The sequence below is a fragment of the Diabrotica undecimpunctata genome, chromosome 1, assembly GCF_040954645.1.
Source record: "Diabrotica undecimpunctata isolate CICGRU chromosome 1, icDiaUnde3, whole genome shotgun sequence".
Classification (NCBI taxonomy): Eukaryota; Metazoa; Arthropoda; class Insecta; order Coleoptera; family Chrysomelidae; genus Diabrotica; species Diabrotica undecimpunctata.
In genome coordinates this window covers 58403313-58475401 of record NC_092803.1, presented here as the reverse complement: position 1 = coordinate 58475401, position 72089 = coordinate 58403313, and the positions used below count along the sequence as shown (strand labels likewise).

Genomic DNA, 72089 nt, shown 5'->3' with positions numbered 1-72089 from the left:
CTTTGTCAAAGGAATTCTAACCTATGATGAAGATACAGAGATAATTGCTAAAAACGACAGAAAAAAGCTTGACACGACTGACATGGTGACATAAAACATGAAGGGCACAGCTAATGTAACGGTTAACAATCATGTAATAAAGATTAGGCCAAATACCTTAAGAATAAAGAACCAGTTTTATGATCCCACTGTTTAAGAAAGGCGATAAACCGAGCCAGCAATTATATAGAAATACGTCTTAATAAGCACTATCTTAAAATTCCTGACAAAAGTATTAACAAGTAGATTATCAAAAATACTTAATATATCAGGTGAACAACGAAGATTCAGAAGCGGAAGAACTTGTAACCAGACAGGTCCTTGTAATCAGGCAAATATTTGAATAAATCTGTAGAATACAACAAACTACCTGGACGTACTTCATCGATTTGGCAACGAAATTCGACAGAGTGCGATTATCAGATGCTGTAGATCGACTTTGTAGTAGAGTAAAAATAAAAAGAGGATATGAAATGGGAAATAAGGGAATAAAATAATATGATATACAAATAACGCAGTACTGATAGCTAAAAGTCCAATAATATCTAAAACAATTAGCGAAATATAATAATGAGACAATAAAGAAAGTCAGAGTACAAGTGGTAACATAAGTAGAAGAGCAGGATGCCTTAAGGTTACAAGCGAGAGAAGCAAACATCTAAACTTATACATATATAAACTGTAGTTATGACAATGCTGAAACTAGAACAACAAGAAGATACCTGGAAATAAGTAAAATAGAATTGCCCGAAATGTCACCAACACTATAAGAAACATGTAAAAATATTAAGCTAGGGGATTAAGACAAGGATTCATACTTTCTAATGTTACTTTTAGTATTGTTTTGAAGCTATTTCATTGTGGTATCTTAATACAATTTACTATTTTTATTGGGAATGTCACAACTTTACTTTAAAATAACTATATATTTTTTAACTATATATATATATATATATATATATATATATATATATATATATATATATATATATATATATATATATATATCAAGTGGTGATTCTTGAGGATGCAGTCAGTCTAGTTGGCCCATAAGACAAAGAAAACTCTTTGTCTTATTTTGAGATTCGACAGGTTGACTAGTCGACGACTCTTTTCGCGGTGTAGGACAGGGAAGAAGATAAACAGCGAAATAACAAGAAAAGTCCAAGGAAAATATTGTAAGAATGGACAGCGATGAATACTCTATAGATGAAGGGAGAAAAATAAAAGGAGAAAATGTAGATTTTTTTGTAAACAGCAAAAAAACACCAAGAACTCCTACAAAACGCCAAACAACTGAATCTGAGAAATTAGACCAGTTATTAATAATGATGAAAAAAAATGAACAAAACTCAAAAAGATATGAAGCAAGAACAGAAAGAAATAAAAACTGAAATAAGACAAATTAAAGACCAACAAAACAAAACAAACGAAGCTCTACTAAAACTGACAGTAGAAAACGCACAATTAAAAAAGAAAATCAGGATATAAGAAAAGAGAATTCAGAAATAAGGGGAGAGTTACAAGAAATGAAAAAAGCAGTAGAAATATTCGAAAAAAATAGAAGAAAAAACAACATTGTAATGAATGGTCTAAAAATGGATACAAATGAACAAAGCAGTCTAAAAGAAAGAATAAAAGGACTTTTTACTAAACATCTTCAAATTGATATTACACCTACAACAGTAAAAAAAATAGGCGAGAATACATGCTTAATAGAACTAAGAAATGAAGAGGAAAACACGAGATCATAGCAGAAAAATATAAACTAAAAAAGTCATAGGAGAGAAAGTATTCATCAATGATGACTTGACTAGACAAGAGAAAGAAAAGCAGAAACACCTAAGAAATTTTGCAAAAAACGAAAAAGAGAAAGGCAAAGACGTCAAAATTGGTTACAATAAGGTGTTAGTAAACCTAGAATAATGGAGATGAAACAAAATAAAAAAGGAACTGGAAAAACATCTAAAAAAACTAGAAAACTACACCCACAAGAGGAATATTGATAACGACCAAAGCAACGGAAAGGATCTGACAATGACGACCAGGGCGACGAATAGGAATAACGATAGAAAAAAGCACGATGCAAAGATAAACAAGGATGAAAATAGGAAGAAGATGAAAGATATACTGCAGAAAAAAGGAGAGATAAAAATGGAAACATGGAACGTAAGAAGCATCAATGGAAAAGAGGTAGAAATTGTAGAAGAACTGATCAGACAAAAAATAGAAATATTAGGAATAACGGAAACGAAAATGAAAGGAAGAGGTTTTAAGAAGATACACAAAGGATATTGGTTATTTTGGATAGGAGCTGATGCAAAGAAGAGAACAAAAGAAGGCGTACGGATAATAATTGCACCGAATAGACTACAATAGACTAGAAAACCAACTATGGAAGATACACAATGTGGATTCAGGACGGACAGAAGCACGCAAGACCACATATTCACAATAAGGCAAGTAAGTGAGAAAGTAATCAATAAAAATAGAGAAATGCTTTATTGATCTGGAAAATGCGTTTGACAGAATACAAAGAAAGGACGTATGGAGGACATTAAAGGAAAGAGGAGTTGACAGGATAACAATTGATGTAATAAAGGATGTACAATAATAATACAAATACGGTGAGAACCAACAACGAGGAATCCGAAGCAATAAAGAAAGCCAAGAGAAGAATGAGAAAACTAACATTAGAATACTGGCAAATGAAACAGACTCAACTATCAGAGCTTCTATTTGCAGACGACATGGTTTGATAGCAGAAAACAGAGAAGACCTACAGAACAACCTTGAAATCCTAGAAGAAGAACTGTCAAACATAAATATGAAAATAAATACAGAGAAAATAAAAACGAACATGAAGCAAATGGGACGAACAGGAAGCTTATTTAACACTACGAAAACAACATTTTTGGGGAAAAAAGAAATACCGGAGAAGGTAAAAACTGCAGTCGTTAAATCAGTAGTTAGACCTACAATCATGTATAATAGCGAGACATGGACATTGACTGGGAGACACAAATCTCGAGTCAATGCTATGGAAATGAGGTTCCTGAGGAAACTAGCAAACAGAAAGAGGACAGACAAAATACGAAACGAAACAATCAGACAAAACCTAAAACTAGAACCAATAAACGAAAAAATAGTAGAGAGGCAACTAAGATGGTTTGGGCACGTGTGTAAGAATGACACATAAGAATGACAATGCGAGGAAGTGGAATCATATTTAAACGGAAGCAAGTCTTCGAAGACTTGGAGATTTATACGAAATCTAAGGACATAGAACATATATACAACTAACCAACAAACCGTCGATATCAGTGTATTTAAAAGTCACGAAGCAAAAGAACTACATGAGTCCAGACCTGAATATCTCTAACGAACACCCAGAAGATACCAAATCTATAAACCATAAATGACCATCGGAGACGATCTAACTGCCAAACTTATAAAAACCATGAAAAATAACAGAAGCCTAAGAACCAGACGGAATCCCTGCTGAACACGACGAAACAACCTTATACACGCTTCATTTCGCGGGCGATTAAGTAGTCATCGCACAAGACCAAGAATGTCTACAGCTCATTTAAATGTCATGAAGCGATTAATACAAAAATGCAAGCGATGGAGTCTAAATGTTAATTCAACAAAAACGAAATACATGTGCATAGGAGTTAAAGTAACTTAGAATATGTAGAGGTCATCATGTTCTGAATATATTTATTTGGGGCCAAAGAAGGAAATAAATGGACTTACTCAAACAGAAATTGAACAACTAAATTATAAAGAGGAACGATAATAGACGCACTGAATTCATTACTTTCGTCAAAAACTATCTCTGAACAGAAAAACAGCTATATAACAATATGTTTAAAATCTTTGTAGTTTATGGATATGAAACGTGACAACTTACTAATAGAACGAAACATAAACTCCTTTGTTCTGGAAATAAAATATTGGGGCAGATCAGCAGGTATATCCAGATTTATACACGTAACAAATGAAAGAATAAGACAAATTATGGCCAAAACAACCATCATCATAGAAGAAATGTAGCAAAAATAACTTATTTGGTACGGACATGTACAGAGAATAACGGACCATTGCCTACCGAATTTAATTGGATTGGCAACCACATGAACGAAACAAACGAGGTAGATCAAAAACAAACTGGCTGGATGGAATACAAAAGACAATGTTAAAGAGAGATCTATGATCAGAAGACTGAGCAGATAGACGAGAATTGATACTGGATACCAGAAGCTGCAGGACGCTACGGACATTATATAAAATTATTTGAGGATCACGATATAGCTATTTAAATCTAGGTGTTTAGATGTTATATTTTTCCGGCAACTTTGTATGGAGTAGAATCTTGCAGTTTAACTGAACATCGAAGCTTTCGAATTATGACTATGTAGATGCATTCTCAAAATATCATGGATGACCTATTACTAATAAAACTAATTATAGGTATGGTCTGCTTAGATTAATATTACAAAGAAAGATATGTGATGTATGTGATAACGGCCGAACAAATGAAGGATTTGATGGATGACAAATCTGTGTCTATGGTTTAATAGGTCGACTGTGTTTCTATTTCGGCCGTCAATAGACAGCGGCTATAAGAAGAAAACATTTAGATAATGGCAACAAATCACTGAAATAAATGAAAAATATTAAAAAAAATAGGGAAAACCTTATAGCAAGGACGTATAAAAAATGGTAGGTGTACACAATATTAAAGATTTTTATCTAAATGTTATTCAGAAGAAAGAAAACATCGTTTTATACAACGTACGCGTGAATACTTGACAAATATAAAGAACGCTAAAAATAACTAATTCACATTGCTTATCGCCTTCTCTTAAGGAATAATTCGCCTATAATAATAATAATATTCAAAATTTACAATACCTTTATTGCTAGTTTAACCACCAAATACCGAATGAAACAAGTTTTTTAAGCAGATATTTATATATAATAATCTTATCGTACTCATTGTAACCACTGGTCGTCCCACAAGTGACGCAAAAACGATTATTTTAACACTTATCCTGAGGAACCTAATGTAAAAATTCTGCACGACGGAAATCCCTGTTAGGGTAAATAGCTATAAATACAAAGACAACAACAGATAACATTTGTAGATAAATTTTGTACAACTTTGTTGGTTAGTTTTGATTACAATATTTTATTTATAAAAAATGATTAATGAGGTATGTCATATTTTTTCATTCTGCTCGTATCTACATCGGCTTTAATTTACTTAATTAATTGAATTAATTCTTCATTAGATTTTTTTGTAATTTCCCAACTAATTCACAATCTTTAACATACATGTAAAATAGTAAATTGTTTATAGTTGTAAAAAAATAATCGATATGAATAAAAATGACAAGTACTAATCCAGTTTCAGAGACGAAAATACCACTGAACCTCTAAAAATCGTACGAACAAGCTGAATTTTGTCAAGAATGTCACTTTAGGGACCCTGTACGCCGTAGAAAAAAATGTTTCAAATAAATGAGTCATAAATGCTTCTGAGCAGTAAAAACAATATTTTACAAGATATTTTTTTATATTGTTCTGAAGCTATTTTCTTGTGGCATTTTAAATTAATTACTATTTAAATGGGGGGAATAAGCCACAATTAAAGGTTAAAATACGTTTAATGACGTTTCAATTTCAACTTCGGAAATCGTTCTCAAAATACACATTTACTAATGTTTGTATTTTGAGAACGATTTCCGAAGTGGAAATTGAAACGTCATTAAACGTATTTTAACCTTTAATTGTGGCTTATTCCCATTTAAATAGTAATTAATATTTGTTTATAACTTTATCGAAACGATTGCAGCATAGCTGTTTAATACTTTTTGGTAAAATATTGTAATATTTATAATTAAGACAATTTTTTTCAGAAAGACTTCATCTACACCAATTTGTACGTAGTGACAGTTTCGCGAGACAGTTCGTGAACATGGACATCAGATTGATTTATTAAATGGGCACGTTTTCTGTGAATTTCAGTTAGAACTTAAAATACCAACAGAGTAGGTAGCGGCATAATTTTGAATTTCATAAAGAAAGGTCGGCAGTGTTCTAGTTAACTAGAACCCCTGATAAAATCCTGACAGCTTTCTTTTGCATTCTAAAAATTTGAAGGGCATTTGTTGAATTGCCCCATATGATTACACCTTAGTTTAGGTGAGAGTCAAATAATGAAAAATAATTTTTAATGTTTCAAAGTTGACAACCCGTGCTAGTTGGCGAATCATCATTATTTTCTCCTGATATAACGTATGTCGTATCATCTGCAAATTGTATGGTGTTGTACGGAGATATGAATTTAGGCAAATTGTTGACATAAATAATAAACAAAAGAGGTCCTAAGACCGACCCATGTTTTACGGATAGAAAATCGGAGAAATGACCTTGTGACACTACTGCCTGGTGTCTGCCATATAGATATAGAAGAAGTTATAAGCTTAAGAGTGATACCTGTGATTCCATAGTAAGTTAATTTGTGGAGCAAAATGTCATGTGAAACGCAATCAAAAGCCTTCGAGAAGTCGCAAAGAGAAATTGCTATGCGATTGCCGCGTTCAAGCCCCTCAATCACCTCGCTTACAACATTAAATACCGCGTTCGTAGTAGAACGAGCACTTCTGAATCCATATTGTGAATTGCTAAAGTAATTATTATTTGACTTAAAATAGGAATAAAATTGTTGTTTGATAACCTTTTCAATCACTTTCCCAAAAGTAGAAACAATGCGTCTGTAATTATCAATTTTTTAGGAATCACCTTTTTTGTAGATAGATAGTACTTTTGAGTATTTTAGTACTTCCGGAAATACTCCAGTTGATACAATTAAATTAATAAGATGAGTGAAAGGTGTTAAAACTATTTGGTAAGTTTCTTTTGAAATTTTGCTATTAATTTCTTGAACGTACCTGCAATTAAGATTACTAAGAGACTTTATTATTTGAGAGACCTCTTCTTCCACAACGGGACGAAAAAAGGACTTGCTCAGAGAAGGATAATTTCCGTAGTCGTAGAGGACATCGACATTAATAGTGGGAAGAGATGTAATTATATTCTCTGCAATTGTAAAAAAAATTGATTTATTTCATCTAGAGGTAGATCAGGTTGTACCGAACTGGATCTTGTGTTGTTTCTTTCGAAATTTATTCTCCAGCAGTCTCTAGGTTTATTATTGGAATTAGTAATAAAATTACAGTGAGCTGCTTTTTAGCAATTTGTAATTGCCGATTACATTCAAATTTTTGTTGTTTATATACTTAGTGGCATCTGCAATGTGTTTAATAAGAGAAAGATTAGATCTGTAAGACCTTAATTCATTAATAAACCATTGCACGGGTGATTTTTTTAGCAGTTTATCATACTTTTTTTAGTGAAAAATGATTTAATATTAAATTATTATAAGTTTCGGTAAGAAAGACTGTCAAAAAATGAAGATCATTATTAATATCATAGAAAAAGTCCATATTTGTACTAGCTAGCGCACGTTTAAGCTTTTGTAAACCAAAAGAAGTAATAAACCGTTAAAATGTTTATATAAAAATAAAAAATAAAATAAAAATAAAAATAAAAACGTTTATTGCCATTCTAAGATATTTACATGTCAAAAACTTAAGATATTTTTGCCTTCTTTCTTCTTCGGCGTCCCGCTCGTGCACCGCCAGCGCTTGAAGATTTCTCCTTTCGGTTCCTGGGTTTTCCTGGGTGGTGTCCTCGTCAAATGTTTGATTAGTGTCAACAAGTTTATGCTCAGAGTCAATAAATAAAAATTGAGCTCGATGGTCAGAAAACCAAGGTTCAAATACGTCCACTCTGTACTCTGTAGATATTTTCAGAAAAATTTCTCATAATGTTGTCGATGCAACTACTGGACTGGAATGTGTTTCTAGTATAATATTTTTTAGTTACTTTTAGACCAAAAGATATTATTAGATTTTGAATATCAAAAAAGGGTCAGATTCAATTTTAAAATTTATATTAAAATCACCAAGATGATCAGTTTGTCTGCTTTACTAATCAAGGACGTTATGACATTCTTAAAAGTCAACAAAAACAAGTCAAAGTCACTCTTACCCGATCTGTATACAATTAAAATATTGGTTTTTATTGAAGGTACATAATTTGCACAAAACTCAGAACTTTGCTCTACATTATATTCATTTAGATTAAGAGAAGAATACATAAGATTCTCTTTTACATAAATTGCAACTCCGCCTTGTTTCTTTTTTACCCTACAAAAGAAGTTAGCTAATGAAAAGCCGGAGATGCTAATTAATTTTAAATTTTCTTCACTTTGCCAGTGCTCCGAAAAACATATGACGTCATATAAATTTTGATCTGCAAGAAAAGCATTGATCATATCGACTTTATTTGAAATACACTGCAAATTAACCTGAAACGTGCTAACCGTACCTGGTCGAATTAGTTTATTTTGATAAAAGTTTGTAGAAGCTTCTAGGTTTCCTCCGTCTTCTTTATGTGCTGAAAATTTCTTTTGAAGTTACCTAAACCTCCTAACGGCAGCTCCTTTGGCCCAAATATTAGGACTGTAGAATTAGTCAATTTTATCGAAAGGGAAAGGTCTTATATTATGTGGAGTATTTGTCAGTTCTATGCTATTCCATGCAGTTAAAAGTAATATCGGGTACCGTACTCACCCACAAATTTTAAAAGATCGTCGGCTTTAATATCAACGCCTATGCTGGACAGTTGAACACATGTACATAACCTTGTTTAGGAATGGTGTTTACAGTAGAAGATTCGTTTCTTCCAATAATCGGTATGTATTTGTTTTCTTTTTTCGATTGGGTATTCCAAGATGAGTGTCCTGTTTTTAGATTGTTTTAATTTTTTTTGTTTATCACTCATGTATGAATGAGGTAGACTTGTGTTTTTGTTTAATGACATTTTAATGGGTTCTTGACTGATATAACCTGAGTTGCTTGGGACTGCTTAATTTTCAGTTTTTTTGCTAGATGAGGCTGAATTTTTATTGTATTTATCTTTTAATAAAGAAATTAAATCTTGTTGCTCCTCCGTACGTTTTTCTAGATGGAATGATAGTTTACTTACTGCTGCAAGTTTACTTTTCATTTTAGTTAGTTGCTTCTTAGTCTTTATAAACTGATCACACACAATAAGGTCTAGGTTATGTTCGGCATTGAATGCTTTAATATATTTTTGCACTGTTTATGTTAATTTATTAACGTAATCTAATAACTGAGGATTATAACTGGACAGTGGTAACTTAAAATTCACAATTATGTCAATTAGTTCCTGCTTTTTTAGCTTATTTAGTTCCGCTGTTAAAACTGCTACTTGACTATATACTTGGAGAGGCGCTCAAACGAAATATGTGTAGAATGAACCGTTCTCTCAGAAACAACGTCTGAAGCCTGGTGATTTCGAATGTCAGGTACACGCGCGAAATCAATTTTAAATAAAATTTGTATCAACTCGACGGTAAAAATTCGATATCTTTTGATCAGAGTGACCTATCGACAAAAATCAAAATGCATTTTAAAGGTGACGAGAGAATCTTTCGTGTGCAATTTTTTTATTTTCCCGCAAATAAAGTCAAATTTTGTCATTTTTTATTACTCTTCTGAGATCAATAAAATGTAGTACTTTTATTGACCGGTCACTATGCAATTTCCATTGTTAAATCCAAATCTTCATAACTTTCTTCCCTATACCATGAAATTCGAGTTTGAGTTTTGGTGGTAATAAATGTGAGGAATTTGAGGTATGCCTAAAAACACTAAATTTAAACTTTCACATTCCAAGCGATCTAAAAAGTTAAAAACTGCTCCTTTTTGATTGCACAATACGTTTTTCGAAACTAGACAACTTCTACTACAAAATTTGATATGCTGACGATACTGTGATAATGGCAAGAACAGCGGAAGATCTACAACATCTAGTTGAAAGTATGAATGAGATATGTAATAACTACGGCATAAGGATGAACGTCAAAAAAACCAAATATATGACCTTCAGTAAGAATCCAATACACTAGTATCACAATAAACGGTACCCAACTCGAAAAAGTAAGCGAATACAAATACTTGGGAACCCTCATCAATGAAACAGGTGACCAAAATCACGAGATAAAAAGATGTATTGAAATTGTCAGGTCTACCTTTATAAAAATGAAAAAATATTTTGTAATCGTGATATTAGTATTCAGCTACGAACTAGAATGTTAAAATGCTATGTATTCAGTACTTTGCTTTACGGTGTTGAGGCATGGTCTCTTGAACAGAGGAATGTTAAAAATCTTGAAAGCTTTGAGATGTGGTGCTTCCACCGTATACTAAAAATAAGTTGGGTGGATAAAATTACAAATGAAGAGGTAATACTCAGAATAAATAACGACCCAGAAGTTATACTGAATATAAAAAAGAGAAAACTTGAATACTTCAAGGACGCAGAAATCCAGGATGTAGAAGAATATCCTGGATGAGAAATTTCACCATTTCATCCTGAATATCCTGAATGATCATTCACCATTTCATGCAATCTACGATAGGAGAGGCACTCAAAGAAGAAGAATGGGTCGTCTAAGAAAATTAATCTCTTCTATTGACTCCCGTATTTTTTATAGACAACGTGAATTAGTTTTATGGTGGTTTGTGGTCAGAGTTCGAACTGATAATCGGACAATATTTGTTAGTTTATCAAAATTGGCATCATTTGCCAAGAAAAAAGATTTGCAGAATTTAAAGCAGGATTGTGATCAATTTAAGTGATATACAAGACATTTTTCCCTGGTGTTCGTAGTGTGAGATATTAGCTAAGGGGTGGTAGATATGACATCGAAATAAAACATTTAAGCTCAATTTTTTTTTTACAGGAAATAATGAAAAATAGCAGTCAAACGCGGTTCAGGACGAAGAAGACTTCATGGTTGAATAACTTGCGGGATTGGTATGGTATTGATACAAGCACGCTATTTAGGGTGGGTGTGTATTCAGAAAGAGGGGATGGTATTAGATAACCTTTTGCCACAAATATATCCTATTTAGGGTGGCAGTGAATATATTTAAGATAGCTATGATAGGAACCAACGTTTTGAAAGGACATGGTACATGAATAAAAAAAAGATGTTTCATTAGTATTACTAAAACTATTAAATCAATTTAAGTGGAATTTGATATTACAATAAATGAAAAAGTGTCCTACATTTGATCTCCTACATTTCCTGCCCATACATTAACCTTTTTTTTTTGGGATTTTAACAACACATTTTTTGACCACAAAGACCAAACAAATTTACACCCGTGCAAAAAGGTCTATAATAGATTATGTTATAACTAACAGAGATATATACATCCATCAAAAATAATCGACTTAAGATGCCTCAACTCAGCAGATGTAGGTAGCGACCATAGCCTAGTGTTATGTAAAATAAGAATCATCCTGAAATGACACACAAACAAAAATAAAAATCGAAGAACTCAATCTGGAATCCATGGAATACTTTTTTTTTATTTTTTATTTTTTTTTTTATTTTTTTTTTATTTGCTTTGGCTTGAAACCTTTAGCCACATAATTACACATAAATATTAGTATTCATTCATACAGGATTGTACAAGGAGAACACTTTTCACGCTCAGGGATTCATCAGAGCGGCTTTATTGTAACTAACAAGACATAAACCACGGTTAGTTAGGTGGGCAATATATATGGTAAACATACAAAGGAAATGTTCACGCTTCACGCATACGATCAATTTTACACTCATACCTTTAATTTAATTTTTACAAGAAATATCATAATTATTTTAAAGCTTTTTAAATTGTCTTCACTTAATAGAAGATTTACGTTTAATGGTGTACTTAAACCCTCTTTTATCAATTCTTTTAGCAGCCACGTGCTTGTATTACGATGTAGTGGGCAGTTGAAGAATATGTGATTTAAATCAACTATACTAGTTCCACACTCCATCGGTCTGTTGGGAGAACTCCTATTTTGTGTAGATGTTTCGGAAAACATCCATGATCTACTTTTAATCTTAAGACAGTTGACACTGTGTTTCTGCTTAGTGTGACATCTTTGTAAAATTGTTTTACATCTACTGTTGGTTGTAATTTGTATAAATTAGTGCCCCTGCTTTCACCAAACTGAATCCATTGTCTGTCCCATTTAAATTTAATATGTTGTTTGATATAGGCAAGTAGGGCACATGTGTTAAATTCTTCTATTACCATATGTGGGTGTTGTAATGGATTTTTAGCTATAGAATCAGCAATAGTATTGCCAGTGAGTGTCCCTTAACCCATAAAAATTTAGTACCATATGGATCTGATAGTTTTAGTAACTGTTGAAAAATTTCTAATATGAATATATTGCTATTTATTGTGAATTTAAAGTTTTGCAAGGAGTGTAATACTGACAGTGAATCACTACATATGACAATTATTTTGTTCCACTGGTTTTCACAGCACAATTCAAGGACTTTGTATATAACACATGCTTCAGCAGAAAAAATGCTGGATTGATTGTTTAAAATAAATGATTTTTTAATCTTCATTTTTGGTACAAAGTAAGCACTGGTTGTACATGTTGGTGATTTTGACCCGTCTGTATAAATCACAATATGATCTGAATAGCCACTTAAGATTTCTTTAAGAGTAGTGTAGCAAAATTCGTTTTGGTATTTAGGGATAATAATATTTGTAGCTAGAACATTTGTTAGATGTGGTATATCCAACGATTCCCAGATAAGATTACAAGGGGAATTTATTAACTTCAGTTCGTTGCAAGTTATAATTGCTCTTGCAAGTGGTGGAGAGTTTTTTTTAATGAAGTATGTAGATGTTAAATCAGCTGTATTTAATTCATTAATTATTTTTGCATTATAAGTGCCACGATAATGTTAGTTTAGGAAATATTTGCTTGCCAGATATTCTCTGCGCAATGAGAGTGGGTTTTCAGATGCTAGAGCTAGGGTGGCTTCATTTGGAGTGCTTTTCATCAATCCTAACATAATCCTTAGAGCTTTAAATTGGATTCTATCAAGTTTACGTAAATTGGTTATGCTAGCTGACCCATATACCACACAACAGTAATCTATTATAGATCTTATAATAGGCTCGATAAAAATTCAATGCAATGTTTTGATCTGCACCCCACGATCTCTTACACACCATTTTAAGAAAATTAATACCTTTTTCGCAGCGACCAATTGTATAATTAATATGTTGAGTCCAAAGCAATTTTCTGTCAAGTACGACACCAAGATATCTAAATTTCGAAACAATTGGAATATCATTGCCATGTAAGGTTACAGCGTGATGTTTAATAGGGTGTTTTCTTGAAAAAAATACTACGGCACATTTTTGGCACGAAATATTTCCATTTAACCAAAGTCCAATTATCCAAGTTGTACATAATATGTTTGAGTTCAGTAGTGCTTTTACTGTACGTTTTCTGATGTGAGTAAATGACAATATCATCAGCATATTGTAAGCAAACAATATTGGAAGACCATAAATTGTGCAAATCGTATGTATACAAATTAAAAAGAAGTGAACTTAAAACAGCTCCCTGTGGAATACCCTTTGATGTGATCTTGGGTCCAATAATATTGTGACCTACTCTTAACGATACACTTCTGTCTTTGTATAGATTTGATAGTAAATGTGCTATCGATTTTGGAATGCCAAGAAACACAAGTTTATCACAGAGTATATTTAAATCAATATTGTCATATGCACTTTTTATGTCAATAAACAATGCACCTGTTGTCATGGAATTAGAAAAACCAATTTGTACATCTGTAGTCAGACGAACTACTGCATCCGTGGTTCCATAGCCTTGTTTATATCCATATTGTGTTGCTGGTAGAATATTATGCCGCCTTAACCAAATTTCCATTCTCAATTTTAGAATTCTTTCAAATATTTTAAAAATGTATGACAATAATGTTATTGGTCTATATGATTCCAGATTATCTTTGTCTTTTCCCGGTTTTAGAATTAATATAACAAAGCAATCATTAAATTTGTAAGGGGATATTCCAGTTTGCAAAATACAGTTGTAAATATGTAGTAGTAGTCTTTTAGCCAGTACACCCATTTTTTGTAACATAATGTAAGAAATCTGATCTGGACCTGGAGCTGTTTAACCCACGGAATACTTATTATATTACAGAAAAAGAATATCAGAGATCACTGTGAATGAAATATTAGAAAACGATAACATCAACGAAAGCTGAGAAAACTCAAAAATAACATAATTAAAGCAGCAACAGAATCACTCGGAGAGAGGAAAGTAACGAACACATATCAAAAAAGAAAACACCATATTTTAGAGAGGAAGTGAAGACAAAATGTGAAGAAAAGAAGAAAGCCTTTTTACAATACAAAACAAACACATCAGACATATAACCAGTATAAACGAATCAGAAATGAAACGAATAAATAGGGACCACTGACAGAGCTTCTCAAAACAGATGGAACACAACTTCTACGGAACACAAAAAGAAATATGGAGAATGATCAGAGAAGAAAAAAAAGAGATGAACGAACTAATAAAAACGAAACACATTCAGAAAGAAACATGGGTAGACTACTTTTGATCCCTATTTGCTAAAAGTGAAGATAATAAACCACCAACACCAGAGATAAAAACAAACGAAGAAATAAATATTGAGGAGGAAGAGCTAAAGGAAGCATTAAGGAAATTAAAAAATAGAAAATCATCAAGAGAGGACAGAGTATCGAACGAACTCCTAAAGTACGGAGTACAAGATCTGACCAAACAACTATTAAAACTAATTCAAAAAATAATAAAACAAAACAAGATTCCTCAAGAATGGAGATCAAATATCCTAATACCCCTCTTCAAAAAGGGAGACAAATCGGACCCGATTAAACACAACACTAAAATTAACAACTAAAGTGATAACAAATAAACTGAATTAAATTATAACAGAATAACAACAAGGTTTTACGTCGGAAAGATCATGCACCGACGCTATATTTATAATTATAATAATAATAGCGTTTATTGTCCAACAGAATCCATTTATAGGACAAAATACAATACTAAAGTTAAATGATATATTAATAATTCATAAGTACTAACTAAATAACACATTTTTCGAGTATTTTACCTTAACATAAAGAAACTACTCAATCACCTAGGTAGATCTCAGCCATCCTAGTAAGCTGCTTTAAACTGCAGTGAAATATATCGCAGTAAGCACTTAAGGAATTATAATAGTTGCACATGAGATACAGAGGAGAATTTAACATAAGATTAGTTCTAGCTTGTGTATATCTGAACGTAATCGAATTTCTCACTGGATAAGATGGAACGTTAAAATTTATTTGTTGAAGAATATCAGGGCAGTCAATGAGATTGGAACGATCATATAAGCCGAACGACAAAAAAATAGAGTAGTAAAGATTGCAAGAGACGGTTCCCCAATAGGAAGACGATCAGAAGGAAGACCACGAAAACGATGGAACCATAACTTACTGGAGGCACATTGAAAAACAGAGTCATGTCTACATAAAAAGAAGGTGAAGACAATAACCTTTTCAGGGTATTATGTAATGTGTATGTTCTTCTGTCATCCAATGAGGATTTTCCCTAGACCTTGAGCGACAATTTTGACGATTAGCATGCCCGTGAACGTTAAAGGTACACTCATCAGAAAACAAAAAATGTTCTAATAATAACATTGTTATCTTACATTGCCATAATTTGTTCACAAAAATACGTTCTCCTATTAAAGTCGTCTTCTATGAGTTTCTCAATTATTATTATTTTATAAGAATGCATTTTATTTTGTTTTAATGTTCGAATAATCGATGAATGACTTACATCCAACATTGGGACTGTTTTTCGACTATAAGTATGTGGGTTTTCCTCAAACTCAAGCATAATATCCAGTTTGGCATCATCATCTATTGCATTGCCAGCTCCTTTTTTTATTTGCCTTACATGTCCAAGATCGCGAAACTGCTTTTCCATTTGACTAATTGTTCCTTGGGATACAGGCGAGTAACATCCATTTGAATTCATGTGTTGTCTCCATAACATAACCAATCATCTATAGAATTGTTATTTTGTGCATTTCTGTCAAATGAACCATTGTTATAATATGTAAATTAACGAAATTCAAACGACTATCATGTTCAAAGTGTAACAAATACTGCCATGTTGATAGAAAACAATTTGCTAAAGTCAAGCGCTTACGTTACAATACAGCGTCGTTCCCCCAGTGCGACAGAGAAAACTGACGCAAAGCAGTCCCTGCATCTCTTTCTAATGGGCCAAATTTTTTGACCACCTGACCTAAATGACCAATTCGAAGGTTATGTAGTCGATAAACACGTCCCATTAAGAGATTCAGCGACTGCTTTGAGTCACTTATCTCTGTCGCACTGGAAGAACGGTAATGTATTGCAGCGATCAATCCATTTGCATTATTTGTCTATGAACCTAACGTAACCATAGACATATAATATAAAATAGACTAATCCTTGCAATACCAGCCCGTTCCCCCAGTGCGACAGCAAACTGACGCAAAACAGTCCATGCATCTTTTTCTAATTTGCTAGGTTTATTGACCACGTGACCTAAATGACCAATAAGAAGGTCACGTGGTCGACAAATCCGGACCATTAGACAGAGATGCAGGGACTACCTTTCGTCAGTTTTCTCTGTCTCACTGGCGGAACGCCACTGTATTAGAGAAGTCAGTCTATCTCGTATTATATGTTTATGAGTCTATGTAATCAAAACTATTCTAAACCTGCTTTCAAATCAGTAATTATTTGTTAAAAGTAGTTGAGAATAAAATGTTAAAATATTTAATTAAAAAACTGTTAATTTTTTCTCATATTTTGTATATCTATGGCAACACTGGTTAGAATTATTGGAGTTACCCCACGGTTCGTAGACTTACTACGGTTGCCTCTTCCGACTGGGGTGGGGATGCTTGAGTTACGTCACCAGAGTACACAAGATTCCAAAACCCATTTATCATCACAGTTTGTTCGTGATAATTATCTTTCAGTTTATTATTTGCTTTATTATTTATCGTTTCTTAAATATTTCAGTTTACTTTATTTGTTTGTATTTGAAATTTTGGTGTTGTTTTCTATAAAAACTTATTTTGAATTATCGAAGAAACGTTATTTATTGTAGTTGTACATCGTACCTATTGTCTTCGTATCTTTTTATAAGGTAGGTTAAAACTTTAAAAATTCATTGTGTATTAACGTAATAATAATGTTGATGAAATTTTAGAATGCCAGGCACAGGTTGTAGTGTGAAGGAAAGATATTTAAAAATGGAAAAAATAGTTATGTAATTCGGTAATTCATTCAATAGTTAATCCAGTATTGATAGAAATTTAGTATACGCGACAAATTTTCCGTGTAAAATGGAGATTGAAGTCCTAGATTTACGTAAATCCTGCATTAACATTGGATAAACGTTAACAACCGGTTCTGATTAATTTTAAGTACCAAACTGCCTACATATCAACAGTTTTCCATAATTAGGTATTATAATCTACTAGACATCTTTATTTCATAACTATCTTTACTATTTTCCACACATCAAAGACATAAAAACGACGATTAACAATGTTACGATTCAAATAACTGTACTCTCGTGACGTAATTTCGGGCTTAATGTTCATTGGTTAGTCGGAAGAGGCAACCGTAGTAAGTCTACGAACCGTGGAGTTACCATACTTACGGTTGTCATTAGTGTCATTTTTTGTTGTTTCGTGGTATATAATGGCGGGGGCTTTTAAAAGTCAGACATATTTTAAATGGAAATAACATAGAAAATAATGTTTTTCAGATAATAAAAATCATTGTCATCATCAGTAAGTGAAGAAGAATGCATTGATATAAATTACATATCCTTAGACATCGTAACCTCTTATTATACTATGAAGAATAAAATTACTTTATTCAATTTTTAAAGTGTTATATAAATTTTAAAAATACAGAAAACATAGCTTCGCACTGGTTCGCTGTAGAGCCTACTGTACCATCTTTTTATCTAGATACATTTTTTATACATTTTATTTAGATAAAAGTACATATTGTTGTATATTGTACATAAAAGTTGTATATTAATATAATAAAGAACTATTTTGGTCTTGGCACAGATGTCATTGTGCTGATTGACCTGTCGAAGTCGAATATAAATAATGTCATGTCATATGTCAGTGACCAGTGACTGTTTATAGTGTTTATTAAAAGACTTGTTTTATTAAACTAAACATTTGTTCTCTTGTATGAGCAATTGAAAAGAAATTAATAAATTTCATTTTTCTTAAGAAACGATTAAAAATAATTTAATTTACATTTATGTTTAAAACTATATTTACCGATGTAAGGAAAGTATTTATACCACGATATTAGCAAACCATTCACTTATAGTGAGTACATACCTTGAAAGAAAAAGAAACCTGTTTAAATCTTTATTTTTGTGTTTATTGTTTTTTATCGAACTAAAAATAGACATTCTTGTTCCTGAAAATTACCAGACAAAATCAATAAGTGAGTAGACACTTTTTATCTTGTTTATTTACGTCTAGAAGAGAAACGTGATAAATTGCAGGCATAGTAGTAATCTAATGAGAAAGTGAACTAATTAGATGACTCATTAGTTAATTGATCGAGTTTTTCGAATTCCAAAACATAACCTTATCTGTAAAACCTGTTTTCAGACCAAATTGCCAGTCTGTTAGAAGTCTCTTCTCTGCAACTTCAATAGTGACTTTATGTTATTTATAAATTAAATATTTCGAATAAAAATGTCCGGAGCAGTATATCAACCCACAACAGTAACTTATGAATCAAATGGTCCTCATGAAAGGTGGCAGGATAGGCCCATCAGCTATCTCACCTCACCAGGTCCTCAAAGTTCTAGAAGACCACAGTTCATTCCTTTCGGCTTTCTTTCTGGAAGTATAACAGCTCTCTTGGGTGGGTAAGTAAGTCCAAAATATCTGATATATTAATTTGGTTAATAGCATATAAGTATTTGTTAACCCCTTAGTAGTAAATTTACTGAAAATGCAGCAAAAAGGTAGTTTTTTGTTAATGTTTTCAAAAAAGTTTTTGAAAGTTAAACTATAATAATTTTCTTGGGTCTATGTCAGGTTCTGTAGGTCTGGAATTAGAACAATTCTATTTTCTAGTCACTTAATATTTCGCCAACTGCTTGTTGGCTTCATCAGAAGTGCTCTACAAATTTATCAAAACAAAGAGATAAGCAACATTACGATAAAATTACATAAATATTTACTTACAGAGGTAGAACTATTCACAAAAAAAGATATGATAAACATTTGTTTGACACTTTCACAATTAGACTGACAATTTTCAAAATAAGTTAATATACACATAAAACAACAAAAAGTGTATAGTGGACTAGATGAGTTTCTTTAAATTTCTATATATAAAAAATAAGGTAGCAGGTATATTGTAAATTAATATTGACTTAAATGAATTGTAGAATATTACTGTAGATGCTGCTTAGCTGATTCATATCTGCTTTGTAATTTATTACATTTTTTGTTTTAGTAATGTAAAAGATTTCCAGAAACAGCCTGTTTTTATAATTAGTTGCTGTTTGTAGGATTTCAACATTGGTATAGTCAAATTTGTGACCTGTATTTATGGAGTGTTCAACAACAATCAGTTGGTGAAATATTAAGTGACTAGAAAATAGAATTGTTTTAATTCCAGACTGGTAGAACCTGACATATACCCAAGGAAATTATTTTAAATAATAGACGGTCGATACTAAACAAAAAAATTTATATATAAGTATGTATATATATATATATATATATATATATATATAAGATTGGTAACTGCTGACTCAGTGGGAACATGTAAAAACCTTGGGTCCCACTGACTCTGCTGATACTGCATGTGCGGGGGTCCTTATTGGCTCTGGTAGTTAGAAGAGGAAACCTGATACCCTGGGAATCCTCGTTGTAAGTAACATTGGTTGGTACAATGGATATATATATATATATATATAATAATTTTAAAAAATATATTTCTCAAGTTGATAATTATAACAATTTATTAGCAAGACACATCATTTCACATGAAAAAAAATCAACAGTGGAAATAGATTTACTGATAATAAGTGGAAAGAAGTGACATAACTGAATTTTAGAAAACTTAAGACAATCAAAAACCAGTTTAAAAGTTAAAAATTATATTTTAAGTGTTAACATAATTAAATAATTAAACAAAGGATACACTAGACAGACTACGCATATAAAGAAACCCAGCCTGGGTAACCAGTCGATGGCTAAATTATAGTTGGTTTACAGTAACAGTTTACTGGATGCCTGAACTGTACCTGAGACCTTGTAACAAGAGAGAACAAAATGACTAATATGAGAAGGAAATATTTTAAAAGAATAACAAAATATTCTGAACTCTAACAAAATGTCAATACAAGGAAAGAGAAAAATTAGACCAAGTCAAATTATACAGAAACAGATAAAAGAAGAACAAAGAGAAATCGGAAAAAAAGTGAGAAAGGAACTAAGATATACATAAAGCACCATGGAAATAAAACTTGCCTAGTAAAAATACTAGGCAAGTTTTATTTAGCAAAAAAATATACACATCAAATATTTACAAAACCTCAATCAAAATTAAAATTATGTTGTAAGTATTCCTGAATTCAATAAGTAAAAGGAATTTTTTATCAATATTTTTTTAATTTTATTTTCAAATTCCTTTTCAGACAAGTTTCTTATATTTTCAGACAGAACATTAAAATATTTTATTGCCCAATATCCTGGTCTATTTTGACACCTTTGTATATGCTGGTATAAGATTCTGTTTGTGCCTAGTATCATAACCATGCTGATCTTCGTGACTTCTATAAAGATTGGTATTCCTCTTCATGAATCGAAGGTTTTCTAGAATGTACTGTGCTAGTACAGTAAGAATTTCCAATCTTTCATAATTTTGGGTCCAAAAGAACTCCTAAAAATCTAATCTCGCCAACTCCAGCATTCATATCACCCATATCTCTCATTGTGAAAATCACTTGTTTAGTTTTATTGTTGTTCAGATTGAACCTATTTGCAGTGAACCATTGCTCAGTTATCTGCCATGCTACCGTAGAACCCTCCAGCACATCTTTAATATTATTATAGTAAAATTCATTAAGCCTGTAGGGAGATGTAAACATTACCATGTGTAGGCCTCCAACAGGGCCGCATTTAGGATTGTCTTTTTGTTTAGTTAGAATATATATTCTCTTATAAAATACGAAATTTATATTTTAATTTTGCAAAAGTGCTCGACAAAGAACCTGATTGTTTTAGTTGATATCCGATAATAGGAACCATTTATACAGGGCGAAAAACCCGAGAATTATTTTTTTTTGTCAGCAATTTTATGTACAGAGTGCCTGCAGAAAATATAGTTTTATTTTTAATTTTTGATATACTTAGTTGTTTGTACAATTCTAAAAAGTTTCATAATAATAATAACAAAAAAAATACTAATTACTTAATTATGTTGAAATAATATATATATATATATATATATATATATATATATATATATATATATATATATATATATCGTCGCTGCCGTAGAAATATCAAATGTGTTGAAACCTAAAATTTTCAGGAGACAAAGAAAACACGTTTTTGTAAAAATAATACAACTTAATGACATTTTATAGTGTTATAATTTAATTTTTTTGCTTTTCTTAACGACGTAACACAATAACAAAACAAGCATATGTAATTTTGAAATAAAACTTTAATATTTAAAGTAAAACATACACATACAAGTTTTTAATATACTTGAAAATGACACATAGGAGGTTTAACTGGTTTAATGTTTATTTTTTTGTTTTCTTCCATCTACATCCATCGGATATAATTGTAAATTTTTTGTATATATCTAATTTTGATGAATGAAAATCCACAATACATGATGTAAACTCGTTAGAACATATGCCGCCATTTGATTCAGGCCACACGTATAATGAAACATCTTTGTTATTCAATACAAAAATTGTAAAATTGTGAAGCTGCAGTTTTTGCTTTTAAAATATTCTTGAAGCTTCAGTCTTGGGGCAGAGCAAAACGTCTGATATATGTCTAGAGGAACTGTTTTTACTTCATACCCGCAACATACATCGCACTGGTCTTTGCGAGGCTTATGTATTTTAATATTTTTATTTTTTAGTACATCCAACAAAAACGTTCTTGAAATGCTTTTAATTGTATTTTGCTTGCATCACTCTTTATATGCACTGTGAATGTGTGATAAAGACCTAAACGTCGATTCAACATATGTACAACTACTAGAGCTTCTGCAGTAATGGCTTGGAACCTTAGGAAGTAATTCGAGCCACCTTGAAACATTTTTAGATATTTCTTTATGAGTATTCTCCTTTCTTCCTTCTAGTCTGGACTTTTTCTTCGATTGAGGAGATGAAATACCTTTATCGCCAATACTTCCTTCTGAATCCTCACTAGCTGCAGTATCAACTTCGCTTCTTAGCACCCATTGTCTGAATGTGTCTTCCCCTAAATTTAATGTATTGATGAAGAACAGCCTATAAACCTTCACTTTTTCCCCATTAGATTTTGGCAAAAATATGTCATGACCTACATTTTTCTTTAGCTCTTTCGCATTATTTTCTGTCTTTTTTCGTCTTCTCCGAATATGTCTGGTACTTACTAAACCTTTCACAAACGCTTTCTTTTCGGACCAAGTACTGAAATTCCAGAATGTCGTAAAAGCTGACTTCCTTTCATTTTCAGATATTAGATTACAAAGAAATGATCTATCTGATTTTTTTTCTATTGGTAGTGTGGCCACAATGCTACTTAACCGAGCTGGAATTTTTTTGCAGTCTTGCCCTATTTTGCCATTTTCTACCTTTTTGTAGCCAAAGTAAGATAAACCAGAAACTCGTCTCTTTTTGGCTTTAAGTCGTTTCTTACTGATGCGTGAAATGGGTTTATCAAAAAAACTTAGGGAACCATCACTGTCAGAGCTGGTGACAGATTTACGGTCACCAATTTCTGCCACTTCTTCTTGCGGCAATTTATCTTCTATGACTTGTTTTTTCAAACCAATTTCCTTGCCTTCATTCTCTATTTCAGTCTCCTGGGTGAAAACAGATATATCATTTGCAACTTTTAGCTCCACATTATTTGCTGCTTGCATTTCTTCCGATTTCTCATCTTCATGTTCCACTATTTCTAATTCTTTTGCGATGTCCATTTCCATTACTTTATTTTCTGCAACCTCCATTTCACTTACTTCATTTTCTTCAACCACCATTTCCACTACTTCGTTTTCTGCATCCTCCATTTGTTTTGTAGAAACAAATTCCTTTTCGAACCCCTGGTCCCTTGTTAACCTCATTTCAGTATTAGAAACTGGGAATAGAATTCCATGAGTGGTACTAACGACCCATTCGCCTTGGGTAAGGGTATTGTTTTCTGATGAAGCAGTATCAGGTTTTAATAAAGTATGATTTTGTGCAAAACCACCTTCAGAAATTGAGGTATTATTTGGTAACATCGTATTTTCAGATGGTAACATCAACGATGATAAAATTTGGCTAGCGATAATTTCCTGGCCAATCTCGTTAGGTACAGATCTACACCTATGTTCTTCAATGAAGTCTTTATTATTTATTAACTCTTTTTGATTTCCCATATCTGTACAGGGCTGCATAATATCTTTTTCATTATTCGATTCAGCTTCGACAAGCCTTTTGCTTCGAGCAGACATTCTAATATTCTGCAAGAACAAAAAAAACCTATTTTAACAAACATGCATATTGTTAATTATAGGGGTTTATTAAAACCATGTTAACATTTAGGTAACTAATATTATTAATGTAATTTTAACACTGAATAAGATAATTATAAAATATTGTTACATGTAGACTCAAACCATAAAGCTTACAAAGTCATTACATAAAATAATATGATAAAATAAAATGTTTTTCACTTACCTTAATAATATTGAGTCGCGCAGGTATAATTACAGTGCCAATATAATCACTAAACTAATCAAAATAACACAACTTTTTACAAACTCCGGGATTTTGTGAGCTCAATACTCTCGGAAAAAAGTTATATTTTTCTAATTGCTGCAGGAAGATTCCATGGTTGACCAAGTCATTTCGACTCCATAGCTTTTTTTTACAGAATATTCAACATGTTAATACTTTAGTATAGTCTATTAAACATAGATAAACTTATTTTTGATGTTATATGCACTTTTGTAATAAAACTGTCTTCCTTCTCGAAAATCAACCTGCAGTTCAGTCAGATTTTGCTCGCATTTTTTATGTATTCGATTATGTAGAATCCTTAGAAACAATTTTAATACCTGACTCATCAAACTGATCAATTGAAACTCATCGCATCTTCTGTTACTTTGTTTCCGAGGAGTCAGAATAAATGTAGATTTTACTTAATCTCTAGCTGTCTTACTAATAAAACACTCGTATTCTAAGGTTATTCCGTATTTATATCTAGAATAGTTATCCTAAGTATAAGGTAAATATAATACTAAAATAATTTGTTATAAATAAACTCGGTATAATACTTATAACTAACATATTATGTTAGTTATAAGTATTCCCACTTTATTCCGAAATAATAGTTTGGCAATGTCGCAATCTTGTGCACAAATACATAGAACAACGACATATTGAGTGAAATATGTCAATTTTGATTTTTCTTTGAAACTGACAATTGACACCAAATATATCTTTTTTTTTTTATTTGTTATCATATATGTTGAGTTTGAGTATTTTAAAATGGCAAAAAAATTGCAAAAATTGCCAGTATATTTTGAAAATGGATTTATTCTTCCTATGGAAGTTTTTCTTTTTCGTGTATTTTCCATCATGTTAATTAAATTATCAACTTTCTCGATAGCAGCAAAACACCTCTTAAACACATTTTTTTTATTATATAGCTACCTACTCACAAAACAATACAAAAAAATAATATATTCTTGTCACTGATGCCTTTGACATTCATAAAATAGGTTATACCACGGTTATACTAGACTTAAACAAGGGTGTGGGTCGGTATAATCTTGGAATAAATTCTTATACCAAGTATAACCTATATCTAAGTTATTCATGTTTATTGTTAGTGATTTTGCGTATACCTGATTTATTCTGAGTATAAGTTTTATACTTGGTTTATTAGTTATGCTGTAGGACTATATCCATATCCACTATTATAATGGTGTTAAATGGTTTGGATAGGATTTTTAAATTTTCTTTGTATACAAGTTTCAGGAAATCTGGACAAATGTTGTCTGGTCCAGCTGCTTAGCGTTTTGAGTTTGGCTAGGATTTTTAAGTTTTCTTCAGATATAAGCTTCAGAAAATCTAGACAAATGTTGTGTGGTCCAGCTGCTTAGCCGTTAGTTTGACTAGGATTTTAAAGTTTTCTTTGTTTATAAGTTTCAAAAAATCTAGACAAATGTCTGGTCGAGTTGCTTAGGCGTTTTTTAAATCCTTTCAAAACTTTTTCTAATTCTGAAATCATTATACTTGGCCCCGTGTCTGTCTGATTTTAGCTACAAGAACGGGTATCGTTGTCATCAAACAAATTTGAAATATAGATTGTCCATACTTCTTGTATCTCTTGTATATCAAGGAGAGTCTTATTTTCTTTATCTACCATTATATATTGGTAAATAGAAGATTCAGAAACAGTTTTAAATCTGTCAAAACATATCCAGGAGCGGACATTGAATCTGACCACATACCTTTAGTGGGAGTCATGGATGTGAGACTGAAGACAATAAAGAAAAAGTCTAGACCTAACTACGACATGACAGCCCTGCAACATCCGGAAGTTAAAAAGCAAGTGGGGGAATATATTAACAACCAAGTTAAACAACTAAAAGAAAAAAATAACATCCAACGAGAAATCAATCAATTCGAAGAAATAATTAAGAAAACTAAACAAGATCTGCTAAAACCAAACAAAGAAACAAAGAAGAAATCTTGGATGACTCCAAAAATCCTTCACTTAATGGAACGCAGAAAAAGAAGCTGTAGAGAAATGTAAAGAAATAGAAAGACTACAAGCCAAGCATGAAAATTTTAATGTACACAAAAAGGTAAAAGAAATAACGGGTACTTTTAAAAAGCGAACACAAATGAAACTCATAGACACCAATCGAAAATTAATCATTGACACCCAAGAGATGAAAGACAAATGGAGAATATATTTGGAGACACTTTTTCAAGATCAAAGAACGGATTATAGGCATCCATTTTCAGAGAGGATGACGGGCCCGGACATACTTAAATCCGAGGTAGAAGAAGCAATAAAACGGATGAAAAGCAGGAAAGCTGTAGGGCCTGATAATATCGAAGCTGAATTTTTAAAACTCTTGGAGGAAGAAGGAATAAATTGGATCACGGCTGTCTTCAATAAAATATACAATACAGGAATCATCCCTGATAAATGGCTAGAATCAGAATTCATAGCGATACCTAAAAAACAGGGGGCTAAAAAGTGTGAAGAATATCGAACAATCAGCCTAATGAGCCACATGTTGAAACTGTTTCTTAGAGTCATCCATGGAAGAATTTATAAGAAGTGCGAGGAACAAATATCGGACAGACAGTTCGGCTTCATTAACGCAGTGGGTACCAGAGAGGCACTTTTCGGAGTACAGGTACTGATTCAAAGATGCAGGGACGTTAACTGCGACGTATACGCGTGCTTGATCGACTATGAAAAGGCATTTGACAGAGTTCAACATCAAAAGATGATAAACATTTTAAAAGAAGCAGACCTGGATGACAAAGACCTCAGAATAATTTCAGAACTATACTGGAATCAGACCGCATACATGAAAATTAACGGAGAAGAAACAGATCACATAAAAATACTACGTGGAGTTAGACAGGGATGTATCCTATCGCCGTTGATATTTAATATGTACTCAGAAAAAATTTTTAACGAGGCTCTTTACGGAATAGACGAAGGCATCCTTCTAAATGGTGAAAGGGTAAACAATATTAGATATGCCGACGACACCATGGTGATAGCAGATAGTTTAGAGGGACTTCAGAGGTTAATGGACAGAATAAACGAGTACAGTCAACAGTACGGACTAAACATTAATACCCACAAAACGAAACAAATGATTATCAGCAAGGAGAATATAAATGGGGCTCATCTATACATTAATGGGACGCAGATAGAGCGAGTAAAACAGTATTGCTACCTGGGAACTATTATAAACGAACAGTGGAGCAATGTACAGGAAATAAAGTGCCGCATAGGAAAGGCAAAAACGGTCTTTAACAAAATGAGCGCCATCTTCAAAAGTCACAACATATCCCTAGATACAAAAATGAGACATTTGAGATGCTATGTTTTCTCTGTGTTGTTGTACGGGGCGGAGGCATGGGCGCTCACATACACCACTATTAAAAAACTTGAAGCATTTGAGATGTGGCTTTATAGAAGAATGCTGAGAATATCATGGACAGCAAGGATCACGAACAAGGAAGTTTTAGAAAAAATGAAGAAGGAACCAGAGATTGTGTTTACGATCAAACGCATAAAATTGCAATATCTGGGACACGTTATGAGAAATCAGCACCGTTACTCCCTGCTGCACTCTATATTGCAAGGTAAAGTCAAAGGTAAGCTAGGACCCGGTAGAAGGAGAATATCATGGCTGCGGAATTTAAGAACATGGTTTAAGAAAACCTCAACGGAGCTGTTTCGAGCCGCAGCGAGCAAGGTCATGATTGCCAATATGATTTCCAACATCCGAAACGGATAGGAACCAGAAGAAGAAGAAGAACGATTATTGAGTATCTGTTTCTTAATTTTTAGTATGTATCCAAATTAGGGTTTTGATTTGTTCTTGACCTGCTTTTCCTGATTCATCTTTTTGAGTGCCAGTGTACAGCACCAAATCTCTGGCTTTCTTTGATTACAGTTAAACTATGGAGTATATAAAAAAAATGTTTTGAACAAAACTGATGTATATCAAAGACGTCTACGATTTAAAATTGTTTTAGATTATACAGGGTCAGTCAGAACAATGGAATGAACCAAAGTTGTGTTACATTACGAACATTCTGTATATTAATGCATTTTTGAATGTATTTTTTAAAAATATATAGACTTTGTTTTTGCAGATTTTTTTTAAAGATCAGTTAAATACTGAGAACTTATAAAATATGCCTTGAAACAAAAAATGTTCAATGTATCTGTCAAAATATTTATTAAAATAAATAGTATCCACTTGTGTCACAAAAGGTTGAAATATTGTTGTAGTTATTACAGCATATTTGTAACAAATTTTTATATTCCAAATATGAATTTTTCAACTGAGCTGATTACTAGTTTTAGAAACTGTTTACTAGCTTTAAAGATGTATAATCCGAGATATCCGCGCAGAATACATCCAACAAAAACTTTTAAATCGCTTCGTTCCTTCGGGAAATGTGCAATATTTAAAACCATTAATACTAAAAACGGTTTTAGGTACGTGAATCAACAGACGGGTTATGGTACATTTAATAGAGTATCCACATATAAATACGTGCTAATTAAGCAATAATACAGAGTTAAATGCAACAACAAAGAACAAAGTAAAACAAATTTCGCTCATTTAAAATTCAGGAGCACCAGGAATTACATGAAAATGATTTTCAAAGAAGAATGAATTTTGTATGTGAGAGGAAGAAATGTTAAGCCGAAATGTAATTTTTTTGGAAAATATTATATTTCTGACGAAGACATTTTATCACAATAGGTTCATTAACAGATATAACTATCATTATTACTCCGATGAAAATCTTCAGTTATTTCGAGTTATGTCTCAGAACAGGTGGTCTTTGAATATCTGGGGACGCATTGTTGGATCATATGGTACTGGAACTTATTTTTCCAAATGGTTACTGGCAATAAGTATAATAGGTTTTTAACAGACGAGTTTCTTGGCTTGTTAGAGGATGTTCACTTTGGAATTACACAAAACATGTGGTTTCAACATGACGGATCATCAACACATCGTTCAATAAATGTTAGGTGTTTGCTAAATAATAACTACAGCGACAGTTGGATCGGATGCAGTGGTACAAACTATTTTTTTTTTGGATACATAAAAAATATAATGTGACGACAAGCCCATAACACAGGATAATATGATAATTCATATACAAAATGTCTTTGACAGTGTTGGACCTGAAATGCTATAGGTATGCTGTTCGGTACTCCTTTATCAACCGTATACGACGGTGTTAAATATATTGGACAATTTTTTCAACATTTATTAACCTAGTTAGTAATATAGCTTATCAATTAGGTAAATATTATCCATCCATCCATCCAATGGCACTACAGCCCAAATCGGACCTTGGCCTCCTTCAACAGGCTTCTCCAATCATCTCGATTTACCGTTGTTTTTTTCCATGAACGCGTTCCCAGGCAGTTCCTGGCATCCTCATCGACTTAGTCTTCCCATCTCTTTTTAGGTCTTCCAACAGGTCTTTTTCCCTGCATTCTTGAATTTAATAATTTTCTGGGGATTCTATTCTCATGCATGCGGACCACGTGCCCTGCCCACCGTAATCTCTGTAGTTTAGTGTGTTGTGCTAGAGTTGGTTCGCAAAATTGCTCGTATATTTCTCTATTATACCTAATTCGCCAGTTGTTGTTTTCACTTGATTGGGCCCAGGATCCTACGTAATATTTTTCTTTCAAACACATCTAATACATTGGCAGATTTCTGTGTCACCACCCATGTTTCACAACCATAACTTACTATGGGTAAATATTATGTTGTAACATAATAGTAACAGCACAAAGAGCGATGAAAATATCAATGCTCGGGGTGAGACTTATAGACAAAAAAAAACAAACAAATGGATTAGAAGCTGCCAAATTAAAATGGAGCTTCGCAGGACACAATGCCCGAGAAGGATAAAAGATGGAACCACGAAATACAACAATGGGGACCATGGTTAGGAAAGAGAAGCAGAGGAAGACCACAAATGAGATGGGCTGATGACATTAAGAAGATCGGAGGACACAACTGGAAGCAAGTGGCGCAAAATAGAAAACACTGAATTGATTTGGGGGAGGCCTATGTCCAAAGTTGGATTAATAAGGCTGAAGAAGAAAAAGAAGAAACATAATGAGTTACTAAATTAAAATGATTTTTATTAGCATACTTTTTTTTAATTTTTGATATTTTGATTTATGTTTATAAAATTAGATTATAATTTTTATAATTTTTGTCTGTTATATTTCAGTAGGAACACAAAACTTATTAATAAAAATCTGCAAAAGCATAAAATCTATAGTTCTCTAAATATCTACCAAACGGAACGTGCCAGTCATATAAAATCCAATACTAAAAGAAAGATTATAAAACATTGTACAGAATACAATACTAATATACAGGGTGTTCCATTCAACAAAAATGAGAAAAAATTTTATTTGAAAATAGTGATCACACTGTATATTGTATGGCAAAGATATTAAATTATTTAAAAATAACACTAAACTTAAAAATATTTGACATATCATTTACATTTTCATTACATTGGAAACCTAATCCACAGCCCTTTAAATATTACCGTTTTACTCAATAAAATTGTAAATATTTCAAAAATTAATAACTTTAGACCTATAAAACCTCATACAAACTCTTTATATTTTTAAAAAATATATTCAAACATTCTTTAATATACAAGGTGTTCCATTTCAAAAAACAAAACTTTGGTTCATTCCGTTGTTCTGACTGACCCTGTATATATATATATATAATTTAGCTCTCCAGGCCTAGAAGGCCCATGGCTTGGGTTACTATTCTTTTCCATTCTTTTCTGTTTGTTGCTTTATTTTTCCAGTTTGGTATTTTAAGTTTTTCCATGTCTTTTTCAACATCCTTCTTCCACCTGGTTTTCGGTCTGCCTTTCTTCCTTTTCCCTCCTATTCCTCCCATTAGCATTCTTTTTGGTAGTCTCGTGTTTTCCGTCCTTTGGATGTATCCCAACCATCTCAGTCTTTGTGACTTTATGATCCCTACTATATTCGGCTCTCCATACATCTCCTCTAATTCCTTATTTGGTCTTTTTATCCATATACCATTCCATAATTTACCTTCAAATATTTTCCTGAGGACTTTTCTTTCCCAGACTTGCAGCAAGACTTGCTCGGATTTGTTCATTGTCCATGTTTCACTGGCATATAATACAATAGGTCTTATTACTGTCTTATATATTCTTATCTTAGCCCTTCTAGATATGTTTTTGCTTCTTAATAAATTGTTTAGTGCAAAAATACAACGGTTACCGGCCATAATTCTCGCTTGGATTTCTTCCTTCATATTTGGTCTTCTCATGAATGTCGCTCCTAAATACTGGAATATTTCTACTTCTTCGAATTTATATGTTTTTTCATCTGTTATTACTGTCAGATATTGTTCTTGTAGGTAATCTCTTTCTGTCCATTCCATATATTTGGTCTTTTCTTCATTTATGTACATCCCTTTCTTTCTCGCTTTCATTTCTAATCGACTGACCCTGTATAGTCGAAAATAATTTTAAATTATAGAAGTCTTTGTTATACATCAGTTTTGATTGAAACATTTTTTATTTACTTTTACATAGTTTAGTCATAATAAAAAAAAGGCAGAGGTTCGGCAAAGTACATAAAGAATATTTCTGTTATGTTTTTTGTTTTTATCTTGGCATTTGCGGCCAGTATTACGTAATATCCTGATGTCTATTAAATAACTAATTAAATACAAATTTTTACTAAAGTCATTAACATTCTTTTATAGTCCCTGATTAATTATAATATCACTTCCCTTTTAGTCATTTAAAAATATGACAAACAAGTTTATTAGCTTCTTATCAGCTTGTTGATAACTCGTAACCTTTTTTTATTTTTTTCTGTAAAATAAATAATAAATGTCACATACTTTCACTGGAAACACCATACAAACAACAATCCAACATTATGTTAAAATATTTATCTATCATCTATATGGAAAATATTCGGACTATTTTAAATGATTTCTTGACAATTAAGAATTGTAATGTAAAGTGTAAATCTTTTAAGTGATACAATATATGAGGGGTGTAAAATCGAAAGTCGGCAATCTCCCATTTCCATAATTTTGGGAAACCGCGAAAAACTGTAGAAACTAACAAACTTAAATTAAAACAATAAAACTGATGATGAATCATATAAAATTTGGTTTGTGGTCGGATGTACACAAATAGGCGCTTAAAAAAATATTTTTTTCCTTTTTTTTTAATATCTTAGTTTGGAGATTGCCGTTTTTGTTTGCAATGCTTGGAGATTGACGGATATGAAAATGATCTATAAGGATATTGCCAGTTTTGAAACTAATAAAACGTCATTGTGCGAGTTAGATAATAAAAATATATTTTGGTATTGAAAAATAATACAATATGTAAAAGTAATTTATATGCATATCACTTAAACTAAAATATCCGGAAGTTCAGGTATACATTCACAGGTTTCGACAGACTCTAACTCTGAAACATGATTCTCCAGGTTCTCGTTTCCTTCTTGTTCATAACGTTGAAAAAGCTCTTTATAATAGTTAAGCTGATCAAGTTGGGTTCAGTCTAAACCAAAATGTTTGGTCAAAAGATTTCGCACATCACGCAGTTTTAAATTATTTACTTTGTGAGCATCGGGGATAACTTTTTCTGGATTGATCATGCTAATCTGTTTGCCTTTTCGTGCAATACTGACAATAGTTCCGAAATCATTTTTGTAATGAAGTTCACCTCGTATTAAAACATTTTCTGTCCTACATCGTTTTAAAATGTACCTTTTACAGTTCTTAAATTGAAAACCCCATGTTCCTACTGGTTTAAGAACCTCCTGAACAGCAGACTTCCAATCGTAAACACAGCTTTGCTTCATATCAACGATAGTAGAAGATTCGGAAATAATTTCCTTGTATTCGTCAGGTGCAGTTATTACTTCTCTCTTTCGTAAATTCTTCTCAATTTCACCGAAAACTCTATCAGATGCTAAGAAAGAGTAGCCAACTACAGGAAAAACTAACTCAAGTAATTTAACATTTGGTGGCGCGCACTCGGCTAGCTATTTGCAGCACATACCAATCATGATCGAGTTTTTATTTTGACCACTGCATCCATCGGCGACCAATCGTACCATATTTGACATGTTGCCAAAATCAGTGTTATTAAGTCGATGAAAGACTGCAGAGGAAATTTCATTTGATCCTTTGCCAAACATGTCCTCAGTCCAACAGTATGAAAATACATTTTCCTTTGAAAGTGGAGACTTTGACGAACCTTCAACAACAGTAAAGTTATAACAATAAAGCTGCCTCGAATAATAAGCACTCTGATGGGGAGGACCAATTTTTTTGGCAGTCAAACGACAAAGTAACTAGGTCTTCTCTCTGTTTTCTTGAAGAAATTGGAAAAATGCTTTGGCTCGAAGTTTGTGAAGCCGTTTTTCAGTCAAGAGTTTAATTTTAGATTGCTTATTTTTCTCGTATTTAATGCGTTCCCTTAGCTCTAAACACTTTGAACAAACATCTGTTCTTGGGGTTTTAAAGCTCAAATTGTATTTTCTGTTAAATATATAGCGAAAATACGATCTCTTTACAGTCTCCGATGGAATTGTCTGAGCAGTGTACATTGAATACAATTTAGAGACGCTGAATTCAGATGGAAGGTACATTTTTTTCGTCACTGAACGGCAATAATGGGATTCAGTACATTTTAAATGGTTTATAAACTTTTGCACTCCTTTCAGCTTGTCCTGATATTTCGCAGATTTTCGATCACAACCTCTGCGTTCAATCGGTATTTGGCCTGTTTCAGTAAATCGTTTTGTCACGTAGGAAAGCCTGTCTTTTGTTATCCCTAGCTCGTTCAAAAAAGCTGATTGACACATTGGAATTTTCTCCTTGGATAAAAAATTACGGATGAAACATTTTACCTGGTGCTTCTTTAGAGAATGCTTTTCATTTTTCGGCCGACGCCGGATACTACAATTCACAGTGCAGTATTTCAAAATAAGGGCATCTTGAGTCGCTTTATCTTTGGTCTCATAGAATAGGCTATGAAATTTCTGTATATCGTTCATTTTCAGCAAGCAGCACTTATATGTTTTTGAATTGTACCCACATGTTGGGTATTTTGGCATATTCTTCGCAGAATATCTACAACAAAAAATAGTTATGAACATAAGTACTGAAATGGGTTCAATCTTAACAAATTTTTAAGAAAAATGAAAAAAAAAAAACAAAATTCACAACGGCTTGGAAATGGAATCATAACATTCAAAAAGTACTCACCTAAGACGTTTTGCAACATTTTTCTTCCATTTTTCAGGTTGTCTTATCCGCTTCCGGGCCTTTGATGGTGTGACAGGAGATTCATTAACTTCCATGATAAAAAATTAATACTTTTTTGTATGTAAAACTAATTTCTTAGACACAATATAGTTTAGGAAAAGCACAAACACAATGTAACGTCTCCCAAAATCAAAACAAACTATAATATCACGAGCACGATATTACGGCAAATCTAATCATGTGTTGATCACGTGCGAGCGCTACGTGGTTCTTATTGGCCGAAGCGGAGATTGCCGTGTTTGGTACGCACTCAGCTATGGAGATTGCCACTTTTGATCCCAACACGAATTTTTCATTGCGATTTGTATAAAGATAAGACCGCTTTTGGTTCTTACAAATAGTTTTACCTAACAGGTAATAAAAAACGCAACAGATGGCGTCCCTAACTCGAAACAAGAAAAAGTGGAGATTGCCGCCTTTGATTTTACACCCCTCATATTTATACTTATGTTTGTACAATGTGTAACTTTTGAGAGGCTCTCGATAAATGCATGATGTTTTCTTCATTAAAATCACTCTTTGATAGACTATAGATTATGTTAAAAAAAAGGGGTAAAAGGAACTACAACTTTAAAGAGATTTTATTGTTTCATATGGTCAAATAATGGCCAAACCGTGAAGTGCTACCATTTAAAGGGTTGGATTTGTTTCTATGCACTAGGCTGCATTTGGGTGAATTCTGCACAGTTTTCGTGCATATGCATCTACAGAAACGTTTAAAATTGAATTTTCTATCAAAACGTCACCTTTAGAGTCAAAAATAATCTTTTTTGACAAAAATATATTCAAAAAACGAAGCAAAAAAAAACAGGAACACATGCGATTTTTCGTTTTTGCTCCATAACTTTTTTCCACGGGAGTATAGGTATAGGCATTGTTTTGCAGAAAAAAACTTTATCCAATCTCTTCAAAATCACATTTAGTAAAATTATTTAGGATTTACATTATCCCAGATTTTGGACATTTTCGCTATTTTTTCGTAAACATTATTCTATATATTTTTTTCTACACAGTTTTAGATATATGCAGTGGTACATTTAGTTATCAATTACCTTTAAAATGGTCTATAGGAGCAGGTTCTAAGACCAATTTTAAGCAAGATACGGTTCTTCAAAGTTTTCTACTTTTAAGATTTACAGCTATTTTTTTAAATGTCTCATTATAACTTTTTTTTGTACATTTAAGTACAGTCAGGTCTCGTTTTATGCGGTTGATACGTTCCACAGAGCGTATAAAAAATCTCATAACAAAAGACATTACTTGCCTAGAAAAAGCAGAGATACGTTCCGAAGCCTTCTAAAATTACATAAAACCAGGACAAAAACAAAAAAGCAGTAATTAAAAGAAATAGGTTGCATGTAAATTATTTCGAATATTTGAAAGAAATTCATTCAAAACTTAAAAAAAAACTTATTCAAAATTAAATTTATTATATTTTTGGTAAAGTAATAGGTACATATAGTTTTACATTTACATTTTTAATTATAATCGCTATCTGATAATGGTTTGCGCCATTTGCGAAGTGGCTCAAAATCATCTTCTTCCTCAGAAGAAACTGTCTCTGCAATAGATATTTGCGGTAAAAGCGATGAATATTCACAAACTTCCTTCTCGTTAGGTGTATCTATTCTTTTTCTGATAAGGTATTCAGTAATTAAACTTTGCGATGATGATGCTAGTAATGCTAGCTCACGATATCCTGTCATGCAGTTCTGCAGCTCACGTTATAATTTAAAGGCTCGTTCAGAATTGGAGTGATTAATAAGAAAATCTTTTTTTAACAGGCGTTTAAAGTTCTTAGTCTTATTTAAGCGGAAGCAGATGCAACATGAATCAAACAATCAAAAATAGAAAATTGCTTCCACACGTCTTTTACGGTTAGGTGCTCATTTTCTAGTTTACTCACGATGGATTTGTAAGTTGCTATGTAATATTTTTTAAAGGTTGCAATTATGCCTTTATCTAAGGGCTGAATAAGGCTTGTATTGGGCGGAAGAAATACTATTTGAACGTTTGGATGTTCTAAGTGTGGATGATATGCTGCAGTGTCAATAACAATAAAACTTTAAAATCTAGAGATTTTTCCTTCATATAAGCTTCTACTTCTGGCACGAAGCAATTATTGAACCATTCTGTAAAAATAGCTGTTCTCACCCAGGCTTTCTTGTTAGACATGCAGTGCACTGGCAGTTGCTTTAAATCTTTGCCTTTTAAAGTATGTAGTCTAAGAGATTTATTTATTGAGAGCCATCCCATCTCCTGATGCATTGGTACAAAGTAATAAATAACAATAAAAACTTGGTTTTCAAAACTTCCACAAAATTTATTATATCTTATCACTACAGCTGTTTCGGCAGAGTGATCTATTTTTGGTACGTGTTTACACTTTATAGTCTTTAACTGAATTATAGATCACTTGAGAAAGGCACTTTACCGAAAGAGCTGTACTGATAAGATATAATAAATTTTGTGGAAGTTTTGAAAACCAACTTTTCAGTGTTTTATTGTTATATAAAATTAATTTCCATCCAGTAACAGTCGAATCCATCACTTATTTACAAAGTAATAATGTTACTCGATCTTTACTTTCTTTATGTCCACTTACAGTTTTTTCATCCTTTGCAATGTATGCACTGTTAGACATTTGTTTTTCAACATAGCTAGCTCCTGTGGATATATTTTTGCTGCTGCTTCATCTGCTGTAGCACTCTCTCTTGTAATCTTGATCTTATGAAGTGCATTTCTTTTTATAAACCCGATTGGACATCCTTTGCTAGCTGAAAATTCTTTACCAGCTTGGGAAGTGGAAGTTGGTGGCTCTGACTGTTTCATTAACTCTGTATTAAATAACCACTTACAGGAATTCTTCTTTAAATTAGTTCCTTAAACCAAATTGCGATGGCTCTTTCTGTTTCTAATAATACATCCATTGAGTAAGATGAAAATTTGGCGCTTAATTTTGTAGCAGAATTTATAGATTTTCTTATAGCAACTTCAATCTTCTTAATGGCTGTTACAGTTGATTCGCCTAAATTAAAATGTTTTCCAATTGCCGTAGATTCTTTTCCCAAGCGATCTAAAATTGCAATTTTTGGTTTTAACGATTTAATTGATTGTCTTTGACGTATTTTTTTTTCTCCATTGAACTAAATAAAATCTTAAAAAAAGAAATAAAAAAATAGACTTACGATATTGAGATAACAAAACTCTTGAATGTATATGAAACCTTATTGAATGTAGCACTAATATTTTCATATAAATCACTTACGTTTTGTATTATTTCAGTGTTTACATATTTATTATTGGAATACAGTCATACATAAGAACAGCAGACGCAGCAAATTTTATTTACATAGTATTTGGACCCGTATTTATTGGAATAGGTATCGTTTTATTGGGTAAGTTCCTTTTTTAATTTTAGCTATCTATACACACATTATTTTCCGGAATTATTTTTTGGAATGAAAGTAGCTTTGTCTACTTATATCTTTATAGCTTTGTCTAGTATGTTTTGCATTTTTAAATGAACTGGATCAAAGCTTCGAAAATAAGACATAATTAGTCATGTGTAAACCATTATATGGGGTAGGATCTCTTATGAAATATAATTATTTTTGGCATTATTCAGCAAAAGTGCAATAAAAGCAGCGACACGTCACCTTTTGAACGTAATTGTTGTATATTCGCTCCGTGCGTGACTGACGCGACACCTACCGCCTTCATCTGACAGTTTTGGACCTACCAATTTTCAGGTTAAACATATGACATATGTTTGACATTGTTAAATACATGCGAATTGACAATTATTTATAATTAACTTTTTAATTATATTTTTTTAGTTTATGTACAAAATAAATGTAGTATTAAAAACTGGGTTTCTCAAAATTCATCATAATATATATTTTCAACCACAAACGGAAAAAAGGGAAAAATCTGGTACTGGCAAATCAAGTTTTTCACGTGAAAGAGCATATATATTTAAAAACAGTAATAGTAAAAGTTATAATATAAAAGCTAAAGTCATCAGGCACTCTGCAGTTAGCTTGAAGCCTTATAAAATATCATTTAAGGTAAATTATTTAAATTTTTTTCTATTCCAATTGCATAAAAATGAAGTTATGTGATATTTACTTTTTCATATTAATAGCACGGATCCATCTTTTTCTTTTCTCTAATTTATATGTAATCTTTGGGAACCTATAAAAACTACACTTACTATTTTTGCTATTATTAGCACAATTAAATACGCAATATGTATTTGCACACAATTTTGATAAAATTTATGCGTAAAAAGGTAGGGCCAATTTTGTCATATTTCACCGCTACGCACGCTGGCATCGTTTCAAAGTACCCCTACCATGGTCACGCACGGAGCGAATACTGGCATTGTATTACTTTTTTTCTATAGTAAAATGTCGAGGAGAGCGTTACGGAAGAAGCTTCACGTCTAGCGTCACAAAATATCGGTCTTCACATCGATTAACTACTCTCTATCAATTCGTTTCTAGTCATCATATATTTTTTAACGTTAGTTGGTACTAAATTCCTTTCAAACTGTACTCAAATTTGATTTATATTTTATTAATTTAATATTTAGTGTGACTTTGATAGGTCTGTCAGTAGTAAAAAAACGTATGCTTTGTTGATACGTTAGCAGATGGCGCTACTAGCAAACATAATCATGTATTGAATTATTTTAATACTTGTACATAATCTAATTTGTTTAAAATATTAATAATAAATTAATTTATTCAATTTTAAAATTTTAGTATAGCGTAATTATCTAATTTGTTTAAAATATAAGTAATAAATAAATAATAACAGTATTTTATTAAATTTTTTAAATATTATTTAAATTTTTAAAATACGGAAAACATAGACGGGACAACGGGATTAATTGGAATGTGGGAATAATTAACAATCATTCTTCTTTACGTGCCGTCTACGTCTCGAAGTTAGGCTATCATAATTGCCAAAGAAACAGGCGTATTAGATTGTACTTCACCAGGGAACATATTAACAAAGATTTGAGCCTTTAGAATTCAGTAATATTATTTGCTCATGAAACCAAAATAAACTTGGGTCTGATGGAAACATATCGGTGTGGGGAAAGCCGAATAAGAAACTAAAATTAAAAAATATGAAAGCTACGGTAACTCACGATGAAGGCGGGGTCATGATGTGGAGGTGTATGTCGTTCAAGGAGTAGGTATAGTTTCCGTCAAGATATAAGAAATTTTTCTTGACACTGGTGGGATCACTCTACCGATTTAGTATTATAATAACAAACAACAGACCTTCCAGGAGAGGATTCGCTAAAATTAACAAAAAAGTTCAAGTACATGTAATATTTTAATAGGGTTGGAATAATAAATATAAAATTAAATATCATATCATATATTTAATACGTATTTACATCTATGGAGTTATAGGTATGTTATTATGTACAATGAAATAAGAGAAATGAACAAATTAAAGAAATTATGGAAAATAATGTTAATAACAGTAAAAGATTAAAATAGTGGTAGCAAAAATCAGAATTAAAAAAGATAACATAATAAAATTAGAAACAATAACATAAAAAAAATAAAATTTGAAGTTAAGATGGAAAAAAAATTACAAATTACAATTCTATGTCACTATCGCTGTCATCTTCAGTAGAATCGTCATCATCTAATGTTATAATTATTGGTTTAATATGTGAGGTTAATGTTCTGTAATGATCTTCCGTTTTTATAACGTGTGAAACACAATTTTGCCTCAGTATTTTGAGCAGTATCGTGGGTATCGAACCATGTTTCATCTAGATAAAATATCGATCTTCCTTCATCTCTAAATTTAGATATAACATCCAAGTATTCGTTTCTCCAGTTAATAAGGCGACGGGAATCCATTATTGATGATCGCTTATTAATTTTCTTGTATCTAAAGCCAATGTGATTCAAAAACCTTGATAAAGTTGAAGGCGAATACGTAATAGAATAGTCTTTAACAAGTTGAGCGTATATCATACTAAGCTAAGTAAGATCATACTGAATAGAAATTATAAACTGCTCTTCTAATTACCTTTTTCATTTACTGTTTTATATGTAGAAAAGTCACTCCGCTTTTTACTAGGTTGAATTCTATCTGTAACAATTTTCCACACTGTTATATATGGCATCCTCGTCAATCGAGATGTTGCCTTGATGAGAAATTTACCGTCTTCTGGATTGGGATTATCTTCTTTTACTGTTTGATAAACATTCCGAAGCGCTCGGCACAATCCAAAAGAACAAAAAGAATACTCCATTGTGGTGGACAAATGACATCGCCAATGCAGTACACAACAAGAAACAAGCATATCAAAAGTGGCTACAAACAAATGATCCAGATGATAGACGAACATATGCAAGATCAAACAGAGAAGTAAAAAATTTAGTAACTAAAGCAAAAAATATTTCCTGGGAAAGTAAATGCGAAGAACTAAACAAATATATAGGGTCAACAAGATCAAGGGAAGCATGGAAAACGGTAAAAAATCTGAGAACAAACAGAAAAGAAACGAGTAGAATAGATTTAATAGAAGAAAGATCTTGGATCGAACACTACTCACAACTTTTGACTGAAACAAGACCTCAATTCACGAACATCAGTTCAACAACATATGAACTGGAATTCAGTGAAGACGATGAAATAACAGTACAGGAGGTCGAGAATGCAATACAAACTCTAAAAAATCGGAAGTGATGCGGACCACAAGGTATACCAAATGAATTATTAAAACATAGCCCACAAGTATTACGGGAATTACTGGCGTATGTCTTCACCTTATTCTATAATGGACACGACTTACCACCGGAGTGGACAAAAGCACATATTAACAACATCTACAAAAAAGGAGATAGAAAGAATTGTTGAAACTACAGGGGGCTAAGTGTCATAAATTCACTCTCAAGACTGTATGGAAAAATAATAAAAAACAAAATTGAAAAAGAGATGACAGATGTTGAAGAACAGAATGGCTTTCTTGCAGCCAGATCCTGTATGGACAGTATATTCTCTCTAAAGCAAGTTATCGAGAAAAGATTAGCCCACAACCTTTCAACTCATATAGTCTTTATAGATCTGACAAAGGCATACGATAGTGTACCACTTTCAATGCTTTGGGTAGCAATGGAAAAACAAGGAATAAGCAAAAAAATATACAAGCAGTACAACAACTCTACAAAAATATGACGGCAAACATTAAAACTGGAAATAGATTAACTAGAGAAATTCCTATTAATAAGGGCCTAAAGCAAGGCTGCTGCATAGCACCTACACTCTTCAAAATATATCTAAATGAGGCACTCTCAGTGTGGAGAAGAAAGTGCTGCAATATGGGCATCCCAATCAGAGATGATAGATTGTACACGATACACTTCGCTGACGACCAAGCCATTCTAGCTGAAGACGAGAGTGATGTAGGCTACATGCTTAGAAAACTGGAAGATGAGTATACCAAATGGGGCCTCACAATTAATATACAAAAAACTGAGTACTTAGTTGTAGGAGAAAAACCAGAAAGCCTACAAATCGAAATGGGAACTATAAAACCAACAGACAATTTCAAATACTTGGGAGTCCAAATAACATCAAAAGCAGGAAGTAGCGAAGAAATACACTCCAGGATTGGCCAAGCAAGATCAGCCACCAGACAGCTACACGGACTATTATGGAATAAAAAACAAAAGAAAATAAAAGGAGAATCTATAAAACAATAATAGAAAGTATTGGGCTGTACGGCGCCGAACTCTGGAAAATAAACCAAACAAACAAATCAAAAATTAAGGCCATGGAAATGAACTACTGGAGACGATGTTGCCAGCTCACTAGACTTGATAGGGTGAGAAACGAAGATATTCTGAGAGAAATGGAAATCGATCTAGACATAATAGACACAATCGAAGCCAAAAGACTTAACTGGTATGGACACCTTCAGAGAATGCCTGAAAATAGATGGCCAAAAAAAAATAGAAGAATGGACTCCGCCAACTAGAAGAAAACGAGGTAGACCAAGACGATCCTGGAGAGACGATGTCGACGATGCAATGACCGCCAGAGATTTAACAACTGAAGATTGCTTCGACAGAAAACGCTGGAAATTAGGATGTGAGAAGCGGCGCCAGCTGTAGAAGACTCGCTTGTTATATATATAAACATTCCTGATATTTTACTTGAATAGTCGTGACCTAACTACCGATCTAAATGCAAGAAAATAACTGCCTGGATGTGCAAATGTCAAACTTAAATATGTTTGCCCCCTTTCATAATGTTTCATAAATTATGTTTTCTAAATAAATAAATGATACTTAATTATATATAAATACATATTAGCACGAGAATTATAATGTGTAAAGCTATAGAAGAAGAATAAGAGGTATACTTTATCTTTAGCTAATATACTTGCTAATGATTTTTTAATTTTCTTTTATTTAACGATAGAAAGCTATATTATCGAAAGTCAAGTAATGAACCCGTTGAACATGAAAATTGTTTATGATCGTTAATAATAATTGATTCCAATCAACGTAATTTCAGATGAGTAAGCAAAGATGACTATAAAAATTATAATAGTCAAAGATGAGTTAAAGCATGGAGAAGAGTTGCCAGAGACAGGGGCGAATGGAAGATTGTTCTGAAGAAGGCTTTGGCTCATAACGAGCTGTAATGCCACTGATGATGAGTCGACTATTATAATTCGTGTATAGCAAAATTTTTTTTAATACGAAGCATTGTGTAGAAATTTTAATTTTAACAATTTATTTGCACTGATATGTAACGAGTCAGTTCTGTAAATAATGTAAAGTCTGGTCCTAGTAAGCTGTTCCAAAACTATTGCTACCCGTCACAAAGACAATTGAGGAATTAGTAACATCAATAGGTGTTGTTCATTATTATAATACTGCGGTCGACTGGGTCATCCCACCAGCCTCAGGCCAAATTTCTTATATCTTGAACCAAACTTTAACATGCATTTTATTAAAGGACATATGAACCAGTACATGTATTTGGATATATTAAGGCAGCATCTCGCCGCTAGTGCTCAAAAATTAAGTATCAATAACACTTACCGGTTTTATCAGGACAACGATACAAAACACAAGGGTTCGTACTTGGTTGCTTTATAATTGCCGAGATGTCATTAAAACACCAGCCCAGTCACCAGATTTGAATGGTATTGAAAATTTGTGGTCGGCAATAAAAAATAAAGTAAATAGTACCCCAATATCAAATAGAAATGAATTGGAAGTAAAAAATTACTGAAGCTTGGGAAACAATTCCCCAGAATAGACTAGAAAGTTGGTCGAATCAACACCTAGACGACTACAGGCTGTAATTGATAATGTAGGAGGATTTACAAAATATTAGCAATTATTTTTCAATGCGTTGAGTTTGTTTTCTTTATTAATTTTCTTGTTTTAAAGTTTGCATCATTTTAGCTGTGACATCAAAATCATACACAAAATAACTAAATATTTATTGTTATTTAAGTATTGTTATTTAAGTATATTTAAATATTTGAAACTCAAAAAACAGCTTATGCTATTTTAGAAGACTGCAATTTTTTTATAATATAAATTGAGCTACTGACACAAGCTACTTTTATTGAGTAGCTTTAAGTAGTATCATTTAAGCTGTGAGCCACTGTATATACTTAATGTAATTATTGTTCACATATTTTTTATTTAAAAATTGTGTCTAATGCCATAAAATAAATAATTATTTAACCCTTCACTGCATCATGTTGTTTAAAAACAACAGACTAAAATGAACATTTATGAATATTTCAGTTCATGAATCAGTTTATGCATAACTTTGTTTACTAACAATGCAGTATTAATTAACGTAAGTAGACTAAACAATCATAGTCGGCGTTGGTTACAAGTATTGTGTCTTATTAGGTAGTTATCCGATTAGATAATAACATGTGCTTCATATTTTTTTGATAATTTTACCAAAGTAGTTTGAGTAAATAGTTTTACCAAAGTAGTTTACGTGTAAGGTAAGTAAAATGTATGATTTTTTGCGGTATGCAGTACTACGCATATTTTTCTCATAACGATGCTTTTTGTTATTGTTGTTTACAAACAACATGATGCATATCTAGTAAATTTTATCTTTTAGATAAAACATGAGTTAGATAAAAGGCCGCTGACTGACAAGGAACTTGTCGATATAACAGATAGGCTTTGGGATAGCGAAGATGTGTTTGATGATGATGATGATGTTTTGTGTAAAACGTGAGGTCGCTGGTTAAATGAATTAGAATAATAACGAAGAAAAATGCAATATTTTGATTGTGAATAAATTAGCAATTAATTTAAATATTACGAAAATTAGCTGGCTTAACTCATTGCTGTTATCTGTACAAAGAAAAATAAATCTTCACCTTTGAAACTGTAGATGTTTTTCACACGCTCTCTCGATTTAAAGTGATCTTTCTTAGCATTTGTAAGGATAAAAATTCGCATCTAAACATTCCAAGGGGTGGCAACAGGAAGCGGACCCTCATAAATCAGCGCTATTGTAATTCACTTTGAAATATGGTGTAATAATTGTAGCAAGCTGAGTAGAATAGTATCTGCACTTTTGAATGGCGATAATTTTAACTAAATGGTCACAGAAATTTAATATTTTGTACCGTTTTCTATGCTTGCGACGTAGTTAGCAAAAATAACAAAAACAAGTGAATTTCTTTGAACTTAAAAACTGGTCACCATGTGTCGGCCAGTTTAACAATGAGAATTTACTGAATAGAAGAAAAATAATATACCGTACTCTTTTAAAGTGGTTAGAATATATAATTAAACAAGGTCATATTATAATGCAGTAATCAAATATTAAATGCAAAATATGTAAATAAATACTAAATACTTTCCCAAGCAGATGATATTGTCGACCCAGATTTCTTATCTGACGAACACGTTGGTACATATATGATGAGTGTCATAATGAGGATTCTGAACCAGTGAACGAAATGGATGAGAATGCTGTAAAGACTAATGTAGTTAATAGCACTGTGGAGGAGGGGCCTCCAGAAACTCTGGTTTACTCCAAGGGCAAAGATCAATTTGTGATCAAAAATACTAGATGTTTTTTTATTTTTAGACATTATATGGAGAAAAAAAAATTTGAACTTATCCGAACAGCAACTGGAATTTACAGGAAATAGGAGTCTTCCAAATCATATCCTACAACTAAAAAGTCCTTATAAATGTTTTAATTTATTCTTCACATATAGACTTTTAGACAAAAATATGGAGGAGTCGAATTTATATGCCATACAGCAGGATCGTAAAAAAACCACTGAATATTACACGAAGTTATATAAAGCAGTTTATTGGAATTACAATATATATGTGCCCTGTTCATTTGCCTAATACAAGGCATATTGGTCAGAAGAAACAGGCTTTGAGAAAATAAAAAATACTGGTCAGTCAACAGGTACGAAAAAATCAGACAATTTTTAGATTTCAATAATAACGAGAATGCCTTATCCCGCGACAATCCAAAAAAACCACTGCCAAGAGATATGACAAGAAAGAAAAGAGAATCGAAGAACTAAGTTGTCCATATCTCTTACAAGAATACAACCGTCATATATTGTTGGGCAGCAATATTGGACGGAATAAAATTATTCTAAGGAGTAAAAGATGGTATTTTAGAATATTTTACCATCTACTAGATCTAACCGTTGCTAATAGTTGGATTCTTTGCAAGAATTCAGCTGAACATAGAACTGGTGCGAAGATTAAAGTCGCAAAGTCACAGTTTAAAGCACAACAGACAGAAGCATTATGCAAGACAGGATATCGATTCACGATTGTTCAGGAAGTGAAACTGAGGAGGCGCTACAACTAAAGAAGAGAAAGGATCTTCGAATGATTGGAATTCACCGTTGGCCTGTATGCTCCTTAAAAGAAAATAAGGGCAAATTTCCACAGTGCAATGGTTATACACATGTGTTCTGCGAAAAGTGTACTTTGCTAAAACGAAGAAATATGTTAAAAATTTTCATTGTTCCTAAATATTGTTTTGAGTATATCCTTATTAGCATAATGTTGTTCATAAATAAAACTTATATTTTTCAACAAAATTGTTGCTCAGAATTTTTTTTATTATTTTTTTCTCATAAAAATAACGAAAATCCAGTCTATAAACTTTTTTGTAACGGAAAATTAAAAATCATGCTGTGAATGGTTAAGATATTTCAATGATTTTTATATTTCCAACGATATTTTCATTTTTTACAATAATTAATAATATTGTGAATTTATTTAACTGCTATGTCTTTATTTAATTTATAATGTCTTTATTAATTTATTATATTGTTCTTGAAGAGCCTCATCTTTCTTTTGTCTTCGATTTTTAAGCTGTGACTGATATACATGCTCCAAATGTTCGTGACCATATCGCATATTTAACCTCTTCTTAAGTTGTTCGAAATCATCCGTCTCCTCTACGGCTATGGTCTGAAGCACGTCTAAGGCATCTCCTCGAAGAGCGATAGTCAGGTTTACAGCCTTTTCTTTTTCAGACCATCCATTCGCTCTTGCAGCTGATTCGAACTGTTTCATGTAGTTGTTCCATGACGATTTTCCGTCGAAAGTTGGGACTTTCACATGGACAGAACCTCCACTTCCTTCAAATTTCGGTCGTATTTCCAACTTACATTTTGTCTCGTCTTCTTTTGTCTCTACTGTAATTGGATTGTTTCCTCTCTCTGCTGTCCCTGTTTCCTCCAGCTTCTTTTCCATCTCTTTCCATATCTTTTCTTCGAAGGCCAACATATCGGCAGCAACTTGGTTTTTTAACGAAGACACTCTATCGTCAAGAGCAAACATCTCAGAAGTGACTTTAGAGATTTCCAAAGAGATGTTAGCAGAAACTTTGCTTTCCAGAGACGAAATCTCGTTAGAAACTTTGTTTTCTAATGAAGCGATGTCGCCGGAAACTTTCGAAATATCGCCAGAAACTTTGTTCTCCAATGATGCGATGTCACCAGAAACTTTGGCTACATCACCGGAAACTTTCGAAATATCGTCAGAAACTTTGTTCTCCAATGATGCGATGTCGCCGGAAACTTTGGCTACATCAGAAGAAACTTTCAAAATCGACGAGAGGACAGCATCTTCAAATATATAAGTCTCTGGGTCCAATCCTTCTTCCTGTAAAGCGTTCTTTAGTCGTTGGACTAACTCAGCCTTTTTTCCGGTAGAAGCTAATTCTCTATCCTCGAGATGTCTTCTTAAATTTGTCACTGTGAGCTCATAAATCGTAGTCATTTTCACAATTTATTTTATATTCACTTTTGACACCAATGTAGTATTTCTAATAATTCTATTTTATCTATTATTTATTTATTAAAAGGTTCTTATTTTAATTTATTAAAAAGCGCGATAATTTATATCAGTTTATTTAACCACTAATAATACATAATTTATTTTATACAAACGATTTTATTTCATATATTATATGAAAGCTCCGTTATTATATAAAAATACAGCCGGTCGAGAATTCAGCCTGATTATACTAGAAGGTCAATCCGGGTCATCGTTTCGACCGTTTTCTGGAAGGTTCCGTTCAGGTAGATTTCTGCCAGCTAATCGAAGGGTCTCGTAAAATCTAAAACATATAAGTGAATAAACAAGATGTTTACAGGTTTTTAATATGACTCATATTTTTACGTAACAATATTAATAGCGAATATTATTTTTAATCATTTCAAAATTGCACCGTGAGTTATTCCAACAGAACATAATTGTTACAGTTAGTTGATATCAGCTTATTAATGCAATTTAAAAAACATAAATTTATACAGCATTCTCATTGGAAAAAAGTATTAAAAGTGGCAGACTGACGTAAATCACACTCCATATTTATATTTTTGTTCCAAGAACATAAAAAATTTGAAAATTCGGAACGTTTATTAATATTTTCAAAATGAGGTTAAATTTTTTTTATTTCGTAACTGGTTTCACTGTAAACCGCATTATGGAGCAAGCTTTACTAACTTATCTGTAGATTTTACATATTATACCCTAAAATATCCTCTAATACATTTTTTAATGGCTTTTTAGTATGGTTTCTTCGTCTCTCAAGACTTCTCTGTTGGAGGAATCCAAAAGATCACTTGGACACTTCTGGTGGTCAAGCACTAACTGTAAATCCATCCACTGATCTACTGGTTACAGCACAGTATGCACCTATTTCAGAGATTGCTTATCGGCCATCAGCACCATTAGAAGACACGGAACAAAGCAAACTGATGCCGCAGAAAAATAAGGATCTTTCGTAAGTTTTGTTATATGTGTAGTTTATATTTGTTTTCACCTATGTCAATTAAACATATCACAATGTGTATATTCATAATCATCTTCCTAGCGTTATTCCCCCACTATTGCAGGGTCGGCAGCTTTGATTAGCCCTCTTTAACTGGTTCGATCCAAGGCGTCGTCTGGAGTGGCAATGACGGTCTTCATGTTTGTGTTAAGTCTATCGAGCCAACGCATCGTAGATCGTCCTCGTGGTCGGCGTTCTTCAGGGCGTAACCGCATCGTTGTTCTTGCCACGGAGTTCTCCCGAGAGACGGTTCCCCAATAGGAAGACGATCAGTAGGAAGACCACGAAAACGATGGAACGACAACTTACTGGAGGCACATTGAAAAACAGACCGAGTCATGCCTACATAAAAAGAAGAAGAAGAAGAAGCTTTTCTTAAGGTTTTCACCGTCGATACTGATTGTGCCTTTGGTTTGAGTTCCTCATTCCATGTACTCGGTCTTCTTGATGTTTAGCCGCAACCGATATTTGTCGAGCTGTGCATTCCATTGTTGGTTTTGCTGCTGGAATTCGTGTCTGGTGGTGCTGGCGAGGAAGGAGTCGCGTCGTCCCCAACCAATATCGACCACAAATGTGATTCTTGAAGGTCCGCAATGAGCGTCTTCATACTCATAGGACAAAGAGGAGCGGAGATAGAACCGATCATTGGTGGACACCAACAGTGATAGGGAAAAGCGTCGTCCTGATAATCATCGGATGACGCTTGTGACGTTGGTGTAAAGAAGTTTCACCCAGAACACGCTCGAAGGCCTTTTCCAGATCGAGGAAAACTAGGTATTCTGTTTTGTTCTCTCGAAGCCTTTCCAAGAGCATCTTAGCTGCTCGAATTGCGTCCGTTCTGAGTTGTGCGACTATCACTCTTTCCAATATTTCCATGGCGTCGTATAAAACCCGGATTGAGCGATAATTGCAGCATTCTTCGACGTTACCTTTGCTTCACTAGATTAGCACAGTCGTGCTGGTCCGCTATTAGTTAGAAACTTTGTCTTCGGCAATGATGTTCTTAAAGAGCCCGGCGGGGATAACAGCACCGTAGTGGCCAAGTATCTTCCAGACTTTTGCTGGAATGTCGTCAAGCGCCGTTGCCTTACCGGCCTTCATCTTCTTTATAGCGGCACTCACCTCGGCTTTACTAATGTCTGGTACGGGTCGGAATAAAGGTTCATATGCTGGAGAAGTAGTCACTCCAATGCTGATGGATGGTGGGGAGGGCCTCATAGCATCTGGAGATTTTCGCTCTTAACGTACAGCTGAGGTCATTGAATAGTTAACACCCTTACATATCTAGTAGTAGTTTTTACCTCGTTTAAACGCACATTTTACGTCAAAGTGACGTTACCAGTGGCGAAACCGGACAGACTAAGTTGATTAAAATTAAAAAAACAAAATAAAATAAATCTACTTTACAAAATGTAACAAAATGGAAATTATAAAAAGAAGTTTTTGCTGTTCTTCGAGTTTGGCAATTGTTCTTGTTTGTTGCGCGTGATTCAAATGCATTCTAGGCATTTTGTTTTATTTTTCAATACACGCGAATTTTTTGACAAGCACTTTGACACTTAGCAAATCCGTACGACACTGCGATGTTACAGTACTACATACAATGTAAAAACTAAGATGGTAAACTGTTCAGTGGCCGCAGCTGTACTTCGCCTTCGATCTTGTTCTCTTTGGTAGATCTTGTTTGACGGTAAAGTTCGTACCCAGCACTTTCGTTTATCTTGTGTTGCACCTCTTCATTCCACCACCATACTTGCTTATCGTTTCCTGGTTTTATTTGTCCAAGTATCTCACAGGCGGTTTCTCGAATCTGATTTTCCACACTGCGCCCATAGCTTAGCCACCGGTTGGTCAAAGTTGATATTTGCATGTTCGAAAGCAATCTTTAGTTGGTTTTTGTTTTCATTTAATCTTCGAGATAAAAGCGATAAATCTTGGGCACCACACGAATTTTTAAAGGATCTATTGGGAAACATAATTTAGAATACCAAAAATATATATACTATCACACAGAGAAGAAAATTTATTATATTCTTTACGTAACAAAATTAACTAACCATTATGTCTTTTTAATAAACGCTCTGGAGAATGTCTCTAGGCATTAAAACATTAAAAGGATTTAAACTTAAAATCAAAAGAAAATAACATATATCTTTTGTGTCTTAGAATAGAATCCCTGTGTCTCCTCAGTGTCGAGTGACACTGAGGAGTAGGCAGATCGAGACCTCAGTATCGTTTGACGGTTCTTGTATTTATACAGAACACGATACTGGTACGTCACGAGTGAGGGGAGTAGGCAGATTGAGATCACGAACTCGAACGGAACCGTATCCTTCTTGAAAATGGCTCCAAAATGGATGCCGAAACGTCGAGCATTAAATTCTCAACGCGGTTCTTCCCAAGATATATATATATATATATATATATATATATATATATATATATATATATATATATATATATATATATATATATATATATATATATATATATATATATATATATATATATAAAAGGAAACAGGAAAAGGAAAAGTAAAATGATAAATAAAAGTAAATATTTGATGCAACACTCAAAAATAAAAAACGCATCCACTGGAGAAATCTACATACGGAAACAAAATTTATTAATGTGAACGCTTACTATACAACGTCCATCAAACAGATTAAGAAATGGTTAGTACTGCTTAGTCTTTCCTGAGATTATAATTAGCTTCTATATAGAATACCCATGGTATGCCCTTTTCTGTTACTAGGGATGCATAGGACTCATTAAGTGGATGCTGGTGTCTCGTATCTCGTTTCCTCGCCTAATTAGTGGGGAAACCTCGCAGATTTCTCTCGTAATGTGTAAATTCATAATGCTGAGCTTTTTTTTACTTAATGCTTAATGTGTTAACCTTTGGGATTCTGATTTTAATTATAACGTATTCATTTATTATTTTCTAGAAATGAAGACACTGACCGCATGGTAGAAAGGGATCCCAGAATTGTCCTTCGTCCTCTTAATACAACAGAAGAAACTTAAAAGCACTAACCCTATTTTCTTCAGCTATTTAAACCTAGAACTTAGGTAAACTTCCTTTAAGACTTCACCAGTTCCAATTAGGTACTTAATTTTAGATTTAAGTATATGTAAATAAGCAAACATTCAGACTTTTCTAATATATGTGTTCTGTTCCTAATATTTTTGATCAGTGTGATCAGTTCGTCAGTTAGAGGTGTAATATTTGCTTTCATGACAAAATTTGATATGCTGAACAACTTGATGAAAAACTTGAAAAAATATTATATTTTAGTTCATTTACTGTCAAATTAGTTTGTACTTGACAATATTGTCAAATTATGTCATATTTACCTTGTTCTTCATCCTCAGTTTTTCTTTGTATCAGTATTCTAGAGATTTAACAGTAAAAATATCACCTGTTGTCGATAAGTATCAGGAACAGTATATATTCAATAACGTTACTGAGCTGGTTCTCGCTTTTGAGATTTGGCAGACATTATAATGAGATTATTTAGTGTCATTTTTTTTATGAAGTTAGTCTTATCACCCCATTTAGTGGGTTTTAAAACATCGCTTTTCTTTTACAAGTATCACCGACTTAATAAAAAAGTATTAAATCGTAAATGGCTATGTCAAAAGTTCAAGCGGACTGGATGACACACTGTATATTTATTAGCCATATTCGTGTCGCTTTTTCTTAAGTAACAAACGAATTGTAGAAATTTACATCGATAACTTTAGGTTAACAAATCCTAATTTGTAAAACTGTACACGTTTTCTAAAAATTTTGAATCCATTAATGGTAGTTTGTTAGATTTTATATACTTTAAATTAGATTAAAAGTAATATTTATTGTTTACTATAGTTAATGGTTTTGTGTGTAGCGATTGGTTATTGAGTTTTGTTAGAGAAATGTAATGACTTTAAACGATTATAACTAAAAATTTATCATTTTCTCGCACAAAATAACCAAAATGTGATACACGTGATCTGTAGGGCATTGCATTTCTCGATCAGGCTTTATATGGCCTAAAGGTATGATAATATAGGGTATATTTTGGTATATCTTGAAAATAAAGGAATTAAAGTTCATTCGTTTAGCAAATTCCCATCTGACAACAAACGCACGTGTTGATATTCGCCGTCTCATTCGTCAAGAGGCTATTAAATATAATGTATTGCCTTAAGCCAGACAGATTCTCATGTTACAGATCCAAAGAGTACGACCCTGTTTGGCTTTCACGTGCTTCTGTTGGCAATTGGGAATATGTAAAATGAATGTAGTTTAGTATGAGATTTGGAAGAAAACTGTTTCTTCTGAATCTTTCTTTGCTTGGGTCACTTGGATTATCTCTAAGTAACATTTAAGGCAAAATGGAAGAGAAAGAACTAGAAAGTCTATCTGGTATGGACAAACATTAAGTTATTTGAAAGTAAATAACCAGTTGCTCTCCGAAAATCGGTTGTTAAGTTAAAATGCTTCTTTAAAAGTAGTATACAGATTTTTTTATTAAAAAAACAGTTGATTCAATTTGGGTTTGTGCAATTAATAATATTCTTTGTTAAAAATCGTTTAGGATAATCTGCCTGCTAATTTTTTCTTTAAGGTACGTTTACATCTCTTGCTTATGTCAGTGCGAAAGTTTTAAACACACATCGCTCACTGAGTTCTATAGTAACACAACCGCAAATATGAACTAATGAGTTAATTGACCATGAAGTTTCACGATATCATAAATGCCAATAAAAATTACAATTTATGGATAACCGGTCGATAGAAGAAATCCAATACTTGACAATGAAGGGTTAGATATTAAATGTTTTTCCATTATATGAATTTCGAGAACTTTAATATACATATGCCAGTATTGAATTTAAGGTTTATAGTGTTTTGGCAAAGGCGGTCGTAAATTGTTACACAAAGAGTTCATAAAATAAACGTTTTTATTTTTTTAATCATGTTTTTATTCGCATTAAAGATATGAACACAACAATATTTATCTTACTAATAACAAAACAGAATCTTAAAAATGATTATCAGTTATACAAAAACCTCTACCAGAATACTTGACAATGAAGGGTTAGATATTAAATGTTTTTCCATTATATGAATTTCGAGAACTTTAATATACATATGCCAGTATTGAATTTAAGGTTTATAGTGTTTTGGCAAAGGCGGTCGTAAATTGTTACACAAAGAGTTCATAAAATAAACGTTTTTATTTTTTTAATCATGTTTTTATTCGCATTAAAGATATGAACACAACAATATTTATCTTACTAATAACAAAACAGAATCTTAAAAATGATTATCAGTTATACAAAAACCTCTACCAGATTAAAAACGACACAGCTACTTATCAATGTAATGTAAGTTGGTGTAAAATTCACTGTGGCTTTTAACCCTTAACTACCATGGCCAAAAATAGTAACATTTGTACCATGGCAGGGTCAAATTTGACCCCCCATTGTTTTTTGTATCAAAAAAATATTCTTTTTTTAACTTGTTTTATTTTAAATTATTTTGTTTACAGCTACTTTTACATTTATATAAAAATAAACGAATTTAGTTAATTAGATATAACTTTATTTAAAAAAACTTTTGTATTTAGTCAAATTAACATAGCTATGCACTTTCTCGAATTATAAGAAAAATAATAACAACGTGCAGTTTTTTTATATCCAATGGTGAAATCTAGGTATCATAGCTCCTACCTAATATAAAAAAAATCGATTTAGATTTCGTATCTCAAAAATGACAAGCATGATTTTACCTTAATTTTCAACACAGCTTATGCATAACGTCTGTATGCGGGAATGATTTTTGCAAATAAAATCTCGACATTTATCGCACGATGAGCTTTCTTTCTTTTGGTTTTTGGAATATGGACATATCTTCCCCTCTTTTTTCGTCGTTGTGGCTCTGGATTTGCGACAGGCATTGGTTCCTGAAGTCCGGAAACTTTAAAAATGGCACTACGAATTTCTCTCGGTAAACAAGTTTGCTGAGCTCTACGAGTTAAATGGGCCTTAATAAGTTCGTGACCTAAAGTGGTTAGAAACAATCTTCTTTCCATTATTTGATTTTGCTGAACTCCATTAAAAATTACGTTAGCATTTAATCCTGCAATGTCCAAAATGCGAAACCATATTACTTGAGGCCATCTACGAGTTCTTCTGTCAGTTTTATAGCATACACATTTCTTATCCAATGAATCCACCCCACCTTTTGTCTCGTTGTAAAAATTTATAATCTCTGGCTTTCCATTAACCATTGTATTGGAATGATGCATAGTTGACACTAACAACACTGCACGATTTTTCTTAGGAACAAAAGATACAAGGCTCTCGCTTCCTGTAAAACCAAATAAGGCAGAATTAGGTGGCCTGTTTTTTTGGGGTTGAAATTCAGCAGGAACCTCTCTTTTATTTCTTTTTAGAGTTCCAACATATGAAATTGTATGGCTTCTCAGTTCTTTTATGAGCTCAATGGACGAAAACCAATTATCTGCTGTTATGTTTCTATTTGTACCAGAAATTGGTGGAATAAGTGTCAAAACATCTAGAGTGGGGATGGATAACTTTTTTGGATTTGCTCTGCGTGTATCTTTTCCAGTATATATAAAACCATTTAGCAAATAATGTGTCTTAGAGTCTACTAAACACTGCATTTTCAGACCGTATTTGTCTGGCTTACTTTTGAGATACATCCTGAATTGGCACCTTCCTCTAAATGCAATAAGCATTTCATCTATTGTGAGATATTCACCACAGCTATAATTGGACTGGCAATTAATTATAAACATATTAAAAATATTGGATATAGCTGCCAGTTTATCTCCGTGCGCAATACGTTCTTGTCTAGTAGCTGGGTCGATAAAACAAAGGCTTCCAAGCAAAAAATAAATTCGGTTTAGTGACATGGTTGCTCGAAATATATCACGGCCAGTACCATTCGTAGCAAATAAAGACCTTAAATCTTTATTATTGGATTTAAATACCCCAGCTAAATATAATAAGCCTAAGAAGGCCTTTAATTCAATTATGTCAAGATGATTGGTATATTGACACGATAAATTGTGTAAATTATATTTAGAAGCCATATTAGTTATTCGTTCATTGGTTTTCTCAAGAATTTCTTGCAATATATCGTGGCTAATAATACATTCCCAAGCATCAACTGGTTTCTCTGGCATACTAGCTCAAGCTTTTCCAATAACACCAGGTCAATGACTAATTAAATTATGCTTACGTGTACGAGAAAAGGTGGGAGAAGTTTTAGACCACTTGTACCTATTTTTGCCATAAAACACATCCCTTGAGTCAGCTATATCACTTTCTTCACCCGAATATTCACTACCAGTTTCGGAATTATTAATTTGCCAATTTTTTTCGTCATCATCGTCCCATTCCTCTTCACTGTCTGTTTCGTGATCACTGTGTTCACTAGCCTGGTCTAAAAACTCACTGTCACTATCTAGTCCATTGTCCATAATTTTTTGTCCCTCCTCTTCAAGTTCTTTCTGTGTCAGAGGACGTTTATTGCGACTACACCCCGCCATTTCAAATTACTCGTTAATTGCACTAGAAACACTTATACCATCAGCGGGTCAAAATTGACCCTATGCGTGTCTAACTCTGCACTAGTAACAGATAAACTAACGGAATTTTCGTAGATCGATAAATCACCTACCGGTCGAAGATTAGCAGAAAGCGCGCAATGCTCAATCTATGTTTCGGTAGCGAAACTTGGCATTAAAAACGCGGGGGGTCAATTTTGACCCCGCCATGGTACTTAAGGGTTAATATACTTTTTCTGGCAATTGGAATTTGATTCTGATAGACTCAATCAATTGCAATGTCTTTAAACGAGTAAATTTTGTTGGGATTTCTGGTACATATTTCTTTGAATAACTTGATGGTTTTAAAATTAGATTCTTTAAATGAAGTTTTATACAGGAAAATGATAGGTTTATCCTTTTCTACTTTCAGTATTGCAACATCACTTAACTTAAAGACTTCTCTTGTAGTATTAGTATTTAAATTGAAAGCAGTTTTTCGGTTAATTATTATTAATAATTCGACTACTTTAAATGGTGTTCCACTTTTCTTAGATATTTTTATCACTGCTGAATATTGACCGGGTGTATATATTGGACCCGATTTTAGGGCCCTCTTAATATTTTTTTCGATAAGCGAATGAACATTGTCGCCTTCGTTCTGTTTGTGGCCAGTAACTAAATATTTATGCGTTATTGATTTTATTTTATAATTTGTCACAGCACATAAGAAAGCAGTCAGAATACATTTACTTTTTTGCTGCCCAGCACAATTGTCTGAGTAAAACACCATTTCAAGTTTTTCAGAATTATCATTTTTGGCTGTTTCTCGTAAAAAATTGAGCAGACAGGTTTCTATTCTATTATATTCTATTGATCTAGCTGGGACGTCTATCTTCCTGTTGTACGTTTGATAAGAATGTCCAGACTTTCAGAGGCGTTTATTTCGGTTTTTTATCCACTGAGAAGGTTGGACTTTTTCTCGTTTTCTTCTTACATTCTTGATGCGCTGTTTCATCGAACGGAACAGTATGTTGAACCTTCATTCTGTCTGTATTTGTTCCTCAAATTTTCCTTTCTGAATCAGGACGAAGATGAGTTATTATAGTTTGGATCCTTGACAGAATCATCCAACGAAAAGTCGAAATCTGAGGAACCCTTCGGGACCGTTTGTCTGTAATCTACAAGTAAACTCGTGATTGTTATAAAGTAAACAATTTATAAAACTATTATTACCTAATATATTACAAACAGTTTTTATACGTTCTTATTGGATTTTGTTTTATTTGTTTTCGTGGGATAATAATCAAGTTATCACACACGCATCAAACACAAAACCACGGAACCTAATATCGTATAACCTTATATTTTGGGGACATAAATAATATGTTTTTGTCAAAAAATTAATTTCATAGTGGCGCAACTTTTAATGTGCCGGTATAGACTAAAAAATAAGATATTTTTATTGAAAGTTATAAAAGTTCTAAAGTGGCATAACTTTAGTTGTGCCAATATTTACTAAAATAATCGGAAAAAATATTCAAACTTTTAATTCGCACTGGCCTAACTTAAAAATATGTCAGTATTCCTTTAACAAATCTTATTTGGATCAATAGCACAGTAACAATTAAAATGTGCCGGTTTTCCACGTACAAGCAACACAACCACACCGAAAGTCAACGGCATACTAAATATGTGCCGGTATAGTGCTGCCTCTCGAGCGAAATGATGGGAAATATGCACGTGGCACAACGCTGTCTACGCGATTCTATGAAGACTATCTTTATGCCGGTTTCGTTCAATTATAAAGTGAAAATTTGTGATTTTTAAGGAGTGGTTATTACAAAACACCATTTTCTGAAAATGTGCCACTATAGAACTCAGTGAGCGACATGAAGTCATTTGCAATTCTAATCAACAATAAGCGATCTTTATAATAATGTAAATAGTCAGTGAAATTCTATATCTGACCATAAATGTTTATGCCTAAATAAAAGTATCAGCTGTAAACATACCTTAACTGTTTAGGTATTATAATAGATATACTAAAAATCAAATAAAATTTTATATGTCTATACACATTACTAATATTAATACTGGGAGTCAATGTGAAGTGAATTATGAGTCGGAATTTATGAATAGTAACTCTCGAATCTTTGATGTTTATTCTGCTATACAGAAAAGATAAAAGTTACGCCTTTTATCCTCACTATTGACTTGTCTTTCGAATTTCCCTTTAGTCTATCGGGAATTTTATAACCTCTCACACCATTAACAGGTTTTTTTTTGTGTTCACTTTGTGTGTCAGCTTTTGTCCTGTCATGATTTTATGTTTTTCTTTTTTCCTGTTTTTCTTATTGTTTGTCATTTTAACTATTTTATTGTTTTTTGTTAACTTTTCGACATTTCTTTTTCTTCCATAATTTTCGTTTGTTCTACTATATTTTTATAGGCGAGGCAATGAAGCAGTAAAAAGCCCAAAACATACCAAATTTTTGCAGCAGGATGGGTCTCAATGAAACTTTTTACATTCGATTCCTATGCGTATCATGAAATTGTACGAACAAAAATGATGATGTGGAAAAGAAAATTGCATTATTGAACAAGGAAAATGCATTTTCTAAAGGTCCCTGAACATATATATCATGTCGGCAAAGGTCTCCTAGAGACCTGGTGCACCTGAGCCCCGTCTTCTGGAGTTTGTAGAAATTTGATACAAAATCAGTGCGAATTCGTTATTGAGGAGTTTTGGGATCGCTGATTACGAATATCACGACGGTGATTGTGTCAGATGCCCATGGTGTCTAGAACGGGCCTCGTCTCCTGGAGTTTTGTGGAAATTCGATACAAAATCAGTGCAAACTCGTTAGTCGGAAGCTTTTTGTGTCGTGGAACACTAATATTATGCCGGCGATGGTATTTGGGGCACATGTTGCCCACGACGGGCCTGTTCTTTAGTTTGATGGAAATTTGATGCAAAATCAGTGCACACTCGCTACTCTGGGCTTTTTTTGTGGTCGCTGTTCGCGAATATAATGACTGTGATGGTCTCCGATGCCTCTGGTGCCTAGGATGGGCCTTGTCTCTTGGATTTTTGTGGAAATGTATAGAAAATCAATGCCTACTCGTTAATTGGTGATTTTTGAGGTCGCTGAACACTAATATCATGTCGGCAATGATGTGTGAGACACGTGGTGCCAGGACAGGCCTCATCCCGTAGAGTGTTCTGAGAATTTGATAAAAAACAATGCAAACTCGTTACTCGTGGGATTTCGGGGTTGCTGATGATGAATATCATAATGGCGATGGTCTCCGATGCATAAACTCCAGGGGTCCAGTCCTCTCCTGAGTACAAAATGCCTAGGACACATGATATTAGTGTTCAGCGACCTTAAAATCCCTGAGTAACGAGTTTGCACTGACTTTGTATCGAATTTCCTCAAAACTCTAGAAGCCGATGCCGTCCTGGACACCAGGTGCCTCTCAAATTGTCGCCACATGATATTTTCAGCGATCCTAAAACCACCGAGTAACGAGTTTGCACTGATTTTGTATTGAATTTAAAAACACACCTGGAGACGATGCGTAGGTGCACCAGGTGCATCGAAGAACATTGCTGTCATAATATTCATGTTCAGTGACCCCAGAAACCCCCGAGTAGTAATATTGAATTCATTTTTTTACATGTACCACGTTTCTCGTTTATCTTTATCATCTTTTCGATAATTTTTTTTTGTTCGTTATTATCTTGTCGATTACTTTCTTTTTTACATCATTGTTTTTCTTTATAATTGTGTATATTGTTCTTCTCTTAAACATTTGTTTGGTTTATTAGCCATCTTGTTGACAATTGTTTTATTATCTTGTTTGCGTTTTTATTTAGGTTATCATGCTATTGACGTGAATTCTCATCTTCTTTATCATCTGGTTGATATTGTTTTTTTTTTTTTGTTTAATTATGTTATCAACATTTTCTTGCTATTTTTACGATTTCCTCTTCATCATCCTTTTACGATTTTCTTCGTCTTTTTTATCTTGCTCCTTAGTTCTTTTTGTCTTGTTTAACTTCTTACAGAAGTTGTTCCTGCTTTTAATATATTTTCCTTGCTCTTCCTTAACTATGTTTGTCATTGACTTGTCTTTCTTGTTCTTCCGAAGTTTTCTTTTAATCTTTCTGTTAATAATCCAAGATATTCTATTCATATTACATAAACTTAACAAGGCATCTGTTTCGAAATCGAGAACTGGTCAGTGGCGTCGAAAAAAATTGTCGTAATAGTATATGGCTCAATCTCCTCACATTGGCGACCATTTCAATGTATTGAATACATTAAAAATGGATCTAAGGAAATAAGAAATAATAGCTTTACTAGTATATTTTTGCAGAAGCTCTATCATTTTCTACGTGTAATACTGCTAAAAAAAATCAAATGCCCCAGTTAAAATAGTAACATATCAGTAATTTTATATCTAGGCATCACAAATATTTTAATATCTGAATCTATTTTTTTATAATTTGACATCAAAACATTTGTAGTAGATCGTGTGTAACTGTTCTTATAGTCTGTTAAATAGATTTTTTCGATATATTGTACAGTTAGATGTGCTCCTCTGTGCCACTAAAGTGTCTTAGACTTTACTGATTAGCGACATATATGAATATTTTTGTATTTTATACTTAAATATGGAAATATGTTTTAGAGAAACTACAAAAGGGAAGTCATACATGTCTAGGTTAGTATTTGATTCTTGAATTAATAACGTTCTAGCTAACTTTGTCTTCGTTTTATTTCTTATATTATCTTCTGTGCTTTCTGGCTCGTGTTCTGACAAGGCTATATAATTTTTGCCCTCTTAAAGCTCTCTAGATCTTCCTTTATTGCATTAGATGAGATATTTTTTAGGAACGCTTGCTTTTAGCAGCCTTCAAATTGAAGTCACATACCGAAGTTTCCATGTAAAAATGTGTTGACCAATTGTTCAATGTTAAATGTTCACTATTTTTTATGTGGGGTTGAAAAATGGGCCTTACAAGCTAAATGTTTCTTGAACTTTTTAGTCTTATCCAAAATGGAAGTAACGAGGAAAATTATCATCGAAATATAATTTTTAATCGTTCAGAAAAAAACATTTTTTTTGTCGTATATCAAGGAATAACATATATTTCTCATTCATTTAATGATCGAAGACAAGATTGGTGGAAGATCAGATATTTATAGAAAAAAAGCAGACAAGATCATTAGACGTTGGATTCCAATCTCCACAAAGAAGGAATATAGGATGGAGGAGTCTTCCTTTCGCATATTGACTATTAGAGTATTTCGTTTTTGTTTTCTTGCTAACTTTCCTATTTATATTAGCTTCATTTCGCTTGTAATTTCGCCCAGGCGGTGCTATCTTGTTGAATTTATTCCATAATGCAGTGCAGTATGCTTCTTTGAACCGTGCATTTTTGAATTAATTACCCATTTTCTATTATTTAACTATATTATTATTTATAAGAGCTTGATATACAATACTGATAATTGTATAGATATCTAACATCTAAAAAAAAAAATAACAATCCGCTACTAAACGTTCTTCATGCCCTGCCATTCTTTTAACTTTTCATTATTTTATAAATCATTTTTTACTTTATCTGTGTGACAGATGTTTACACTTTTTGTTCCGCAGCTGATATTAGATTGTAAGCTTTTGCATATTCTAAGAAAACCAAAAGACAACCAATTCTCAGTGCTTTTTCATTGGGTATTGTTAAGGTACTCGCCTTTCCTCATTCTCATAGTTTCTCTGATATTTTTAATAATTTCTCTTCCGGGTGTAATAAGATTTTGCCTTACTGCTTGTTCTTAATATATTCTTCCTTAATGGTTGGGTCGAGGTCCAGGATGTTGTAGGATATATATCTTTCAGTCCCAATATTATTTATTTTTACTCCTGATTCATCTACTTTGGTATTGCTGCTTATTTTCGATGATTATATTATATGATTTAATGAGCACCGTGTCAGTATTGATAGCCTTAGGTCCTCGTTTTTCTGTAATAAAATAAATTGTCACTGAATCTTTGGGTTTTTACACAGAAACTCCAGTGTTTTCGTTGGTTTCTTGTGGTTCATGCTCTCAGAGCCTTTGCAGCTTTAGGTATTTTCCTTTGGTCTCACACACTATATTATAGCTGTTGAATATATCTTCTTCAACCATGCTTTTATTCATAGTTGTAATAAAAATAATTTTTTCGGCTGTGACTTTCCCTTTAGACCTGTAGATTGTATTTGCTGCTAACTCTGTTTATCCGTTTTCGCAGCCATCTACCATGTCTTCTATTATCGGCTTCTGTTCTCTTAGTTTTCTAAGAAGATTCAGTTTCTCGCCGTCGTTGTCTATTATTATTAAGTAATCGCCATATTTTCCTATCTCTTCTACCTTTTCGACTATTTCTTTTGTATTAACAAATACATTTTCATCCCAGTCAAAACCTTTTATATTTTGAAAGTCTCTGTATCCCCTCCTTTTTTTAATATATTTGTTACGTTCCAAATTTAAAGTAGAAAGTCCCACCTCTATTTTATCAAAATTTAAATAATTCAGGACGTGTAAGAGCGGTTGCCTATAATATATTATAAGCAAGGTGGCGAAAATAAAATTAGTAATTTTTAAATAGGGGTAATGTCTGGCAAATTGTGCTGAAGTTAAGGGAACACGTCCTCTTTTTTGTGAAGAAACTAATTTAGATCGTTCTTTCTAGAGTTATCTTGGAAGAATTGGGATCATAAAATTGAAATTTTTGAATCTCGGTATTATTCGGTGACCTCCGTGTGTCAAGTTGTCAAGTGTTCGGAAAGACGACGGAAAGAAAGTGATTCCAGATTTGACGGTGTTACTGAAAGGTTGGGCTAGATTAAAAACGGCATTTTGTTTTTTTGCTTTTGCTGCTGTTCCATGTGGGATCTGGACTAGTCCGAACCGTGTGGATATTCAAGGGGATTTGCTGCCTTCGTGGAAGGGTTTTTTTGGAATATCCACAATTTCGCTAAAAAAAGCGGATCTACAGTACACGTGAATACCGGGAGTCGTATTTAGATCAAGAAATTAGCCTTAATCACGAGTCCAAATAGCCGGCTACGCTTCGGTCCAATTTGGGATATTTCAAACCCCTAATCTGGCTAAGAAGGGGTTGGTTGGTTTGTTTGTTTTTTTCTGCTTCTTCTTCTTCGTATTTTTCCATCTGGCTGTAATTTCCAACTTTTCAACATTGTCACACAAGTCTATGTACATCGGCAATCGTATGGGATTTTGGATTGAAGACACGCTGAACTATAACTGGAATTCCACGCGGTGAAGTATATGAAAATTCGAGGTATGGATCGATAATTAATTTTCAACGGAAGATTTAAGCGCCGTCTAATTTGGTTTGCGGAATACAATAGTTTTTTTTTAAAGATTATTTGCTGTTAGTTTTTATTTTCATATTTACAAATACTTTACAGATTTTTTTAAAGATAATTTGCGGTTTATTTTATTAATTCAATATTTACACATACCTATTTTAATTTTGTAAACTGCGTCTAAGGGGGGGTTATATATTTGAGATTTATTTTTTTTATATTATTTTCTGCGCACGCACTTGAGCTCACGTGGTGTCCTATTTGCGTTAATTATTTTTTTTTGGTTGGTATTGAACCGCACACCCCTTAGCGTCCGGTACTTTTGATACGTCTTACCTTTCATTTTGTTCTGTTAAATAGAAATAACTTATGAATTTTGTTAGGCAAGTAGAAGCCGCATTTTTATATTATTTTTTTATTAAGCCTATGGTAAAGTTAAATAATATTGTAATATGTATTTATTTTTAACTATCTTGGGAATCTATTTATTAAAATTGACTAAATTCTAATCTGACAATTTCATTTATTTTTTTATTTATTCAGGTTGTATACTGTTACTTAGTATTTTAGTAGTAAACCTATTGGTAAGTTGGTGGTTTATTGAATAGCAACGTAGGGAAGGCTGTGGGCCAATTTACCTGGCGCCCCTGATATAACTTCGGATTTTTTTGTTTTGTGGACCGCACGACCATCTCCACTGTTTTGTCTAGCCGCGAGCCATTCCCAGACTGTCACCGTATAGTACTTTTCTTTCCGGGTGTACGTCTGATTTATATTTGGTACATTTTGTAATTTTTTTATATAGATTCGGTTTTGTACGCCACATATTTTGGCGCCCAACGTGGGGCCCTTAATTAATTAACCTTTTTTTGTCAACCCCTTGTGTAGATTCCTTTTAATTAGTTAACCTAACGTGTTTGGGCTTTAATTGACTAACGTTGATTTATTTACTTTACCACTGGTTTTGCACTTAGTAGTAGTCTTAGAACTTCGTGTTTAGTGGAAGTGTATGCCAAGAAGTGCTTACTAGTTTTTTTTTTGTGTGACGTGAAGTTGGAAGAAGCCAAAAATGGAACTTTAAAGAAGATACTTTGAAGTGGTGTTGTGGAACTTAGAAGAATTATGGATATATTAGGACTTTGAAATATTTCTATTTCAGTTGGAGTTCAAATTTATTTTTTTGAGAAGTTGGACTTCGAAATTCTACATTGTGGTTTAACTTACTTATGTTAGGGAATGTAAAATCTTTTTTTGAGATTATGTTGTGACTTGTAATTTGTTCTGAAACAATGAAATTTTGAAAATCTTTTGTGAAATTTTATAGATTGAATAAAGCGACTATTACTTTTATTTTGCTTTTGGTTTGCTCCCATTAATAAAGTAAACTGTACCTGTGTGTTAATATTTTTACTTATATCTTGATTTTGTTTGAATATTTGCTCCTTTCGGTTGATACATTTTTTTTTAAATTTTGAACTTTGGCAAGATGGTGCGAAAACTTGTACCCAACTACTTAAGGAAAGAGGAACTGGAATATGAACTCAAAATTCGTGGAGTGTCTACTGGCACTGTTGAGTCTATGAGGTCTAGTCTGTCTGATGCACTTAGTCGTGAGGCAGCAAATGAAAGCTTTAGATATCCTGAGCACCCATTCACCTTTTCACAGGATAAAACTGCAATCGAGACTAAACTTGCGGAGCTGAATACGGCTGTTGGAAAGTTTGCCGGAACTCCTACTTGTGCTGAGTCCTTGAGATTGCGGACACAGATTAACCATGTCTTGGGGAGAATTGATCTTATGGTATTGCCAACAGGTGATGATGCAGACGCAGCCCAGGTTGTTAAGTCAGACTTTCTTGCTGAGATTTTGAAGTTGTCACAGGATTTACATGATAAGCAGCATCCAATCGGATCTGGTTCGGTACCAGTAGCGCTCGATGTGATTTCGGTTTTAAATCAGTCTTTTCAGGCAGGGGTAGGACAAGTTCATGCTTCTTCTCCTGGAGCGATGTCACAAGCTGGTAATAATGTTTTTTCAGGGTCTGTCTCTAGTTTTTCTTCTGGGATGATACTTCCTCATAAATGGGGAATAGAAAAGTTTTCAGGTTCTGCTAGGGGTATGTCTATTTCTGCATTTTTTGAGATGGTGAATGAATTGAGTCTCGCTCGTCATGTACCAGATAGTATACTTTTGGAATCAGGTATAGATTTATTTTCGGATAAAGCCTATCAGTTTTATAAAGATGTTCGTCTACGTGTAGGGAGTTGGGCTGAATTAGTTGAAGAGTTTCGTAGGGAGTACCTGTCAGCTCACCATGGGGAAGCGCTTTTTGAAGAGCTTCGGAGGAGAACTCAGCATTCGTCTGAGACTATTGGAGTTTACTTGGCAATAATGAATAGTTACTTTAATCGCTTGCGTTGTCATGTTCCAGAGGAAGTTAAATTGTCTATAGTTATTAGGAATTTGCATCCGTTCTATCAAGATAGATTACGTGATCCTTTGCCAGCTACCTTGGAGGAACTTCGTGTTCTATGTCGCAGTATGGAGGAAAGACGTGATTGTATTAGGAACTATGTTGAACCGAATAGTAGGAAAATGAATACTTTGGAAAAGGACCTAGCTTATATCAGTGTGGATGCTGAAAGTTGTAGTAGTGTTAGTGAGGGTCCTGTTGTTTCATCCGAATCGGAGTCCGCTAGAGGAAAGTTTAGGACTTTAATCTGTTATCGTTGTAATCAGTCAGGCCATAAGGCAGTAGGGTGTCTAATGAAGAAGGAGGCTGTTCACTGTTTTAAGTGTAAGAAAGAAGGGTTTACAGTCAGAACTTGTCCTTCGTGTAATTCGGGAAACGGAAGGAAGCGCACCTAACTGGTCGAAGAGGTGTTGCCGACGTTGACTCGACCAACCTACGTCCTATTTTAGACTTTATTTTACATCATTCCGAAGGAGATGAACGTCCATATTTGAAAGTTAAAGTCTTAGGAAAGGAAATTTTGGGATTATTGGATTCTGGTGCTTCAAAGACCATTGTAGGAAGAACTGGTTGGAAATTTTTACAAAACTTGGGTTTAGAGTTGGATACTTCGAAGAAGACCGTTTGTAGAGTAGCGAATGGTCAGATGTGTGAATCGTTGGGGGAATGTTTAGTACCTTTCATGGTTAGGGATCGCTTGCGTGTCTTGCCAGTATTAGTTATTTTGGACGTACCGCACATTCTGATTTTAGGATCTGATTTTTGGCGTGTTATGGGTATCGTTCCAGATTTGAGGCATAACGAATGGTATTTTTCGGACGCTCCAGCAATGGTAGGTTCAGTGGATCATCTCCGAGGTCAAACTATTTTGACCGATGCAGAGAAGTCGCAATTGGAGGAAGTTATTAATAGAAGTCGTGAACTAATGGGCACTTCTCTTGGTTGTACTGATGTCACTGAGCATGTGATTGTTTGTAAATCTGCACCCATAAAACAACGTTACTATCCTGTATCCCCAGTAATCCAAAGCCATATTGATAAAGAGCTAGAAGATATGTTGGCGAAAGGAGTAGTGGAGCGATCGAATAGTGCTTGGTCGTCCCCGATTCTCTTGGTGAAAAAAAAGGTTCCAGAAGGTGAAGAACCAAAATGGAGGTTCTGCGTAGACTATCGAAAGCTTAATGCCGTAACAGAGAGGGATGGCTACCCATTACCGTACATCTCTAATATTTTAAATAAATTGAAGAACGCGCATTATCTTTCCACCATAGACATTAAGTCGGCGTATTGGCAGGTACCTGTTGCTAAGGCTTCCAGGCCTTATACTGCTTTTACGGTTCCTGGTCGAGGTCTTTTTCAGTTTTGCAGAATGCCTTTTGGATTACATAATGCCCCGGCTACATGGCAGAGGTTGATAGATCGTGTCCTCGGTCCGGAGTTGGAACCCTATGTTTTTACTTACTTGGATGACGTGGTCATCGTGACAAAGTCTATTGAAGAACATGTAAGGATCTTAGAGGAAGTCTTTAGACGCTTGAGAGAAGCTAAGTTAACCGTTAGCTGGGATAAATGTCAATTTTGTAGACCGGAACTAAAGTATTTGGGTCATGTGGTTGATAGGAATGGACTACATGTTGATGGTGATAAGGTCAAGGCTATGCTACGTATCCCAACACCCACATCCGTCAAGGAAGTTCGTAGCATCATAGGCACATTTTCCTGGTATCGAAGATTTATTCCTTCCTTTGCGACACTACTAGCTCCAATTACAGCGATATTGAAGAAAGGAAGAAAATTCAATTGGACCCCGAGTTGTGAAGAATCTTTTCAGAAAATAAAAGAATGTCTAGTTTCTGCTCCGATACTTAATTGTCCTGACTACAATTTGCCTTTTGTTGTCCAATGTGATGCCTCAGGATATGGAGTGGGCGCCGTGTTATTGCAGCCAGGCCCGGATGGTGACGAAGTAATTAGTTTCCTGAGCAGATCACTAACGCGTCAAGAAAGGAATTTTTCCACGACGGAACGGGAATGTTTAGCTGTGTTATGGGCAGTCGAAAAACTGCGTCCTTATTTGGAGGGTGTTCCGTTTACGGTCGTGACTGATCACGCATCCCTCGTATGGCTTCAAAATTTGAAGGATCCTACTGGAAGATTAGCTCGATGGGCGGTAAGATTGCAACAATATGACTTTAAGATTGTGCATCGGAAAGGAAAAGAACATGTTGTCCCCGATTTGTTATCTCGGTCAGTTCCCGTGCTTGATATGGTTGAAGAGGTTGTACCGCTTCCTAGTGGTGATAGTTGGTATGATAAACTTTGTAGAAAAATCGAGTCTAATCCCTTGAAGTATCCTCAGTGGAGAATGTCTGGTGGCAAACTTTATAAATACATCCGTCCCAGTCATGGATTTTTGGTCGAGGAAGCGGACAATTGGAAGGAAGTCGTTCCTAAGGGTCAACGATTGGAAGTGCTGAAGTTGTGTCATGATAGTCCTTTAGCAGGTCATATGGGGATCCTGAAAACTTATAAGCGTATTAACGAGAAGTATTTTTGGCCGAAACTGCGGAGTGATGTGTCTCGTTACGTTGGACGTTGCTCACTGTGTGCCATGCATAAGGTGGAACAAGGTAAGCCTAAAGGCTTTATGACTCCTCAACCTAAAGCTACTCAACCATGGGAGATAGTAGCAACCGATCTTATGGGACCTTTCCCAAGATCAACTCAAGGCTATAAGTTTATCTTAGTGGTAATGGATGTGTTTAGTAAATTTTCTTTGGTATTTCCGTTGCGATCCTCAAAAGCCGTGCATGTCGTTAAGAAAATAGAAGAAGAAGTTTTCCTCGTATTTGGAGTTCCACGTCTGTTACTATGTGATAATGGTGTCCAGTATACTTCGGGTATTTTCAAGAAAATGATGGAAACCTATGGTGTCTCAGTTCGTTATAATGCGTTGTATCATCCACAGTGCAATCCATCTGAACGCTATAACCGAACCCTTAAAACAATGATGGCAACTTATATAGCTGACAACCATAGGAAGTGGGATGAAAATTTGGCCAAACTAGCATGTGCTACGCGCACTGCATACCACGAGTCGACTGGTCAAGATCCCTACTTCATAAATTTCGGTCGGAAGATGGTAGTGGATGGACGAGATTTTTCCCGAAAGGACAAACTCGGAGACCCGGAGGACGAAGTAGCTAAAATGGGATATAATCGATCGCGTGGACTCCAGGAATTATTTGTTGATGTTAGAAAACGTTTAGATAAAGCTTCGGCTAAGTGTGAGAAGACCTATAATCTACGGAGACGTCCAGAGGAATTTCAGCCCCATCAGTCAGTATGGCGGAGAAATTTTGTGTTGTCAGATGCCGCTAAATATTTCACGAAAAAGTTAGCTCCTAGATGGATAGGACCCTACTTCGTGAAGAAGAAAGTTTCCCCCTGGACATATAGTTTAGAGGATGAAAATGGCAAGGATCAAGGTATTTGGAATATTAAGGATTTAAGGATTAGTAACCCGACTGGTGATCCCGATAGGATTTAGGTCGGAGTAGAACGGACTAGCAAAGTTTTGTCTAGTCTAAGTAAATTTAGTTAGTCTTCTGAAATTGGTTGTATTTATTTTTTTTTTGTTGTGTCCGTGAAGGATGACTGAGTGTTGGCTATGATCGGTTCTTAGGATGTATTTGGATGGTCAACCGATTCGTTTTTTTTTTGTGTTAGGTAGCCAATACGAAGTCGTAGGGTTGCGGTAGCCTTAATTTCTTTTGATTTATGGAATTGAATGTCACTTAGGTTTGGTCAGAAATATGTTGTCTTCGATGATATGGCGTTGGGATTTGTTTTGATGTTAGTAAGCCATTCTATTTAATTGGGATTTTTTCGAAGCCACATAATTATGTTTTGGTGAATCTTGTTGGATAATAGCTTAGTTTTGGATGATTCACTAAATTTCGTTGTATACGGATTTAAATTCTGAAAGACCTATCTCATTTTTATTTTAATGAACAACTGGAATTACACTACTGTTTCGGTAGATGTTCCTCGCAGTATCAGTAAGAGTGGAATGGTGGAGAGTTTCTTATGGACTCATGTTATGCGAGGTATAGTGAAGTACTAGCGATGCCCCAGAGCTGGGAGGTCGCGAATAAGGGCAACATCCAGTAACCGACCTAATCAGTGTTGTCAGATTGACGTTGGAATTTGAAACTATTCTACTTGATCTCATACGATGAGAGATGACTGTTGTGTGGAAGTGGAGTAAGTGTTGTAAGTAAGTTGTTGCTTTGTGCGTGTGGTTTGAGATTGGTATGTCTTTCGTTGTCCAAGTACTTGCGCACGGTGAAGACGGTGTGGATGATGATTGTGTTGTGGACTTCGCTCGGAGTTTAGGTAGTGCGTCGCTAGCGCGAGGGAAAATTTTCTTCGTCTAGTTTTTCCTCGTAAATTTTCCTCTGGGAAAGGGAGGTGTTGTTACGTTCCAAATTTAAAGTAGAAAGTCCCACCTCTATTTTATCAAAATTTAAATAATTCAGGACGTGTAAGAGCGGTTGCCTATAATATATTATAAGCAAGGTGGCGAAAATAAAATTAGTAATTTTTAAATAGGGGTAATGTCTGGCAAATTGTGCTGAAGTTAAGGGAACACGTCCTCTTTTTTGTGAAGAAACTAATTTAGATCGTTCTTTCTAGAGTTATCTTGGAAGAATTGGGATCATAAAATTGAAATTTTTGAATCTCGGTATTATTCGGTGACCTCCGTGTGTCAAGTTGTCAAGTGTTCGGAAAGACGACGGAAAGAAAGTGATTCCAGATTTGACGGTGTTACTGAAAGGTTGGGCTAGATTAAAAACGGCATTTTGTTTTTTTGCTTTTGCTGCTGTTCCATGTGGGATCTGGACTAGTCCGAACCGTGTGGATATTCAAGGGGATTTGCTGCCTTCGTGGAAGGGTTTTTTTGGAATATCCACAATTTCGCTAAAAAAAGCGGATCTACAGTACACGTGAATACCGGGAGTCGTATTTAGATCAAGAAATTAGCCTTAATCACGAGTCCAAATAGCCGGCTACGCTTCGGTCCAATTTGGGATATTTCAAACCCCTAATCTGGCTAAGAAGGGGTTGGTTGGTTTGTTTGTTTTTTTCTGCTTCTTCTTCTTCGTATTTTTCCATCTGGCTGTAATTTCCAACTTTTCAACATTGTCACACAAGTCTATGTACATCGGCAATCGTATGGGATTTTGGATTGAAGACACGCTGAACTATAACTGGAATTCCACGCGGTGAAGTATATGAAAATTCGAGGTATGGATCGATAATTAATTTTCAACGGAAGATTTAAGCGCCGTCTAATTTGGTTTGCGGAATACAATAGTTTTTTTTTAAAGATTATTTGCTGTTAGTTTTTATTTTCATATTTACAAATACTTTACAGATTTTTTTAAAGATAATTTGCGGTTTATTTTATTAATTCAATATTTACACATACCTATTTTAATTTTGTAAACTGCGTCTAAGGGGGGGTTATATATTTGAGATTTATTTTTTTTATATTATTTTCTGCGCACGCACTTGAGCTCACGTGGTGTCCTATTTGCGTTAATTATTTTTTTTTGGTTGGTATTGAACCGCACACCCCTTAGCGTCCGGTACTTTTGATACGTCTTACCTTTCATTTTGTTCTGTTAAATAGAAATAACTTATGAATTTTTGTTAGGCAAGTAGAAGCCGCATTTTTATATTATTTTTTTATTAA

At 33.5% G+C, this 72089-nt stretch overlaps 2 protein-coding genes across 2 annotated transcripts in view; one reads left to right on the top strand and one right to left on the bottom strand.

Annotated features, from left to right (window-relative positions):
* The window catches only part of LOC140449652 (uncharacterized), a 17179-nt gene extending 12061 nt beyond the window's left edge, over positions 1 to 5118 (bottom strand). The window contains exon 1 of the mRNA XM_072542935.1: positions 4960 to 5118. The gene's annotated coding sequence lies outside the window, so the exon portion shown is untranslated. The remainder of the gene's footprint in view (positions 1 to 4959) is intronic.
* A 13184-nt stretch (positions 5119 to 18302) lies between these two features.
* Positions 18303 to 54432, top strand: LOC140449648 (uncharacterized). The gene is made up of 5 exons (XM_072542923.1): positions 18303 to 18629; positions 18800 to 19062; positions 37821 to 37933; positions 48641 to 48854; positions 51851 to 54432. The coding sequence occupies exons 2-5, from the start codon at positions 18887 to 18889 to the stop codon at positions 51927 to 51929; spliced, it is 582 nt and encodes a 193-aa protein (XP_072399024.1). The 5' UTR covers positions 18303 to 18629; positions 18800 to 18886; the 3' UTR covers positions 51930 to 54432.
* Positions 54433 to 72089: the final 17657 nt, after the last annotated feature.

What these genes read in the sequence shown, in the direction of transcription:
- LOC140449648 (XM_072542923.1), top strand. Translation starts at nt 18,887, where the DNA reads ATGTCCGGAGCAGTATATCAACCCACAACAGTAACTTATGAATCAAAT. An exon ending in ATAACAGCTCTCTTGGGTGG is followed by an intron (nt 19,063 to 37,820) that starts GTAAGTAAGTCC and finishes GTATTATTTCAG; the next exon opens with TGTTTACATATTTATTATTG. An exon ending in AATAGGTATCGTTTTATTGG is followed by an intron (nt 37,934 to 48,640) that starts GTAAGTTCCTTT and finishes ATGGCTTTTTAG; the next exon opens with TATGGTTTCTTCGTCTCTCA.